Below are 72,089 nucleotides of genomic sequence, written 5' to 3'. Positions count from 1 at the left end.
ACAGGCCAGCTTAGGAGGTGTGATCAATGTTTAGGCTAGCTAACTCAATGTGCCCAATGGTATACCCCTTTAAACAATGCCAAACTTAGGCAAGCAGGGTTGCCCATACCTTAGCCTTCTCAAAACCGGCCAATCACAGCAAAGTGCGGGAATTCGGCCATACTTAAACCCAACAGGCGGGAATACATCTCATAATTGGTTGTTGCTTCCCCTTGCTGGCACCATAGCAGAAAGGGGAGAGGGAGTGCACTTCCATGTGCAGCGCTGGGGCATCCAGGAGTCCAGAGTCATGGCAGGAATCCTTGTCAAAGACGATGAGCAGAGACTGCTGCAGGGCCAGTACCAGGGTTCCCAATATAAGGTGGAAGCCTGGGACCATCTTGCCCGTAACCTCACCAGTATCACTGGCATACCCAGAACTGGTGAGCAGGTCAGGCATCAGTATGCCGACCTGAAGTGGCATAAGGGGGAACCTTTGGAGCAGTGGATCAAAGAAGCTAGGACAGCAGGGGGTGTCCCAGGTGTGTGTAAATATCACTCCACTATATGCGTAATAATTGCCAGCTCATGTATATTATGGATAGGTATGGCTAAATATTCCTCTTATGTACTTCACAGCGGCAAATGAGCAGGCTGCAAACCAGGAAGCCTATGGCTGTCGCCTGGAGAGGTTGCGATGTGAGGCATGTCAGTAATACTCTTGCATGTACTGTCATAGGAAATAAATCTAAAAGCATTAGTAAGGTAATTGCCAGTATAAAACCTGTATTGTTTAAGGCAAGTACAGCATACACCAGAGAATATGGCAGGAGGAGTCACATATAGCTTGTATGTAAATAAAAGCATAATAGCCTGACAGTAAAGGTCTAACTGCTGGACTGCATGTGTATACTCTGGTATCATATGGTAATGTAGATTTGCAATCACTAAATCATACTTTTGTATTAAGCACTGTTAGGCACACTGTGCAACATAACTAAAATGTGTAGGAATGTCTGTATATGACTGGTGTAATCCACAGAGGTCATTTAGTACAACTGAGAGACACATAGGCAGAAAACAGGGAAAAGGCAGACAACAAAATCCAAATAGCACACGCAACTGAGACATGAACTGTTGCATTTTTAGCACACACAGCCATGGTTCGAATCCTGGCAGTGGTAGTAGTTTGCATACAGAATCATACCCCACAACTGTACAGATATCTCCAGAATGTCCATTAAAGTGACCCATATCTGCTGCCAGTCACCATTTTTCCCTTAGAAATCAGTAGGATGATCCCAGACGTATAGGCAGCAAACAGGAAATACAACTGATTGACACACATCTATGAGAACAAACCTGGCACACTAGCAACTCCCCAAAATCTTATGAGAGTAATAAGCCATGTACGTCCCATTTACACCCCCATGTGGTCAAGCCGTGACCAGAGTGTGTACAGTAACAGAGTGAGATTTATGTGCATAATAGTAATGTGGAATCTGGTACTGTGTGTGGCAATATTCAGGTAGTGCTAACAAACATTGCTCCCACAGGTCTGTCAGATATGAACACTGTGCCAGAAATACAAGAATGATATCCTGTACTGGTATTGTATGGCATTGTGAATGATGCAGTTGCTCTGAATAATAAGGTATTACTTATCACTGTTGCCCACACTGTCCTACAAAACATAACTGTCTGGGAAATCCTGTATAAGAGTGCTGTAATACAAGGTCAGAATGTAAAACCACAGGAGAATTATAAGACAGAAAGCAGATAGGTGATATACAGCAATATCTATATAGCACACACAACTTTGATGGACAGTGTTTTAGTTTTAGCAGACACAGCCATGGTCTGAATCCTGTGAGTGAAAGTAGGCTGCATACAGAATCATACCCCACAACTGTACAGATAAGACCAGAATGTGCAGTATATGGGCCTATATCTGCTGCCTGTAACCCTGTCCCCCTGGGAAGTCAGTGGGATGATTCCAGATATTTAGCCAGAAAACAGGGAATACAACTGATTGTCACACATCTATAAGAACAAACATGTCACTCTAACAACTCTCAAAACTGTTATGAGAGTAATAAGCCAGGTATGTCCTATCTACACCACATGTTGTCAAGTTGTGACCAGAGTGTGTACAGTAACAGAGTGAGATGTATATGCATAATACTAATGTGTAATCTGGTACTTTGTGTGGCAACATTCAGGCAGCGATAACAAACATTGCTCCCACAGGTGCATCGGATACGAACACTGTGCCAAGAAATAAAAACCTTGATACCCTGTACTGGTACTGTTTACTCTGGTATTGTATGGAATTGTGAGTGTTGCAGTTGCTCTGAATAATACGGTATCACTAATCACTGTCACCCATACTGTGCTACATAATATAACTGTGTAGGAAAGCCTATATAAGAGTGTTGTAAGTCACTAAAGGTTGAAGAGGGCAATAGTCTAGATATGTCCCGGTTCACCTGCATGTGGTCAAGACATGGCCAGAGTCTGTGCAGAAAGAGATGGACAGGTATGTGCACATCATCAACCTGGAATCTGGGAGTATGTGCAGAAACAGTTAGTGTTAACAAACATTTCTTCCACAGGTATACCAGATGAGAGGTGTATACTGCAGGTAAAAACAGTTCATGTATAAAGATTCCAACAGTCATATCACTGTTCAAACTAAGGCAATAGGGTAGTGTAGTAATACTTGTAAGGTACAGATAACAGCACTGACTAGGAAAGTAATGTGAACTACAGGAATATACTAGTTGTTAATTGACATCTTTCTCCCCCCACCACCATATTTCCAACAATAAACTAAATACCCACCTCAACTGGTATGTGATGACTTCACTGTTCTGTTGGGACATATGTCCTATTGGTTGATAATTATTTAAATCTGTTTCCATGCATGTGCTATATTGAAATACTCCAACATTGGTGGCATGGTGCCAACAATGTACATGCATGCTGTTGTTATTACCACTGTGGTCCCATATATGCATGTGTTCCATTTGCTATGCATCTGTTCCATATCTGCTGCCTGGGTTAATGGGAATATCTATGCATGCTGTTATCCAAAACCCTGCAATGTGTTGATTATTACTAACTCACATATGTTGACACACCATAAACACCATAGCACGTATGGGATTACGGGTCCCAGCAGACCCACCTGTCCCACCTCAGCTGGCCGTGACACTGGGCACCAGCACGTCTGGGGCCCAACCCAGGAACTCCTCGTCCGTTGATCCTGCACCACCTTCGGGTGGAAATGCTTCAGGGGATGGGACTCACCCCCCTGGGAATGGGAGCAGACAGGAAGCTGTCACCCATTGCCAGGTCATGGTGTGTAGACAGCTCGATCAGCAGTTTGGAGATCTTCTATGCCAGCTCGAAGAGTTGCGTGTCATGACTAGAGGGTTGTCCTGGATTTCTGACTCAGCCCCCAGCACAGCCACCTTTGGGGCTGTGAAGATGCAATGGTGACTGCCCATGGGTGGGGATCTAAGTCCCACTGTTTCAACTAGGGGTCTCATGGGCTTCCGATTTCCCAACACCCCTCCCCATTAAGGTGTTTACCTCCCACATGTATCATATACCACCCCTGTATGCGTACTGTTTGTCTTGTCTGTTAACCTACCCAACCTACCTCCCAAATATACCTACTATCCCTCCTCAACATCCCACTCTCACCTGAAAAAAAAGGCATTCTGTTCCCAAAAAAAATATCACCCCATACATATCTGTCCATTTCACACACATGTCCCCTGGACACATGCAATCTGGTCTAATTGGCATCACAACATATTACTGTTGTCCTCACCCCTCTCTCAGGGGTTTGAGTGTCAAAACCTACCTCCAAATTCAGTGTACATTCACAGCTGTTGCTGTACAAGAAATGGGCAGCTATGGACATTCCCTACACCCTCCTGCACATCCCTAGCTATTTTCCCCACTGTCTTTTCTTCTCTGTGCCCCTTTTTCACCCCTTTCCTATCAACCCTATTTCTATTCTTTTAAAGAAATTAGCATGGGGGTAAACGGGATTAAGCACTTTTAAGCAGCAGTAAGCAGGTTTAAGCCTGTTTGCATGGGGGTAAGCAATGCCTACACAGGTTAAGTAATTGAGAAGCTAAAATCATTAAAAGAAACTGTAACTGGAAGTCAGCATTGCTTACCTGCTCGCAAACCTGTGCAAACCTGCTTACTACTGCTTAAAAGTGCCTTAATCACCCTGTATCTAACAGCCCGTGTTCTGCCCAGCAACAAAATAAACAGCCTCTGCTCAAACCCAGGACCCTGCACACAATTGCCAAAGTGTTTTACCAATAAGCCATGTCAGATACACATAGCTCTGATGTTTTCACAACATATTATCCAACCCAGTTATTCAACAGTACAGGAAATATGTGTGTGTGTGTGTGTGTGTGTGTGTGTGTGTGTGTGTGTGTGTGTGTGTGTGTGTGTGTGTGTGTGTGTGTGTGTGTAAGCAGAAATATATATATCTATATAGGTATATACAGACAGAGAGCAGTCACCCTTTCCATCAGAAGAGGTCGATAGTAAAGGGACAGTTGGTGAGGGTGGTGAGGATGGTGTCTAAGTTCAGTGACTTCCTTGAAGAATGTGAGTTTATTCGTGGCCTTTTTTTGAACAGGGGATACCCGGACCTTCTCATATCAGAATTGGTCAAGGAAGTTTGCGGTAAGAGGAAGAATGGGTTCTACGTACCAATTTTGGGTAATAATGTAGCACCCCAGAACCCCGAGCTATCCCATATGCAAGCTCATGTGAATTACCTTTGCAGTTTTATTACAACTTTCATTGTTGATGCAGGGGACATTTCCTCCATCATAAAGAAAAATTGGAGTATATTTCGATTAGACATGCAAGGTAGCTCACAGTTTGAGATCACACCCAAGGTGGTGTTTAGGAGGGGGTTGAATCTGAAGAGTATTCTACAGAAATCAAACCATGTTAGGGGGATGTACAAATGTAATATGTGTAAATACTGTAGGTTTCTTAAAGCAGGGACCTTTTTTAGTATTGGGGAGACCAAATACCCCATCGGGGTAGATTCAACTGTGCCAATTTACACGTGGTACATTTGGCTAGGAGCTCTTCATGCCCAGTGTTTTATATAGGAAAAACTGACAGGAAACTTGAGGAATGCCTTTATGAACACCTTTATGCTATCAAAAAAGAGAAGATGGAGAATGCGCTTGCCAGGCATGTTAAGGAATACCCGGGTCATGAATTTACTTTTTCAGTCATTGCTCAGGTAGTTCCTTCCAATGGGGGGGGGTCCAGATACATTACTTTTAGAACAAAAGGAATTAATTTGGCAGCTAAAACTAGAAGCCTATCATTATCCAGGCTTAAATGGAATGTTATCCATTTCTTGTATTTTAAAATTAAGAAGTTTGGTTAGGTAATTTTATTGTATTTATTTTTGTAGATTGCATTCATTTTAATTTCTTCATCTATTTTTTATCTATTTCAGCATGGCTTACAAAAATATGGATATTCCTTTTACTGCTTGTCCAGTAACGTTGAGTTCTCAGGGAAGGGTTTGAGCAGGTGTTGTGAATGTATTGGCTTAATTGCTAAGCAGTCATGTGATTTATGAGCCTTTTATTAAGGTGTAAGTTGGAATATGTTGTTTGTTTTTCTGCTGAAGTTGGTGTGGGACACTAACGAAAAGCCTATTATTGTTGAGCTTAAAATAAAATTTAAAATAATTTTAACTTGCAGTTTATCAGCATCACTGTGTCTGGCACTGGTGCATCTGCTGAGGTTTATCGTCTTGCCTGCTTCTTCTTTTTTTAAGTTTGTTTTGTTTTGCGGCATTCCAGTTTTTTTGTAGTTTTTGTGGTTTGGGAGCCATGGCTGATGTACAACCTGAGCCTTCCCCACAGGCGGAAGTGGGAGATTTAACTGTTTTGATCAATCTGCTCACCCAGAAGGTTGATTCTCTTTCACGACGTATGGAAGATTTGGTGGGGTCCTCGCAGCCTTTGTTTGGCAGTGACATTCTCCAGGAGAGGACTCCTTCTGCCAACCTTGCTGGGGCTCAACTTTTCCAGTCGTAAGTTACAGCAACGGATGTTTGTGGTGCAAATGCGATTGGTGAACCACTGCAAAATAGACTGACAGGGGCTGACTGTAGAGTTTCTGCTGCTTCACCGCATTTGGATACCTGCAGATCAGATGGAGTCGGTATAAAAGAAGCAACGGGGATGAGTGATTCGTTGCAAGGCCAGGTATGGTCTAATTTAAACATTTGGTTAAATCGGCCATTTTTGTTCAACAAAGTATCAGAAGGGAGCCGTAGTCATCCAGGCTCTTTAGGGTAAGTGGATTTGGCGCAGAAATTAAATATGTTTGACCACAAATTAATAGAGATGAGGAACTTACAGCTGGAAGTAGCTTACTTCGAGGAGTGCCAGCGGTCCAAAGTGGTTCCCAAGGGGCTCCGATCCTGGCAATATCCTACAGGATTAGAGGAAGGCTCTGCCTTCCACAAGGATTTACTTTTGCTGTTCGATAGACATGGTTTTGAATTACTTCATTTGATTTGTAAACATTATAAAGAGGCCATCAGTGTATTGTCTGGGGAGCTTACCATGTTGGATGAAGCTGTAAGACATGATTCTAACTTTACCGGATATAGATATGATTACGACCGTATTTTCACCAGCATCAATCAGCAATTGTATAACATCAATTCTAATAAAATTAGGAAACTTCAGAGGAACTTGAAGGCTTATAGGGATGGGGCGGCTTATTCTAAACCACCCAGATCCCAAGGCAATTTCTTATTTCCAGCTGCCTTTTCCTTCAGTCCTACACCAGCTATGGATACTTCTAGGACCAATAGGTCATCATTTGGGAATGAGGTGGATGCTCCTGGTGGTTCAGTCCAAGAGATCCAGACTCGGCACAGTGACCGGTTGTCTTCTCAGAACCAACCATCTGATTTAGTACCAGAGGCCGGGGATCAAAATGTTCAGGACAATGCCTCAACCCATCAACCCTCTCTGGAGAGGAGGCAGAGATACAGAACAAGAGGAGGAATTAGGTTCGCCTGTCTTTTCTACAGTATTCCCAGTAATTAGCCCATGTCAGATTGTTACCAACACTGGAAAAGACTTTAAGATTTACAACTATTCAGGGTTTGTTTTTACCCCATCATTGGTGGATCTCCTGGCTAAGGGTTTGACATTTGTACCCAGTAGGAGGGCAGATGTGGCCAATACCTTGACTGACCTCAAGCTTTTTATTAGAAACCTTAATTTCCAGCTTATTTTTGGTGATCAGGTCATGATGCCAAAGGATTTTCACGTTCCAAGTACATTTAATCCCCCTTTACACCATTCGCTTTGTCTTTTTGAACGACTGTGTGACTTAGACATTCGTCATTTATTGAAATGTAAACAAATTGGCCCTTATAATATCAACAAAGATGAGAAGTGTCTTTTGGAATTGTTAACTAACTCTTCTGTGAGGGTTATGCAGCCAGACAAGGGGGGAGGACTGGTAGTGATGGAAGAGGTAGATTACATTCAGAGAATGAAAAATATCCTGGCATCTGAAACCTATAGGGATGTTTCAAAAAATGATTTGAATCAGAGTGTGACTAGGGTCTATACTTATTTCAATGACATGTTCATTAATGGAGTCATTAATGTGGAAATTTTTAACTATATCTGTACCCCTAACCCCAGGATACCTGTCCTGTTTGGTAATCTGAAGATTCATAAGAATGTGCATGATCCCCCCATGTGCCAATTGGTGAGTGCAAGGGGCAGTGTGACTTATGCTGGGGCAAAGGTGGTGAACACGATTTTGAAAAAGTATGTGTCCAGTGAGTCCCACATTTCTAAAGACTCCTGGTCATTTCTTGAGAGGGTTAATTGTACTCCTTGTACAGGGGAGAGTAATTTCTTGACAATCGATGTTATTGATTTGTACTCTTCCATCCCTCATTCCATAGCATTAGAATGGATTGAAGCTATCATGACCATTAAACAGGCACCTGCTGGGGACATTCTGATCGTGAGGGGGTTATTGGACATCATTCTGACCTGTAATTTTTTTCTCCTTTAACAATCGCTGGTTCCACCAATTAATAGGGGTCCCTATGGGGTCTCCTTGTGGGGCCAGCGTTGCCAATTTGGTGATGACTTACTGGGAGAGAGAGTTTGTTTTCCCTAATCCTATTATTCAGGAGAAAACCCTGCTTTATACTAGATTCTTGGATGATATTTTTATCATCCTACAGGGAGAGAGGGAAGTGGCTGAGACACTGTTAGATAGTTTTAATACCTCCACCAGTTTTTTGAAATTTACATTCAATTTTTCTAAGGAGAGGATCTCTTACTTAGATGTGGAGTTATTTAAGGATATCCCTCTAGGCTGTTTTACTGCCAAAATTCATCATAAAGTAACTTTTTCTAACAGTTATTTACATTTTGAGAGCAGTCACCCCTTCCATCAGAAGCGGTTGATAGTAAAGGGGCAGTTGGTGAGGGTGGCAAGGATGGTGTCTTCAGCGACTTCCTTGAAGAATGTGAGTTTATTCATGGCCTTTTTTTGAACAAGGGTTACCCGGACCATCTCATATCAGAATTGGTCAAGGAAGTTTGCGGTAAGAGGAAGAATGGGTTCTACGTACCAATTTTGGGTAATAATGTAGCACCCCAGAACCCCGAGCTATCCCATATGCAAGCCCATGTGAATTACCTTTGCAGTTTTATTACAACTTTCAGTGTTGATGCAGGGGACATTTCCTCCATCATAAAGAAAAATTGGAGTATATTACGATTAGACATGCAAGGTAACTCACAGTTTGAGATCACACCCAACGTGGTGTTTAGGAGGGGGTTGAATCTGAAGAGTATTCTACAGATGAAATCGAACCATGCCTCGGTTAGAGGGATGTACAAATGTAATATGTGTAAATACTGTAGAGTTATTAAAGCAGGGACCTTTTTTAGTATTGGGGAGACCAAATACCCCATCAGGGGTAGATTCAACTGTGCCAGTTTACATGTGGTATATTTGGCTAGGTGCTCTTCATGCCCGGTGTTTTATATAGGAAAAACTGACAGGAAACTTCAGGAATGCCTTTATGAACACCTTTATGCTATCAAAAAAGAGAAGATGGAGAATGCGCTTGCCAGGCATGTTAAGGAATACCCGGGTCATGAATTTACTTTTTCAGTCATTGATCAGGTAGTTCCTTCCAATAGGGGGAGTCCAGATACGTTACTTTTAGAACAAAAGGAATTAATTTGGCAGCTAAAACTAGAAGCCTATCATTATCCAGGCTTAAATGGAATGTTATCCATTTCTTGTATTTTAAAATTAAGAAGTTTGGTTAGGTAATTTTATTCTATTTATTTTTGTAGATTGCATTCATTTTAATTTCATTTATTTTTTATCTATTTCCGCATGGCTTACAAAAGTATGGATATTCCTTTTACTGCTTGTTCAGTAAGGTTGAGTTCTCAGGGAAGGATTTGAGCAGGTGTTGTGAATGTATTGGCTTAATTGCTAAGTAGTCATGTGATTTATTAGCCTTTTATTAAGGTGTAAGTTGGAATGTGTTGCTTGTTTTTCTGATGAAGTTGGTGTGGGACACTGATGAAAAGCCTGTTATTGTTGAGCTTAAAATAAAATTTAAAATAATTTTAACTTGCAGTTTATCAGCATCACTGTGTCTGGCATTGGTGCATCTGCTGAGGTTTATCATCTTGCCGGCTTCTTCTTTTTTCAAGAATGCCGTAGGTGTGTAATAGGGTTACCTGCAATCTGGCCCTACATATACCTCCCTAATGTCAGGCTGTGTCCATATGTGGCACCTGTCTGTGTTGTAGCAAGGCAGAACAGTGCAGCTGTGCAGGAAGGTGTTATGAGATTGTGGACCTGATGTCTGTGTGTACATACATATATATACCACCAGGAATAAATGATGTGATAACACTGAAACCTGTTTTAAAGTTTTTACAACAAACAAAATTAAAGTGAAAGTACTATGTTTTAGTATATATATGTCATGTGACTGTTTGGCTGCAAGTCATGTGATATTGACCCACACTATTTAAATGTTCTTTTTAACTGTTGAAATGTATGCACTGAAGAAGGGTTTCTACCTGAAAGCTTTGCCGTGTTTTTTATATAAAGAGTTTATCTTCCAGCATTTGCGTTACATATATACAAACGGTTCTACCTGACATAGTCGAAACCACACAACACCGACAACGACATCACCGACACCACATCATCGACAGTCCATAAACACGAAACCACACATAACCGACAACGAAATAACCGACGGTACACAAACAGAAACCCCATACACTGCACACACCACAATAACAACAATTAAAACAAAACACATCCCCATTCCACAAACCACACACACAACACAAGCACACCAAAATCCTTACAAGCCCACACTAAACCTTACCTAACCCCTGCTCCTTTTACACACCACCACCACTACCCTAACCTAACCGCCTAACCCCTAACTCCCTCCCTAACCCCTAACCACGCCCCACACCCACCCTCCCTTAACTAACTCCCTTAACACTAACCCTATCCCCTCCCTAACCTAACTCCCTAAACCCCCCCTACTCTCTCCCTACCCCCTAACTCTCCTAACCCACCCCCCCTCCCCCTCCTACTCCACTCACTTAACCCACCCCCCCCCTATCCACACAGACAGTCTCTTACCACGCTGCCTGCCCCTATCGTCCACTACCGCATACTCACACAGCCTTTTCCCATGTCGGCATCCTCGGCGTTGGTGTTGTCATCCGTCGTGTCGGTCTTCTGCATTGTCGATGTTCTGGCACGGTCGGTCTTCTTCATTGTCGATCTTCTGGAGCTCCGGATTCCGTTGTCGGTCTTCTGCGCTGTCGACGAAGTCAGGTAGAACCATACAAACACACACACAAACATATATGTATTTAAATACATGTCCCCTATATTACTACCACAGTGCTGCATGCTATGTATGAGGAAACAGCACACATAGCAATACACATAGATATCTACAGCTGTCAGTGTGTGAAATATGGACGGGTATGTCACATGCGAACCCCTTGTTGGGATCACTTTGCCCTTGTCTATAAAGTATGGAATGGGAATATGGGGAAGTATGGCAGGTATACTTGTGGAGGTGGTCAGGGTTGGCAGATATAGAGGACAGCCTACAGGGGTGGTATGTGACACATGTGGTGGTAAATACCCTGGATGGTGTGTGTGGTCTGTGATGTGAACGTCCCATGGGCCCCAATATAGACACAATGGGAACAAGCCTCCCACCCACTGCTACTCAAACCAGCAGTCCATGTCCCAAAGGTGCCTGGCCTGGATGCTGAGCAGGAGGAGCATGTGGGCCCTGTGAATGTGTACTGGGTACCTCAAGGTGATGTAGCACACCCTACGTGTGTCTGTGGAGCCCGTTATGGAACAGACCCTGGACCTGACCTCAGGGGACAGGAACATGTTTGTGTGTGCCCCTGGGGGGGACAACATCCCCTGGGTTGGTTCCACCTGATGGTATTGCTGGACCAATACATGAGGAGGCCCCTGGGTGAGTTACACATGTGATGTGGCCTGGTAACATGGGCAGATGAGTTTGGAGATGTGGTTCTGCTGGCCAATAGTACATATACATGTTAATGTGTCACTGTTATAGAACATATGTCGGTGGTAATAGTCTACACAATCCCAGAACATGTCCAACAGCATGCGTAGATAACCGCAATAACAGAGAATGTCAGATGTGCAGCACACACATAGAAAGCATACCACAGGCATATATGCAACCATTGTGGCCCTGACAATGGCATGCAGGTGAATAGTCTGTAACAGGCCAGCAATTATAGTGTCCACATAGGGAACATGGCTACAAACACATTGCACAAAGCGTGGTACAGTACAATATCTGCCCCACTGGTAGGTATGCTGTAACCATACCTATTGAGTTGTGTGTACAGTTTGTTGTCACTGATATGGTGGGGGGGTGACAGTAATGTGTATTAAGAACTGTGGTAACCTTGCTGCATGACTTGCTCACACCTGCGTCCATCTTAATGTCTTTCAAGCACGATGTCTCATAAAAGGCTGCCAGCCTACACAGCAGCTGAAAATGAAATCTTGCTGACTAGACTCATACAGCACTATGCAACCTTGTTTGGCCAGGCTGTCCATGATCAGCAGGAGCAGACTGCCCTGTGGAATGACCTATTCCACAGGGTCGATGATGTCAGACTGCACAACCGCAGTTATGATCAGGTCCGGTATCATTGTTCTGACCTGCTTCGCAATGCCCATCTGTGTGCTGCTGCAGTCCGGGGGGATCACTTCACCATGGAGGGGGGGGGGCATGTCATCCATTGGGTCTACATCACATTATCGAAATTCCAAAATGTCGAACACCATAAGCCTGACCTTGGAATCTTGAAATGTGATATACTCGAACGCTCAGAACAGCAAATTTTTTCCAAGGGAAAAAATTTGCTGTTCCCTGAATACACACACACAGCAGAAGCACACCAAAATACATAATCCACATATACACACTTGACAGATCCCTATACTAAACCATACATACACTACTAGCTATCCACTTACCTTAACCCAACCCTAACCCTAAGGTCCCTAACTAATGCACACTCACCTTACTCGCTCCCTAACCCCAAGGTCCCTAACTAATGCACACTCACCTTACCCGGTCCCTAAATAACACATACTCACCTTACCCACTCCCTAACCATAAAGTCCCTAACTATCGCACACTCACCTTACCCGCTCCCTAACCCTAAGGTCCCTAACTATCGCACACTCACCTTACCTGCTCCCTAACCCTAAGGTCCCTAGCTATCGCACACTCACCTTACCCTCTCCCTATTCCTAAGGTCCCTAACTATCACACACTCAACTTACCTCAGTCCGTTCGCACACTTACCTTAACCCGGACCATCACCTTCTCACCACAGTTGAGGAAATAGCGAATCCGCAGAAACGGCCCACCAAATACTTTACCTATGAAATTATTTGGTGTTCTGTAGCTTTGCTTTTATAAGCTTTCGCTGAATTGGGGTCGATATTATAACATTCAAAGTTTAAGACTTCGATGTTATATTATAGACCCCCATCCATCCTCCCTGACATGTGTGGAGGAGCTCCTGGCCAGCCTTGTAGCACCTGCTCATCCGGCCAGCCACCAACCACAGGACACCTTTGTGGAGGTGGGTGCCACCCACATGCTGGCCGAGAAGCTTGCAGGTAAGGCCACAGGGCACATCCATAGACCACTGTTGCATATACATCTGCATCAGTGCAGGTAGATCATGCATATCTGACATGTCACAGATATATTTTGTTGCTGCATAGTAGTGATAAACAGATGTCCATATGTGGTAGTATTGTGGAAATTTACTGTTGATGTATTGTAATACTGCACCCACCCTGTAGCAAAGCCACAGGTGTGGCCACTGACTTTGCATCTCTCATCCTCTTATGTAGGTCCCTCCGGGATACCACTAAGGCAGCAGCCTGTAGCTGGTGAGTATGGTTTATGTGGATGCTTGCCAGTACATCAGGCATGTAATGGCGATTGTATATTCATGCACACATCTAACACACCTACCCAGAATGCATGCTGTACATGTGCATTTATTGTTGCAGTGAAATGCATGTCATGACAGGAGTGACCATGATGGGGTATTGGAAGGGTATGTCAGACACCTGCATGATAACTAACATCCTGTCATTTTGGAATGTGTCCACAGGGAGTAACAGAATGGCGGGAGACATGGCCTACAGTAGGGACATGTTTGGAACAACATCCATATACAGTGCAATACCAGTGTATATACCTGTAGGACAATGGCAACTGCTGCAGAGATACACTATGGCATAAGGCATTACAGTGTTCCACATTATCAGCTGGTACTAGGCTGTAACATGTGGTGTTCAGTGTATGGGACACTGCAAAGTGACTCACATGTGTAGGGCTTATTTGTCATGCATCTGCAGAAAGGCTGAAGGAGGGGGTGTCAGCTTGACAAACCAGTGCACAGAAGCAGGGATCCTAAGAATGCTAAGAATGGCTGTATCTGCACATAGTCAGGTTCAGGACCTGTGGCAGCCATAACCCTACCCCCACAGCAATAGTGATGTGATGGTAGTGTGTGAACACCAAGGGATGTGCATATGAGTAGACCTTGTAATCATGCAGATTAGGAGGACATGTGTAGGGCAGACTGAACATACACTGGCAAATGCAGATGGCCCACACTGGTATACCCCTGCCAGGAGTAGTGACTGCTGTAGTACACACAAGAAGAGGTGCGACAAACCATCATGATAAGGTTGTGCACACATATCTCCACAAGGTGTGTATGCATCGCGGTCAGCACCGCACACCTAACACATTCCATAGACACTGCATGTGAAAGTACTGAACATATGTCACATATCGGGCTCATGTACTGTTAAGATATGCTGTGATGTGGTCCCATGGCAGATCAAGGATGGGTGTGTCATATCAATAAGGGTGTGTGCAGCCCCATAGCCATGGTTTGCTCCAATGGTTGTCAGTGTAAAAGTATTGGATTGGTCATGCATGATCCACTGATTTTGAGAGCTGTGAATTAGACATCAGGCATTCACAAATGACATCTGTCCACATATCATCCCAGGTATGTGTTGCTGGAAAACATAGGGGCTTTGAGCATTAAAGCTGACATAACCGACACAGTAGTACACATTCAGCAATGGGCTGTACACCTGTGAGGTGTGGTGCACAGTACATGGCAGGGTGCAGAACAGGTGCACAGCAATACTGTGTACATGGGTGCAGTGGTATCCAGGGGAAGGGGCTTCACCTAGTGGCACAGCACATGCATCACCACATATATACTGTTGCTAGCATGGATTGACTATAGCTGCACTGCATGCTGTTGTGTACCATATGTTATGCATGTTGACAGATGGGTAATAGGAGGATTGTATGTACTATCATTGTACAACCTTATCTGCATGTGTGTGTGTGTGTACATCCTGGTGGGTAGTTAGTTTGTCTGTAGGGTCACTCTGGTGAAGTGGAGGGAGGTTAATGCATGTAGGATGCGTGTGTGCATGTGTGTGTGTTTGTGTGTCTGGCCATGTATGCACATGTGTGATTGTGGGATGTTCATACAGCAGTACCTCCCTCTGGGATCATGCAGTACATGGACATGGACTGCCACATTACATACCAGGAATACATGCCATGTGTGTAATCACAGGACAGCTGATAGTATAATATGGTCTGTAGCATGAAACAGGCATTGAGAGGGAAGGCAGACACCAGGTACACCCTTAATATCGCATTCAGCAGTGAGGTCACCTACAACCCACGCATGCAGCACTACAGATGCATTGGGGAAGTACTTGTTAACACCAGGGAGTGTATCCACATATTACAGTTGTCACATGATAGGCTGATTGAGCAGCATATCTGGCATGTACTGAGCATTACAAAAACATGACACACCAGTGCATGATATTATGGATAGAACATAGTAGCCCACACATATAAGGGCCATGCTCATGATGTCCGAATATACACAGGGTGAACACTGAATGACAGCAGTGAGGCCATCTAAAACCACTACACACAGGTCAGGCAGATAATGTAGTAACAGGTCTTGTGTTGTAATTGCTTGTATAGGCATTTAGCAGACTGATATGTTAATGAGTGGTAACAATGTGTGTATTTTACCAAGTGTGATGCAGGATGGGGTACTCATGGACATATACATGGGACTGTCTGTAAAGTCACGGACAGGTAATACAGTGGTGTGTGTGTGTGTGTGTGTGTGTGTGTGTGTGTGTGTGTGTGTGTGTGTGTGTGTGTGTGTGTGTGTGGGTGTGTGTGGGTGTGTGTGCATGTGTGTGCGTGTGTGTACTGTTAAGCAATGCTGTACAGGTTTTAACGTGCATTTATTGTTTTCCCCCACAGGTGGCGATGTGGGTCAGGGTCCCTTCTGCATCCAGTCTGATGTTGCTGTCCATAAAGACACTGAAGATGATGATAGTACTATTGAGGCACAGATGGGGTTGTCAGGGGCCAACACTGCACCATCATTTGACATCTCTCTTTTAGCCACCCCAACCCCACACACAGTTTCATTGCTTATACATACCCCATCACCAGTGGCCATAGCAGAAGGATGAGTGATATGTCCATGCTTGAATGTGTGGTGGGGGTGTGGTGATGGCCAGGTGGATGTAGGCTAGCAACACCAACAGCTGGCAGTCAACATGGATGTGCAAGGACACCAAGGGGCTCCCGTAGTGACAGTATCAGTAGCCCCAGCAGTGCGGGGGGGTGCTGTCCACACCACACCACAGTAGGCCACGTGCACGTGGTCCAGGCCAGTCCCAGGAGGGACCTGGTACCAGCAGACATTTGTCATTGACAGGTGAGAGTAGCACATTGAGGCCTGTACCTGGACATGCCCATGGAACCCCTAGCAGGCACAGTCCACGTGTCCATTGCTGGATGCAGTGAACTGCACACCCTGCCAGGAATGGTCTGCAGCTGTCCATAAACACCTGAGTAGGGCAGCCACATGGCAGAACTGTGTGCATGCATACCCACACACTATACAAACACACCTAGGGCAACCCATACCTACACACACCGCATCACCACACCCAGCTCACCTCAGTACACCCCTCACCCACACACATAGTGTCAAATGTATGGCCCACCCTCAGCCTCTGGCAAACCAACAACACACCCTGTGCATATGATGATACCTATGCCACATCTCTGTCATCTATACCATTGATGCAGGGGCAGGCTAATATGGTTCTGATGCACACGGTGACTGTACTACAGTGTACCACAGTACTGCAGTGTAACATGTTGTAAGGAGTGAAGTGTAATGTATATATCTCAGGTAGTGTAGCCATCCAGCAATGATGCATTATAGCTGTTAGTTACACTGGTTGATTGTGGTCACTATCACCATTTGTGTTGTAGGTGTACATGTGTCAGCACAAAGATGGTCCACAGTCATATTCCACAACAGGGTATGGCACTGTGATTACACCATGACTGTTACATTTCTGTGGTACAGTTGAACACATGTCACAGGTTAGTATAACGGTTATTGCCTATGCCACATGGACAAGTGATCCACTGGGGCATGTATACCCTGCAACCTGATGTAGATTCATCCACATACACACACACTGTTACTTGGCAACACTGGGACTGGACCCTTACCTAGGTATGTAGTGATACTGAAGTGTGTGGCTTACATTGCACACAAAGCATTCAGGATGAGGTGTGTCCCAGGTTACATGTTACATGCAGAACATTCCCAGACATGTACAGTATGCTAATGGGGGATGTATTGGGTGTATATGGACAATACATAGTGTGACATACCATCATATACACATTAACAGACACATAACAGGCAGACACACATCCAAGAGACCAGGGCCTAACGCTGCTAACTAAGCTGACCGTGTGTCCAATGTGTTACAGGTAGGCTACCACACAGCACATGCATAACTGGCCTGGATAGTGGTACCAGTTAACTGTATGGTTGATGGTGACAATGGTAATCATAATGAGGTACATGGGCCATACACCGGGTGTACCTTGGTGTAATGACAGTGTACACAGCACCTACATCCCCCCAGTGGATATTGTACACCCTGAAACCCATGATGACACTCTGCCATACCTACCATCACACATTGGCCATGACTGCGATACAACCCATAGTATACCCCAACAGTGGTACTACAGGGATATGCATCTAATGCACATGCCACATGCATAGTAGGGTGTTACAATGTCATGCCCCACCTATGTGTGGCAACAACACTATCTGTACTATTGTGTAGCAATGGGTATTGTAATATGGAGTATGTGGCCTCAGAATGCTGTACCCTACAGATATACGGATATGCACATATACACACACTTGCCTGAACAAAGTGGGTATCCCATGCCAATCAACCCATTTGTACAACACTGTTGTGCTGGTACTGCAAGGTTCTTGTAGCCAGTATGGGGAGGAGCTTAACAGGGTATATGTAATGTCCCAGACAGCAGCAGCCACAACTGACTATGGCAATGGATGTTGCACTGGTTGTGAAGGCTCTCTGGAATTCCCAAGTACAGGTGTGCTAACACACAGACACTGATATACTCAGTCATGCACATTTACACATGTCAGTACAGGGGTCCATCGCTGCAGGTGGTCATAGCTGTGTACCTAGCTATTATCCAAGGAGAGATGGGTTGTGTAGGGGTTGTTGTGTACAGTGGTATCCTGCCACCTGCCAAGCGGCAGCAGGCAATCTATCGACAGACACTACTGTGGTGACCCACAGGGTGAGAATGACATGCATCAGCCAATCCTACGGGTGCCTCCTGCACATGGCCACTGAGTTGATCAAGTTGACATGTATGCAACATGCATTACAACACATGGTTAATGTCTGTGATGGAGACTTGTACCCAAGCATGTTCTGTTGACTGTGGTAGTGTAGTGGAGGTACCCTTGGCATGTGATGCGTACAGGGTGACATCTCCTATATGTGCCAATTCTTACACAGCTAGGCAGCCATGTCAGTGTCAGTCAAGCTTAGGTTGCCTGTACATTTCCCAGCTGGATACCTGCCATCTGCACATCTGTACAGGGACTGAAAGTCATCAGCTTGGCAAGTAGCTATGCAGTAGGATTAGTTTTTTGACAGATAGACATTTGACAACAATATGTATGCCATAACTACATGTCAAAAGCCCTCACTAACATGTGCTGTACAGATGGGAGACTACAGTTACATTCCACATGTCAGATCATTACCCAGTAAGGGGTATATACTGTGACACAGCTCACACAGCAGGGATACAACAGGGAGGCCTCAGAGTCCAGCTATGCCTGCAGGTTTGTCTGTTGTCAGTACTACATTTAGCACTCTGCTCTTGCCTGGGCAAGCACTGTCAACAGTAGTACCACCATGATACACTACATGCCAGTGTGACAGCAAGTACCTTGGGCAACTACACCTGTATGTAACACATTCACATGGATAACAGTGCTGTACAGGCCTCATATACATCTGTGTCCCACACATGACACTCACACCACTTGCTACTGTAATGACAGCACATAGGCGCATGTATTGTACATGGCATTACATACACTTATTACAGATGTCATTACCCTGCTATGTTATCAGACTGGGTGGAGTGAACTGGTTATCAGGGCTAAGCCATGCTTAGCAAGTATTAACATTGCTGCAATATAAAAGTTGAGCTGATTTGCGCACTGGTAAGTGAAGCCTACACTGGGTAAGCGCTGGGATGTTTACCACTAGCTTAGCACAGTCCCACCCAAACACGCTTAAAGCTGCTCAAAACTGCCTTAACCACTCTGTATCTGACAGCCCTTGTTCTGCCTAGCAATAAAATGAACAGCCCTTGCAAGTGTTGAACCCAGGACCCTGTACACTATAGTCACAATATTCAACCACTATGCCATGACCACTGTGAAGACAGCACTTGTTTTACCAATATATATGTCAATACACATATTGAGTAGTATTGAACAATTGCCTTTACTTCCACAGTTGTGTAGTACTTGTTATTAATATGACTGTTGCATCACATATGATGATACATACGGTGAGATATATCTGGGTGGGTATACACAACCATGAGGTTTACACATGACAGGAATATGGCTCTATACATGTAGGTCAATATATGTCTACATGTACATACACATGTATACTCATACATATGTCTGTATACACATCTGTATAGTGCAGCATATATATATGGCCATGTGTACATCTCTTCATATGTATATATATATATATATATATATATATATATATATATATATATATATATATACACACACACACACATATATATATATATATATATATATATATATATATATATATATATATATATATATATATATATGTATATATAGCTACATATGTATGCACATCCTATGTGTACATATGTGGGTATATATGTGCATACATATCTATTCTGATATACCTATTACTGTCAATATGTATGTAGATATCCATACGTATATGTGCATATGTATCTCTATATGTATATGTGTAGAGATATATTACTCTGTATATGTATATATCTGAGTGTTTATTTTTATATATATATATATATATATATATATATATATATATATATATATGTGTGTGTGTGTGTGTACATATAAATATCCATCTATGGATGTCGATATGCATATGTGTATATATCTATATAGATATATGGATAATTATATATACATATATGTGCACCATATGTCCTGAACATGGAGTGGAGCCCTACCTCAGCCCCAGTAGTCCCAACCTCTTAGTTCAAGGGGATGCAGCTATATTTGTAGACTATTGCTACTGTAATTGGGATTGACTTCCCAGACATGGTGTGTGTGGGAGGTCACATCTGCTTTTAACATGTGCGCCATTGGTAACTGACAGACATCCTAAGGACATCATAGTACAGTACCACTGCTAGCACAGTAATGCTCCTGTGGACTACAGCGGAGATATGGCCAATATATGTGGACAGTCTGACACACTTATTGCAAGACATGTGGACCAAGCCTGACAATGTGAATGTTAACAGCCATGTAGATGGGTATATCACATAAATACTGGTATACATTTGCCCCTATAGGTTATGCATTCACACACCCCTGTCTGTCCTGACACATAATAACTACTGGTACAGAGGTGCCATGGCCACATACTACCCACTAGTTAGTGACATACATCTGTACAGCATCCCACTGCTTTGTCTGACATACATGACTGTTATGGTGGCCCAGCAGCAGTACATCTGGCAGGTATCTGGACATAACATCTCACTGGGTAAGTACACTAAGCTACTAGACATGTAACAAAGCACTGTGCAAGCTACAGGCAGACTGCCACAACACTGGCCTACATTTCCTATGTGGTAATACACATGTACCTGCATATATAGCAGGCTCTACAGGCATGTCACAGCACAGAGTAACAGACACCTGTGTGAACGTGCATAACCACAACCAGTGTGAACACAGCCACAGCCACATATGGTAAGTTAGTGTAATATTACAGTACATGGACTATCTAATCAACACCATCCTCATATGTGCTACTCACACACTAACCCTACATATACTGGGCCACTACACAGTGTGGTTCGATGCCTGTCTGTGGTAGGGGGCATGTGTGTGTTTGACCCTACAAACATGTAAGCCGATAGGGTAACATACAGTGGAGCAGCATGTAACATCAGATAGAACAAGACTAAGAACAATGACATCTACCACAGTGTGTACACAGTCCAAGGTACATATTCTCAATACACACACTGTCAACAATCTCCATAAGTACACAGACCTCAGTACTGTACACACAATCACAGAATGCCAAGGTTATGTCCTCAAATATAACCCCTACTATAGATAACATGTGTAGTAGTCTGATATATCACTGGCTTGTTATCAGATATGATGTCAATAAATATGGTGTACAGAACATATGCACCTCTTACTGCATGACATCTGAACAAAGGTTGACACAGTTGTGGCTGGAAACACAAACACAGGGCCAATATTGACATGTTGCTGTGATAACCTCATACAGTTACTGTTGTAACAGGGTTTGTTACAACATATGTCCTATGAAGGATATTTAAGTCAGTAACTCTCACAGCTGTCACCATCTACTGACTGCAATCCTCACACTACGCTTCTGCAGTTCACAAATAGGTGCTCTGAGGGTAACACAAGAAATAAAAGGCACCACACACTGCCCAGTCTGCAGATGACCCTACAGATGGGGGGTTCCTCATAAACATAGCACTGACATGACAGGTATTAAAACATGTAGGGCAGCCATATCCACACACACTCTGTTAAACCAACATTACTCCAAATGTAGTATAGCAGCACTTACAGTCTGTTATCAAGTCAGGCACATCCCCCTCCTGTGTGTTGGCCTGTTTCCACAGTGTATGTTGTTAGAGTTAAATCCCCAATCCATCTGTGATGTTGTTTGCAAAACAACAGATCTAAGTCCTGCTCACATTGAATGAAAAGGCCCAACACCAACATAATGTTCCTAGATATTGGAGTGTGTTTCCATGCAATTGGCTATGGGAATGTTACCACAGCTGTTCTACATGCAATCAGCTAGAGGAGAGCTGCAATTCATGCAGAGGCCATCAGCTGATCATGAGCATCACTTACAATACACATGTGGCTGCCTAAGCAAAGCAGGTGTAAGTCTCCACATCCACCAGAGAGGGAGTGAGAGAGGAAGACAGAGGGAAAGATAAGTCAGGGAGGGGTGGGAGAGTAAAACTTAAGCATATTTGTGTCACACACCTACCAGTACAGGATATCAACCCCCTGACTGACTATGTATTGCTATCACATGTCTGTGCAGTTATTGGATGTGCCACATAGGTTACATGTTGAGAAGCCCTCCAAAAGTATATGTGATGGTGAGTGATATCTGCAACAGTGATATGGTAGCTACAGTAGGTGTAGTACACGTGCCTATCCACATGAGCAGGTGTCAGCATCAACACAGCCACACTCTCACAGTGACCCACACACATTGACACACTTGGCAGGGTCAGGAATGCAATTCATCACTAGTCAGATTGCCACAATACAGTACTGTGCAGGTATCACATGCACCACAGGGGTTATCCGGAGGTTATATGGACAAAGGGTATGTGGAGGTGTCTTACATCAGACAGCATGCTTCAGTATGCCAATGGGAGTTGTAGTGAGTGTGAATGTGGTCATAGACATCATACACTACACACACACAGATATAGGATGCTAGTACTGATGTGCATGGGAGCATTGCTTCACGTGTGTGTAGTGGTCATCTGTGCCAAATGGTATACAAGGCTAGGTGATGGGTATGCCTTGGCACCAGGCCACATGACAATGATCTGCAGTGTGGCTCAGGGGTGTAGTGTCTGGATTTGCCCACACAGGTGGGTATTGTATTCACCATCCAGTCATCTGGGTAACTATTGTGTGTGGCCATTGCTGTGCATTGCTTGCCATGTATGTGTTCCTTAGTCCATGACATGGATGGTGTCTGGGATGTGCACATGTCCCATATGCATGTACAGTGACATGTGGAACTGTACCTGGGGTGCCTGGCCCATGTTGTGTACACAGATTGTTATCATCAGATGTGCCAGTCCTGGCCTCATGTGGTGGGAACTTTTAACAGACAGCAGGTTGACCCTGCACCTACATTGATAACATGATACAGGTATTCCCTCGTGTCATTGGCATCTTTCCATACACGGCATGTGTCTCAGGCATGGTATGTCCTTTGTGGGTCACATTTGATGGCACCACAGGTGTTGCAGGTGTCCAGTGGGAAACATACGGAAGGTGCACTGTCTGCATGTACGTGCCTATTGGACTGATGGACAGGGTGCCATACCCTCTGTAGCCCACTACAATCACACCATGGTTACTATCAGTGGGCAATATGCGGGGTACTACCAACATAGCGGTTGTTGCCTAGGCAAGTGTGTGTGTGTGTGTGTGTGTGTGTGTGTGTGTGTGGGTGTGGGTGTGGGTGTGTGTGTGTATGAGACATGAGTTGAGAGTGTTCTCTGGGTAATACAAGGGTTGCTAATCTTGTTCGCCTGGCCTTGATGTCACAAGTAGGGGTATGGATTTGGACCCCAGCCTCTTAGCTATTTCACATCTGTTAACCTTGTAAGGTGGACATTGTGACATATACTAGGGCCACCATATAAGAAAGTTGCAAAACCCACTCTACAATGAGTCCAGTTGTTACACACTCACAGCCACCTCCACACAGGATACAAATAACAAACACAGACACACACAGACACCTGATATGTCTGGGATAAGAACTCCTACCTAACTAGTTTATTACACTACAGCACTACGCAGTTATAAGATGCAGCACGGAGATTACTGGAGTACTCCTTCCCCAAAGTTGTATTTCACAGTGAATGACATCAACAAGATTGCAAAATTGGGGCATTTGAATTGTAGTGAGCGTGACTAGTCTAAAAAAGCATTGCTCCCTACATAGACATAGAAACACACACACACACACACACACACACACACACACACACACACACACACACACACACTCACACAGTTGCCATGTCTGGGATTAAAACTCCTACCTAACTAGTTTATCACACTACAGCAGTACACAGTTATAGGATGCGCCACAGTGATTACTTGGTTACATTTTTCCCAAAGGTGTATTTCAAAGTGGATGACCTCAGCAGGCTTGTCATAGTAGGGCTATTGGGAGGGCAGTGTGTGTGCATGGGCCATAACCCATTCATCTAGAGGATGACACACCACATGCGGGCACATGCAGGGTTATATTCCACAGGGTTATGCAGCTGCTAGATGACTACTTCCTTGTACAGTCGTGTTGCACAGCTAGCACTTGCACCACATAGTCTGTAATGCTGATGAATACCGGTGGCTAATGTCTACAGTGAGTGACATTTACACCTCATGTGGTTGTAGCCATTTGGCTGTGTGCTGGGTGAGACAAGCCTCATAATGGATGACTCCTTGTCACAGTCACTCTCTTCCACACATCTATGTACGTCTACTTTTGGCTTATTATAGTGTGTTGTCCTTGGATACATGTGTGTATTCCTATCCACTGTGTGTGCAAAGCATGACTGGTGCATACTGAGGAGTGTATGCACTAATATCTGCAACTGCCAGATATGTATGGTCCACTGTTGTTTACAGACATGGGCGTCATTTGTTTTGGTGTGTGAGCATGCCCAGTATGACCTTTCAGTATGTTGTTGTCTGACATTGCCTTCATTTCTCTAAGTGTGTGAGCATGCCAAGTATGCCCTTTTGTATTGAATGTGTGGATCGATTCCAGGTAGTTTGTCCTCCAGTGCAGACCTTTGTGTTGTACACCTACAGGCAGCAAATGTTTCTGCAGGGTATCCGAAGAGCATTTGGCAAAATGGGGACAAACTGTGCATGTGTGGTGTACTGTAGGTAGTTGTGTCTATGCTGCTTCAGCTACATGGTACTGCTGTTAGCAGAGATATTCAGACATGTATACTGTAATACACTGTGATGTTTTCTGTCCTCATGTACTGTCAGGTGGACATTCTTGTTTACAGTGATGTCTTGTGGTACAAGGGTTACTGCAGCTGTGTCCAGTATTGTGGGCAGATGCCTACATATTCATGGTATGTTATGCCATTCTGGAAGGGGAGCTGCAGACACTTGCTGTTGGGTCTGTGTATCCAGTTCAGCACCTTGGTACAGTGCTGGCAGAGGATCCCATACTTGTACATCCATTGGCATGACAGTATGGCATTATCTTGCTGTGGCAATACCTCACAGCTGTACAGATTTGCACAGGTTACCCAGAGGCAGGGGCCATGAGTCAGGACATTACCCCTATTGTGGTGTACAGGCAGGTATGTAGCCACCCATTTATATGTTTGCAGCCAGGGATAGTGTGTGCACACAGCTTTGTGTCGGACCTTGCACATTCCATGCTGCCCATGCTGCCCCCCCCCATTATTCTATCCTCTTCCATACATTATGCATACATTCTCTGATACTTTCGCTAAGGTTATCACCCCATCACAGCTGTGTTTTGGTGTTGGTCCACAGTTCATGCAGTGGGACATAGTGGACATATTACTGTGGTTTGCCCACATGGCCTTGCATATGGCTTATACAGAGTGTGTTATGTTGTTATTTGGATGTCCATGACATAACATGCATTGGCAGTACATGTGAGACACAGGCCTTTGTCAGAGGTCTGTGGGCCATTAGATGTTGATGCAGGCCAGATGCGGAGGCCATTGCATTCTGTCAGTCCTACAGTCTCAGACTGCCATACAGTATATTCCCCTGGGGTGACAGGGTAGGTGTGGTAGGTGTTCATGCCAGTACCTTCTATCAGTCTTGATCAGGTGGTGTGGATGCTGGCAGGGTGCTCCCTATGGCTAGAGACACACTTGCATGGGACACCTGCACTGCATGCTGCATTCTTTCACTATTGCCATATACAGCTGGGGTCATATTGTACCCATTCCCCACAGCAGGGATACAACCAGAGATGTACCTGTGGCTGGTGTTTGCGTGAGCTGGGTGCATGTGTGCTATGGACACTACTTGTATCTGACACACAGATATGCATGGGGCATTCCAGTTATGCTGGCATGTGCAGATACATCATCTGTTTCCCAATATATCAGTCCTACCTCCGTTGTGATCTGCAAGTGTTTGGGCAGACAACACCGGTATCCCCTACTACAGAACCAGATAATGTGATGCATATCTATATGTACAATTCCAAGGGTGTCTCCATTTCACAGTGACGCAATATATACTGTATGTCTGGGGTACTTTCCCCTGTGTACTGCTTGTATATCTAGCCCAACAGCCATGCCATGTCATTCTTTCAGATGGTGAGACATATTACCACCATACATTTACAATGGCTTACTGCTAGCATGTGCTATACTGGTGGGAATTGTCTTTGGCACTGCAGTTGTGAGGACTTGGCCCTGTCATCAGCAGTAGTGGGCAATGGCCACCAGGTCTTACTCCAACATGCATACATACTGACCACTCTCACACAATATGAAACACACACCAACCTAACACACACATACCTGCATATTGTGCAAATGCTACAACCTGTCCTGCTACCTTGCCCACCTCTCAGCATCTGTGCTCCCCTAGTATTATACCTACACATGCATGTTACTACATTTCTACATAGGGTTGTGGGGTGGCACACCTGACTGTTACTACATTTCTAAATAGGTTTGGGGGAACACACCGGGCTGTTACTACATTTCTAAGTAGGGTTGGGGGGAGCACACCTGACTGTTTCTACATTCCTACACAGGATTGGGGGAGGGGAGCACACCTGACTGTTACTACATTTCTATGATGGATTGGGGGAGGGGGCACACCTGTCTGTTTCTACATTTGTACACAGAGGTTGGGAGGGGGCACACCTGACTGTTACTACATTTCTGCACTGGATTGGGGGAAGGGGCACACCTGACTGTTTCTGTATGTCTACATAGGAGAGGGGGGGCACACCTGACTGTTACTACATGTCTACATAGGATTGTGTGGGGGGCACACCTGACTGTTTCTACATTTCTACACAGGACTAGGGGGGGCACACCTGACTGTTTCTACATTTCTGCACAGGATTGGGGGACACACCTGACTGTTACTACATTTCTACACAGGATTGGGGGGGGCACACCTGACTGTTTCTACATTTCTACATAGGATGGGGGGGCACACCTGACACCTGTACACATTTACTATGACTGTACTGGTATGTCACGTACTCCATTTCATTCTGTATTCTAACCTATCATGCTGACTAGAGGCATATCAGTGTACTACAGGTCTTGGCTTTGATTGACCTACATATTAGTTTCTGACTTCCTACCCTTCAGAACTAACATCCCACTGCCTGACCTGCTGTAGTCTGTCTGTGTAGGCCTAGGTGGGGGGGGGGGGTTACCCATAGGCATCATTCAGGGGCCATAGCACAGCCTTTGTTTGTGTTTGTCTATACTTGTCCTCCTGGCTGAGACTGTTGTTGGGTATGTGAACCTCCCTGACTGGCATGTGTGAGTCATATGGACATACATGTAGCCCAGCACATTTCCTGCAGCGGGTTTTGTCACCCTGTGTAGTATTGGCTACTATGGTGACACCAGTATTTGTTACAGATCTCATGGTGCCACTATAGGTTTCTACTATCTGCTGGCATACCATTCAGACACCCGATTCCCTTGTATGTTCACATTCATACCATAGATAAAGGTAGCAGCACATTCTACTCCATTCGGCTATTGGTAGGTTGAGTGACTTACCTTGTGGGTGTGCCAGTATTGAGGATGGTGCTGGAGGGCTGCCTATGCACATAGTACATTCCCTATACATGGTTGAGCACAGGTAGTGTCATGTTTGGCATCCCTTTTACTGTTTGTGTGAGTCAGAGAGAGGTGTCATTCCCTGGGTCCCTACTGTGTCAGTGTATGTGCTATGCATTGCTTCTTTGCCAAGGCCAAGGCATACTAGGCATGCCTCCATCTGCCTACTGGGGAAGGCTCAGGTTGTTTCTCCTCTGAGTCACTCTGTGCCTGTGCAGGCCTTGGCATTGGTGGGGGTATGTGTGGCCCTGCCCTGTGCTGTTCCTGCTGCAGCTGTTTCCGCAGGATCATATTGTGTAGCATGGCACATACGATAACAGTTTGAATACATGTAGCTGGTGAGTACTGCAAGGCTCCACCAGATTTGTCCAGGTAACAGAACCGTTACTTGAGCATCCCAAACACATGCTCTATTATAAGTCTGGTCTGTGCGTGTGTCTCATTATGGCGTTCTTGTTCGGGTGTGTGTGAATTTCTGACGGGTGTCATCAGCCACGGCTCCAGTGCATAACCAGCATCCCCCACTAGGTGACTATAAGGGATATCCCCATTAGCAAATCTCTGGTACAGCTGCGTCAGATGCCAGATGTGGAAATCGTGATAGCTTCCAGGGCAGCCAGCACACACATTCATTATAATGTCCTGGGTATCGCACATGACCTGGCAGTTGATGGAGGGGAAGCCCTTGTGGTTGATGTAGACCCTACCCCGATCACCGGGTGGTGCTTTGATGTGTATGTGCGTGCAGTCTATAACACCCACTACCTCAGGGTATTCTGCTATTTGGAAGAGACGCATATTGCTGGCCAACACCACATGGGTGTTGAAGAAATATACGTGCTCACCGGCACGTGCTGACATGGCATCCAGGAACTAGTGGAATACTCTGGATGCTGATGCTTGTGAGATCACCATGATATCCCCAGTTGGGCTTTGGGAGGTACCTGTGGCTAGTATTCCTAAGCCTACACATACCTTGGTATCCACTGGGATGGGTTCCCCCTCTGTTAGTTCGGTGTATCAGGCATGGCCGGCACAGCTCAACAATTTGTTGTAGGAGGTCCCTGTCCACCCTATAGCCCTCCACTATCTCCAGCTCATGTAGACATTGGTAGGTTACTCTGGGTCTGTACACTCTTCTCCATCTCCTCACTGTGGGTTGCTTGGCAACATTCTCATCCTCACCACCCTCCACCTCTTCCACATATTGCTGTATGATAGCTGCTGCAGCCCCTATCATTTTGTTGTTTTGTTTGTTAAAAGTTCCCCGCTTGTATACACCGGTGGTGTAGAGTATGGGAAAAATGAGAGGGACAGGTGTTTGCATAGTTTATAGTAGTGTTCTGGGCTGGGCTGGTCTGGTCTGCTGCCTGTGTAACTGGCTGATTTTGATACATTTCACCTGCCAGCCATGCAAGTTCTCCTACATTACCTTCCTACTGCTGTTTTCCCTTCCCATTGCCTTCCTGTTTAAGCCCGGGGGCATGCCGTGCAGTGCTCAAATATGCACAGAGCTGCTACTTCCTAGTTTACTTTTTTTTCCCTTTAAAACCTGGTGTGCAGCATGCACACCCGCTTAGGCAATGTAAAGAGTGCTAGGGAGCCTCAGACTCACCCCCTTACTTAGCTGTGCTAAGCTAGGAGCAAACCCAAGTCACAGGGCTCCAATCCACTTACAGTATGCCTGACACACCCCACTATGATGCCAGCTAACTCCTAGGCTTGCACCAAGCTATTCCTGCTCTTACACTGTTGGGTGCTGACTAGCATGCAGGGGAAATCTGGGATTCACTATCATTCCCCTCATTTGCATAGGACTGCCTGCTAATGCATAGTTACATGTCCCACACTGAACCTCCCCCTTAGCAACCATTATTCACTGGCCATGTTGTCTTCTGCCTGGCATTGAGTATAATGACAAAATAATGATTTTAGTTAGAATGCTTATTTTAGGGTTTTTTTTCTTATTTTTCCCCCGATCTCGTTTGAGCGCCGCTGCCCTACGCTTAAACAGCCGTGATCAGCTAAAAAACAATAAAAGTTGATTTTTTAAATTTTGCAAGTGTTTCCATGCTAATAACCCTATAGTTGGCTATTGGCATGTGTTCTACATGATATCCATCTTTATTTGGAGCTGTCATGGCTCTGTTTTGTAATTTGCAGAAATGTACTCCGTTACTGGCAGAGTACATTTCTGCAAATGTATAAAAATTAGAGAACTGATGAAGGATCAGCAATAAAACAAGAACAGATGTGAATAAAACTCCATAAGGAATACTTCTGAAGAATAAAACTACTATTGAAAACAACCTTGACATCTAGAAATAAAGTCCAAGCTATAAACCAATTTGCTTTTCCTTTTTTAACTTACAGGTTTTGTATAATTGATTGGCCCCTAAAGGTGTTGGATCAGGAAGATAAAAAAAAACAAGAAAAATGCTTCATTCTTATCAAGTGATAGATAAAAGTCAGTGTATACCAAGATTATACATTCTACACTCTGAAGGAGGTATGGGCCTCCTTGAAACTGATTATATGTATAGATCTACAGTAATGGAACTGCATTCATATCTGCTGGCTTCATAGCATCCAAACATAGTGAAAGTGTTTCAACATGAGGGAGGAAGTCAAATATGACCTCCCTGCTTAGTTTAGCAGAAGCATTCAGGTGACAACCGGAAATGGAAATCAAACAAGAAGACAAAAATTAGACTGCAATTGAATGCGCTGCAAAACAAAAGAAAGAATATACAAGAAGGATCAGATCAGAAGGAAAGAAATGTAGAAAGGCCAGAAATATAGTGTCATGTGCAGAGATCACCTAGAACAACCTCATGTTAATTAGAATTTGATGCATGAATGGTTAGGGAGAGGTGAGTTGAAACCAAAGGATGAAAAGGTTAATAATGACAGCACAAGACAATGGACACGTTGGTTTACAAAGTTTACTGAACATGTGGGAGAAACAGGCAAATATAGGTTCTGTAAAAGGAATCAGAAGCAGTTGCACACCTTGTTGCTGGGTGTGATACACTCATGGCCGAGGGCCTGTGCACTGAAAGGCAGAAAAATGCGACAAGATTGTTGAAATGTAGAGTGTGCAAACACTACAATATAAAAATAGCTCTGAAGCACTGGAAACATGAACCACAAAACATTATAAAGAATGATGAAGTATACATCACATAGAATCACCCATTACCAACAACTAAAAAATTGATGCAAGAAAAACAGATACAGTAGTCTATGAAAAAAAAAGTCAAAAGTCATACTGATCATTGAAATTGCTACAACTAGCAATTACAGTGACTCAAGTACAGGGACGCAAAGTCATAAAATATCAGGATTTGCAGGCAGAAATAAGAACAACATGGAAGAAAGATTCCCAGACATTTCTAATAGTAGTAGGAGCAATAGGTCTAATAAAAAAATAAATCTACAGTCATCTTTAAACATGCTACCAATATATGCAACTCCATATGAACTGCAGAAAATGTCAATTCTGGGCACACTGCAGGTGCTGATAGCACTTTTGACTAACATCAAAGATTGAAACAATGCTAATTTCATAAAATTTAATTATACCCTGACTTAGGAATGGGGGTCCATTCCTGTCATGATATTAGAAACCCAAAAGGATTTGGAGAAATTAAACACAGTTAAAAGTTTAGAAGGAATTCCCAATATGGAAAATATTGTCTTAAATCAAACTATAACTTCCCAACTGGATGTTGGGGGCATACTGACATTCTCACTGTCCTCTTTATAATAGTCTATAAGCATCAGATAATTTTCTCATTATTTTCAAATACTTCTGCTGCAATTCTTTGACATTGGCCTTTGGGCATTGGAGACACATTAAGAGAGTCTCTCTCTCTCTCTCTCTCTCTTGTGAATCCATTTGTGCTCACATTGTTTTTGTCTCTCTCTTTCTGCTTATGCTCTTGGTCACTTGTTGATGCCCTTTGTGGATTTGTTTCAGAAATTTGGCAGCTCAGACTGATCTTAGTCCAATAAGACATCATTGTACTCTGGCAAGTGAGGACTGACAATAAAATATTTGTTCAGTGAATATGTTGTAAATGCCAATTTATTTTGCCAAAAACTTTGAAAATAGCTAATTATAGTCTGCAAAACTGTATCTTTTATAAGTGGCTTCTCTGTGCAAATGTCTACCCTATGGCAAGTTACTAGCCTGCTAGACATTAAAGTTTGTACATATGCACTTGCATCATTTTTGTTGCCTGTCTGGACTATATTAATCACTTTTTTCTGGATAAAGTATCTGTGACTATCATTTATTTCCCTAGAACATGAGATACTTTTACAATAAATTATTTCAATGGTCCTTGATATCTTGAAAGAACTTTACTGAAACAAAACAAGTTTGTCAGTAGTACCAGTGATTTATGATCCTTTTATTGCCGAAAACAGGAGAGACTCAATAGGTAACATTTAAAGCACTCACATGCTAGGCATTCCTTTTCAGTTTGAAGATATCTCCTCTCAGTTTCTGGTAATATTCCAGAAGAGACTTCAGTTTGTCATTTATCTGTTGTAATAAAGACTCTGTAACACTATAACTGCTAGTATCAGCGCTAAACAAGTTTGCTTTACTAACATCATAATAGGCACATAATGGGTGGCTACTATAGAGGCTTAACTTATTTGAAAGCCTATTCTTAGGCATCACTCCATGTGAATGTTATATTTTTCTTTAGTAGTATAGTTAGAGGATAAAACATCAATGACAGCCCTGACAAGAATTTGTCCAGATAATTTATAATGTTAAGCATTTTTGAAGTTCAGCGACATCATTTGGTCTCATTGAAGAAGTCACTCAGTTTCATCTAATGCTCTTTACCAATGCAATATCCAAAACATTACATTTCAGTCTTGCTAAAACAACATTTTCTTTGCTTTAATTGAGACCCGACTCTAAAGATATCTGAACCACAGCTTTCAGCAAATACTAAAATATCATCCATCATGACCATTGTGTATTCATGGTCTTTGAGAAGTGTACTCATTTAGTGCTGAAATATTTCATTTGCTAAATTCTAAATCTGGAAAACATTGTTGTAAGTTAAAACAGAATGTTCCAGTAATGAACATTGCCAGCTTTCTGCTGTTTGAGCCAAGTGGCATAGGTCAAAACCCACTGGATTCACCTAGTATGGAGAACATCCTTGTGACAATTAACTTGGGTGCTGTAGCTTCCAAGGTAGGCATGCTAGACCTCTGCCTTCTGACTGCACCATTCAGGAATTTTAACTCAAGACGAATTCTCACTTTCTCACATTTCTTTATTAGTGTTACAAATGAAGCACATCAGTCTGTAGATTCAGTAATCTTTTTCAGTTACAATATGAGACTTCATTTTTTTGAACTCAGCCTCCATCTTAGGATAGGGAATGGTACCCTTCATGGCACAGAGAGCCCATAAGGTATTCCAATTGGCTAGGACCCTTTATTGGCTCTCATTTAAAGAGTCTACCAAACAAATAACTTATTTCTTCAGTTCTGGCAACTAAACACAATCTAAATGCAGTGGCTGTACTCAGCTGATTATTTAAATAAGGACCCAGCAACTCATAGATCCTTATGTGAATACCAGGCTAACTACCCTAAAGGGCTATTTTAAGCCTAGCCAATAACCCAAGGTCATAGACAGAGATCCAAAACTCCTACTTGTGCCCTAAACATGTCAGCTGCCCACCTGGGCTGCATACATCTGTTTCTGGTTTGACTAACTTTGATCATTTTGAGATACTTCTACATGTATCAAGTGGAATTACTGTTTTTTCTGCCCCAGTAGCTATCTTAAATCTCATTGCAGTGCTGTGAATTAGAAATCTGACATGCAATTATCCATCTGGGTTTGACTGTTTACTCATAAAAATAAAAAAAAATGCATTTCCATTTTCCTCAGTTTTACCCTTTTTTGCTAAACTGTTGACTACCTCAATGTTGAATATAACAGGAAAATGTATCGTTTTCTTGCATTTGTGGCACCATTGCTTCATACCAAACAGTTTTGACAAATTTTGCATACAGTTGTACCTAATGCAAACGTTCCTGATTGTATTCACTTTTTAATCGCTTGTATATTTGTACTGGCCTTACCATGCTTCATATCCCTGCTTATTCCATGGTACCTGCTTGATTTCACTCATGTCTCTAGCCAATCTTAAATATGTCCTTTACTTTTTATTTTTTTCAAACTGACTAGCAATCTGTATAGCTTCTATGCAGAGGTCTGGGAGCCTTGTTTACATCTTTTTAATCAACCTATAGAGTCACCTATTACTAGTGTGTTAGGTATGTTATTTCACCTTAAGCACTGTGGTTGTGCACCACACTGATTTTGTGTTTTATGTGTTGTCTGGCTTGTGATGGGAGGTGCAGTTTTTTTTGGGTGTCTGCTTTGGAGGTCTGTGATGCTTTTGCAGGTTTTTATTTAGAGCCTCTGAGTATGACTTTGTGTATGTATGTGTATTTTTTGCCAGTGCTGGTTTAGTATGTCTATGTGAGGCTGGAGGTGTGGTGCAAGTGTTGACCTTCTCCTCATGATTGCCTATCTTGGGTGGAGAGAGCTTAGCCTCCAATTTAGCTATATAATTGCATTTCTCGCATATGTTAATGTTTTGTGGTAGGAGGAGAGGGTTGTCTGTGTACATGAGGCAGTTGTAACATTGCCTCAGGATACCCAGGTTCACCAACTGGACTGGAGAGTATACCTGAAATTGCCCTTTGGTCATGCCTGAATAGTATGGTGAGCTACTTAGTTGCTTGGTTGGTGAGGGATGAATAATGAGCCTTGCCCTGTTGGGCAATCAAGTGTTGGGGTATATTTGTGCTTGCTATTAGGTCTGAGCAAGTGCTGGACTGTAAGATGCTTTTTAAGTGCTTAGGTTGAGAGTTAGACTACTTTCAAGGGAAAAACTGAAGAGGAGACTTGGTGGAGCCGGGATAAATTTAGCCCTAGCTAACCAGCACTGCCCGGATGTGCAAAACCGTGGAAATGCGTTTTTTACAGCAGGGAAATGAAAGACATAGAAATTAGCCCAAAATGGCCTATAAACTACTAACTACTGGGTGGGAACCAGTACTCCAGTGACAGATGGCTGCTTAAAGCTCCCTCTCTCACAGGTGAACAGAGAAACCTCCCTCTATCCAAGTAAGGTATGGGCAACTCAGAAAATTGTAAAACAGCCCTGAATACAGCAATAGCCTGAAAACTGGACTATACTAGCTTAGAAAGGTGGGAAACAAGGACATTGTTTTGAAAAGATAAGGCAAAAACAGTAAAAAAATACACTTAAAACAGTTTTAAATGACTACAAACAGTAAAAAATACACATAAAACAGCTTTAGATGACTACAAGCAATCGAAAAGGCTTTTAAACAAATTACCCAATTAACCAGTAAAAAATCTCAAAACTGAGCCCTGATCCTGTAGTCTTCAATCAGACAAGTTCTAACTGCACACTCCTGCCACTGGGGTGCAGGGGAACCTTTTCCAAAACAGAAGGCCTGGATTAGTGCTCAAGTTATACAAACAAAGCTAGATTCAGCAGGCCTGGATCTAGTCTATGCTACAGCAAACAAGGCACACCAATTTCAGTAAGAAACATTCAAATATGCAGGCACTATAAGCCTTTAACCAGAAATTCCCCAGCTCAGAAGGGCAGAGTCCAGCCTCTCCTCACACAAGAGTGCAGACCATGAACATTAATGTAAAATAAATGGCCTGAAGCCCAAGTGCTTAAACCAGAACTAATACACTTTTAGAATAACAGACACTGAGTCTTCAATCAGCAGTTCCCAACTTAGAAGGATGTAACCTACCTGTCCTGCCACAACAGTGCAGACCACAAAACTTCTTAATGTACAACAACTAGTCTGAAGCCCAAGTGCTTAAACCAAAAGGCTTAGAATGATAGCTACACTTTAATCAGTTTGCTACCAAGCAGTAATAAATACAATTGAATACTTTTAAGAAGGCCTGAATTAGTGCTCAAGTTATGCGAACAAAGCTAGATTCAGCAGGCCTGGATCTAGTCTATGCTACAGCAAACAAGGTGCACCAATTTCAGTAAGAAACAGTTCAAATATGCAGGCACTATAAGCCTTTAACCAGAAATTCCCAGGTCAGAAGGGCAGATTCCAGCCTCTCCTCCCTCAAGAGTGCAGATCACGAACCTTCTTAATGTAAAATAACTAGCCTGAAGCCCAAGTGCTTAAACCAGAACTAATACACTTTTAGAATAACAGACACTGAGCCTTCAGTCAGCAGTTCCCAACATAGAAGGATGTAAGCTACCTGTCCTGCCACAACAGTGCAGACCACAAACCTTCTTAATGTAAAACAACTGGTCTGAAGCCCAAGTGCTTAATAATCCTCAATGTTTAACAAGGATAACAAAATATGAAGGACATGCCTCTTAACTTCTTTGCACAAAAAATCTGGACAAATTTAAAAATAATGAGAGGGGGCAAAACCAGGGGCACATTTTCAATATATTGTTCTTATAAACTTATCAAAATGCTTTTGTAATGTTTTGCATTAGCTGGCATTTTTCTGAAGGATATGGAGTCTGAAACTGAAATATCTATCTTTATGGTATGTGATGAAACAGGCATATTCTACAATACCATGTGTGACACTGCCAGCCCAGCTATCTGGAATTTTATGGATAGTTGTGTGTTATTTGTAAATATTAATATGATTCATATGTCCTCCTAGGAGGATGCTCATTTGGTCTATGCCTAATGCCGGCCATGAAGAGAGGCAGAGAATAAGTAAGTGAAAGGCACTGCATCAGGTGACTTTTAGGTATGGGTGATTGAAATTTGTAAGTAGCTCTCCCTCTTCTGTTGACAACTAGTTGTTCTCTGAACATACTTCTCAAAGTTTTTTTTAATTGTTATATATATTTATTTATTTTATTAATGTTCTATTGTTTTAATGATTAGTGAATTAAACATAGGTTACTACAGTTATAAATGAACTTAAATATTTGAACTATGTATTGTGTGTATAATTTTTAAGTGATTGGTTAAGTACTGCCTAATTAATTATTCAATTGTGAATTGATTGATTGGTGTGACTATAAAGAGTGTTTTTTTAGTGGTTATGTATTACATTCTGAGGAAGTCCAATTGTTTGGACAAAAACACCTTAGTTTTTATTTGGCTGTTAAACATTTTTTGCTTGTCTTTGAGTAATTCACTAAAAGTTGAGAGTAATCTACAGAGCTTTGTCTCATTTGTGCACTTTGAACTTTGTTCGCTAAATTTGCTATATATGGCTGAATTGAGAAGGTAATTCGGAAGAGAATGCCAAAGCTGGAGCGAGAGGATGAAAAGACATTTTCTGTGGAAGAGTTTGAACTTTTTGGTCTGTCTAAGATTTTATATTGCTGTTTAGTTAGTGGATCTGGTATGGACTAACGTTGATGGTTATTCTGTTACTGAGAGTGAGGTAATGGGGTCAATAAACAGTGTTATATGAGAAACAAGTGTCTCACAAATATTTCTGCAGAATAGAATTATCTCCCCTTTTTGTACACATTTACAGAAGACTACTCTTTCATGTATTACATTTCGTTTAGACTCATCTAGCTTTGCTATCACTATATGAAACATTAAGGCTTGCCTTTCAGCAAATGTAAAAGCATGAAAAAATGACTAAACATCTCTGCCAATAGCAAAAAGAAAGGAGTTTATCTTAACTTCATAGCCCTTCTCCAACTTTGTTATAATTATGTAACACGTATAGGGGTGCTGGTAGCTGCTGAAGGCTGTGGAAGTGGAAGGCAAAAGGGTCAGTTAGTAATCTAAAAGGGCAGTTTTTTAACTTTCTACTACCATAAGAGAAGCATATCCATGATTACTGTAACAGAAGCATATCTATGATACGAAATGTATATAGTGTAAATGTGTGTTACATTTAAAATGACTGCACAGAAATTTCATAGAAAAATACAAATGAAGCTAAAGTTCCATCTGTATGGTATATGATCCAGGATCCATATAGTCAAAAGTTAGAGAGAAAATTGCAGTAGAGCTGTAACATGCTTACTGTTGTTACACTGAGAGTGACCACCATAGAAGAGTGTTGGGTAGCTGTTAAACATTTTATTCAGACTGTTAAACACTCGGTTGGACTTTAGAAAAAAAGTGCTTAACAGCTTCCCATTGCTCCTTTGTGGTGACCACAGATTTCTGTTAATGCTCTATCGTGTGACTACAGCTTACTGTTCAAGGCTCCTGAGAGCACCCCAGCGCTATCAGGTTTTACCTCATATCATGCGTTCCGGCCCCAAAATCTGGACAATACCAAGAAAGGAGGGGGGGTATCCATATTCATCAAGGACACCCACACCTCAAGATTGGTGGCAACGCACGATGCATCTGAGACCATCCAGGTGCAATTAACCATAGGCAAGACTGCTCTGCAAATTGTAGCATGTTACAGGTCACCCTCACAAACTCAGGAACCTCACATGGCCTTCCTGAAAACACTAGAGGGGATAAATGTATCACCAAACACCATCATACTAGGTGACTTCAATTACCCTAATATAGACTGGGAACACTACTCAAGCCCAAACACCCTAGCCCAAAAGTTCCTGGAATTCATAAACTCAAATGCCATGGAACAACTAGTCACCATCCCCACAAGAGGAGATAACATACTTGATCTCATCATCACGAACATGGGAGCACAATGTTCAACACCGGAGGTGTACCCCTCACTGGTGAGATCAGACCACAAACTAATCTCGCTGGAGGTCCTCATCCCACCCCCACCTGAAATAAAAAAAACCACAGTAAAGAACTTCTCAAAAGCCGACTTCACACTTCTAAAGACTAGTGTGGTCTCCTTTAAGGCCCCGAGCCGGCGGAAAACAGTACTCAAGCCGCTGAATCACTTACAAATGCCTTCTACCAGCACCTGCAGGACTGCATGGATAAAGCAATCCCAAGCAAAACAAAGACTCTTTGTACCAAAGGCAAGCGTCCAGTCTGGTGGACCCCAGCCATAAACAAACTCTACAACAAAAGGAGGAAGCTACTACAAGATAGAGCAAAATCCTTAAAAGGTAAGACACCCTTGATCACTATAAGTAAAAACTAAGAGCTCTCATAAAATCATCCAAAGCAAATTTCGAGAGAAAAATAGCTAAAGACTCAAAAGACAATCATAAGGCCTTCTTTAGCTATGTTAGAAACCTGGGAGGAAACTCCCAGATATGCTCAGAGCTAGTTCAAAATGATGTGAAGATTACTGATCCTACAGACATTGCCAACATACTGGCTGACAGGTTCAGTGCAAACTTCTCCCCTCCCCAAAAGGAGAGATATCTATACCAAACGATTGCAGCCCCCAAACATCTCCAGCGCCAAGTGAGAACTGCTCTCTCCAAAGCAAAAACACAGCATCCATGGGACCTGATGGTGTCCCCGGCTGTGTGCTCCATGAACTCAATGAGGAATTAAACCCACAGCTAGGACAGCTGTTTAATCAAAGTCTTACCTCTGGATACGAACCCAGGGAGTGGCGCACTGCAACTGTGGTACCACTTCACAAAGGCGGTGCCTCCACCGACCCTGGAAATTACCGGCCCATTAGCTTGACAAGCCTTATCTGCAAAGCCATGGAGAGGATCATAATGGACCTCATAAATAAAGACATTGGGAATTTGCAGACTTTGGATCCAACCCAGTTTGGCTTTGTCAAAGGCAGATCATGCCTTTTAAACTTGGTTGACTTTTTCGAAACAGTCACCAAAGCCATTGATGAGGGAAAGGCAGTCCATACAGCCTACCTCGATCTGGCTAAGGCCTTCAATACAATACCCCATTTGGGTATCATTGAAAAACTCATCAGCTTAAATGTCAACCCATACATCACAAGATGGGTTGCAAACTGGCTGAGTGACAGAACCCACAGGGTCAGAGCTGCTGGCGCCATGTCAGACTCAAAGCCTGTCACAAGTGGTGTCCCACAGGGCTCAGTCCTGGGCCCACTCTTGTTTGGCATCTACTTTTCCGAAGTACAAGCAAACACAGGAGGGTTATGGCTGACAAAGTTTGCAGATGACTGCAAACTGGGCGCCATAGTAGAAAACACATCTGACACAGATATCCTTCAGAAGGGTCTCACAGAAACGGATAACTGGTGCCAGAGCCACGCCCTAAAGTTAAATGCCAAAAAATGCATAGTCATACCCTTCGGGAAAAACAAGGTTACCCCTAGCTACCAAATAGGTGGCAATCCACTGAGCACAGAAGAAGTTATCAGGGACCTGGGGACCCAGGTTGATAGTAGTCTGTCATTCGACACCCATGTAGCTAAAGTAGTTAGGAAGACCTTCTACATTGCCCACCTTATCATGAAGGGATTCTCATCTAGATCAAGGGAGGTCATAGTCTCCCTTTACTCATCACTCATCAGACCAATGATTGAGTACAATGCCCCATTCGAATGTATCTGACCCGACACTTGCAGCAGCTGGAGAGGCCACAAAAGTTCCTCACCAAAAGGATAAAGGGTCTCAAAAATCTGTCCTATGCTGCCCGACTGAAAGAACTCCAGCTCTATTCAGTCGCACGCTTGCTCAGAGGTGACCTTTGCCTAACATACAAGGCCATGTCAAACCCAGATTTGATGAATATGCTTCACCTCAAAAATCTAGATCCATCAGAGCCACAAGGGCGGAGACTTAAACCTTGACACGGCTATTAATAGGACGTGCTGGAGGGATAGATTCATCACCCAAAGACTCCCTATGCTGTGGAACAAAATCCCGGTACATGTGAGGCAGAGCACCTCGCTGGCCTTGTTCAAGAGAAATCTTGACCAATGGATGGGAGATCGCAGATATACCCCAGGGATTACCTCAGTGTCACTGCTCGACAGAGGCACAGCAAAATAATGGGTATAGTTCCCCATACTAAAGGGGTGGCGTAAGCCACAAAACGATGGGCTAGGCTTGTAAATGCCCTCGGGCAGATAGCCTAGTATGAACCTATGAACCTATGAACCTATGAACAATTATAAGAGGCACTTAGTAAAAGCTTGTTAAAAACCTTTCCAATGTCAGAATGGTGCTTAACAAGCATTCTTTTTCCCCAAATTCAGAGCATAATCATAGTGATAAATACACTGCAAGTCATCATATTTAAAATATTAGACACAGAATGCATTGGAGAACATCTAGACCCTGGCAGCATCCACAACTCAGGTTGGAGAAGTGGAGTATGCCACATGTTTATTGTGGGTTCTGACCTGGCTCACCTGTTGTACTACTGGCACTGCTCAGAGGTGTGGAAATAAGGCTGTTATCCCTTGTGTTTGTGGGTAGTGGGGTTTGGGAATAGTGATATTATTATTTCTTAAATTCTCCTTACAGTCAAACCTCAGAGATGTGCATAGACGGTCACTATAAGTTGTTTGGAACTGGGTGTAGTGTGGTCGTTATTTCTTGAATTTTCCAAACAATGTAATCTCAGATGCATAGAAGGTCGCTCTGAATTTCATAGGGCCGTGACAGCGTGGTTATTGTTTCTTTAACTTTTCACACAATCATAAGGGTGTAAAGGGGTGTGTAGGGGCAGTTTACTGTCTAGGAGTAACTGACTGGCATACATGGCTGTGCTATTTAAATATATATTTAGGTGGTTAACTTTGTGAGATAGGGCTAAGGTGGCATATTGTGAACATGTTACTATATTCTGGTTGCCAGATGAATACACAGATGGTAGCTGTCTTTTAGGAATGGGGTGAAAAGGCATGCTGTGTGACAACAGCAACTTGAAATATATGACTGAGGCCATTTATTCATTCACTTTCATCCTGATCTAACATCAGAGGGATACACAAAAGGTGACTATATTTTCTTTTCTTTTGATGGGGATATAGACACTATTGTAAAATATTATTCCTGTATCTCTGCAAGCATTTATCTTTTCAGTTTACTGGAAACTACTCTTTTGTCAGCTTTGATCATTAAGCCATTGGCACAATTTATTTCTTCCATGAAAGAAAAAATAAGACTGAATTTCTTTAGTTAGTTATGATTTTCTTTCCTTGCCATAAATGAAACAAAAGGTTGGGGAAAAAACTATAAAATGTACCTCACAGCATGTAGAATGTCATGGTTTCTAAGGCCTAAGCAGCCTCCATACTAATAGCTTTATTCTGTTCAGAGGTTCATAGGTAGGTACTAGGCTATTAGCCCTAGGGCCTATATAAGCCTAGCCAAAAAGGTACCCTGGCTTTCGCCACCCAAGAAAATTATTTTCCTGTGCCCCTGTCGAGCAAAGCCACAGAAGTAATCCCTGAGGTGAATTTCCTATTTCCCATCCAATCATCAAGATTTTTCTTGAAGAGTGCTAATGAGGAGCTGTATGACATAGATATGTAGTCTGTTCCAGAGTATGGGAAGTCTCTGGGACAGGAATCTATCCCTTCAGCATGTTCTGTTTATTGTGGTGACAAGGTTTAGGTCCCTAGATCATGTAGCTTGGAGGGATTGGGATTTCTTTAAGTGGAGCATGTCCAACAGCTCTGGGTTTGACATAGCTTTGTACGTTAGGCAGAGATTGCCTCTGAGTAGGCGATATGCGACGGAGTAAAGCTGGAGTTTTTTGAGACGGTCTGCATAGGGCATCTGTTTGAGGCCAGTAATCCTCTTTGTGAGGCATTTCTGTGGCCTTCCCAGTTGTTGTAGATGTCTTGTGAGGTACATACCAAAAGGGGCTTTGTACTCTATAATGGTTCTAATGAGGGATGAGTAGAGGGGAACAATGACCTCTTTCTTTCTGGATGAGAAACCTTCTGGGATGAGGTGAGCCACGTAGAAGGATTTCCTGACCACTGTGGCGATGTGATTATCAAAGGAGAGACTACTGTCCACCTGTGTCCCAAGGTCTGTTATAACACTTTCAGCATTAAGTAGACTACCACTTATGTGGTAGTTCATGGGTACAGAGTTTTTACCAAAGGGGATGACAATACACATTTTGGCATTGAGCTTGAGGCCATGGCTTTGACACCAGGCATCTGTCTCAGTGAGGCCCTTTTGTAGTATGTCCACATTGTTAGGAGTTTCTATTATGGCTCCTAGTTTGAAGTCATCTACAAACTTTGTTAGCCAAAGACCTTCTGTGTTAGCCTGTACTTCAGAGAAGTAGATACCAAACAGGAGAGGGCACAAGACTTAAACCCTGTGTTACTCCACTTATCACTGGTCTGAAGTTGGATTTGGAGTCTGCTACTTTCACAGTGTGGGTTCTGTCCATGAGCCAGTTGGCAACCCATCTTGTGACATAGGGATTTATACCTAGTTTAGTGAGTTTATCTATAACTCCAGAGTGGGGGATGGTGTCGAAAGCCTTGGCGAGATCTAGATAAGCTGTGTGAACCACATTACCCTCATCTATGCCTTTGGTGACTGCTTCAAAGAAGTCAATCAGGTTTAGGAGGCATGATCAACCTTTAACAAACCTGAACTGGGTAGGGTCCAGAGTTTGGAGATTACCAATATCTTTGTTTATGAGTTCCATGATGATACGTTCCATGGCCTTGCAGACCAGGCTCGTCAGGCTAATGGGGCGGTAGCTCCCAGGGTCCGTCGTGGCTCCCCCTTTGTGGAGTGGGATAACCATCATGGTGCACCACTCAGTGGGCACAAAGCCTGAGGTGAGGCTATGACTGAACATGGTACTTAGGTAGGGTGCCAGTTCATTCTGTAGTTCTTGTAGAACACAGCCTTGGATATTGTCAGGTCGCATGGATGCTGTGTTCTTGGCTTTGGAGAGTGTGTTTTTTACCTGTGCAGCCATGATTACAGGAACTTTGCATTCTTCTAGTATAGAGATGGGCCCTCTAGGGGGTGAGAGGGGGGGTAAAGTTAGCACCGAACCTATCTGCCAGGATGTTGGCAATATCAGCCGGTTCTGCATATTTGGTGCCATTGTGCTGTAACTTAGAGCAGATCTGAGTGTTACCGCTGAGATTCTTGACATAGCTACAGAATGCTTTGTGGTTGTCTTTAGAGTCAGTGGCAATTTTGTTTTCGTAACAAGCTTTGGAGGATTTTATGAGGGATCTCAGCTTCTTACTGAGGTTGACCAGGGAGTTCCTCCAGTCATGGGACTTTACTCTTTTTTGCAACAGTTTCTTTCTTCTGTTGTAGAGCTTGTTTATGGCAGAGGACCAATAGATTGGCTTCCTTTTTTTGAAGGATAGCATCTTGGTTCTCTTAGGGATAGCATGGTCCATGTGCTTGTGTAAGTGCTTATAAAGTGCATTTGTGTAGGATTCAGCAGTCGTACCTCTATTGTCCGTCTGCATGGGTGTCATGAAGTTTGCCACTTCTGTCTTAAGAAGTGTGAAGTTGGCTTTGGAGAAGTTTTTTATGGTGGTTTCCCTAATCGGTGGTGGGGGCAGGATGTGGATGTCTAGGGTGATTAGCTTGTGGTCGGATCTGACCAACAAGGAATTGACCTCTGGTGTTGCCCATGTTGGTAATGACCAGGTCTAGGATATTGCTGCCCCTGGTGGGGGTGTGAATAAGTTGATCCAAGGCACTGGAATTTATGAATTCCAGAAAATGTTGAGCAAAAGAGTTGGTACATGAGTAGTTTTCCCAGTTAATGGTGGGGTAGTTAAAATCGCCCATTATTAGGGCATTCTAGCATTGAGTAGCATTGCCTCAGATTTTGCTTGCTTGTACCTGTTACGGTGGTGAATTTGTTATTTGAACCTTGCCTAAAAAAGGCACTATGGGGTGGCAAGAGCTTTAGCCAGTATCTGTAATCCCAAGGGCAACAGGTGCAGGCCATCTCTGGCAAAGCATCGTGGTCTGTCGATCATGTCATCCCAAGCAGACAAATACTGGATCCCCTTAGAATGACACCAGAAGCTTAGCCAATTGTTGAAGTCAATCATTTTGTCCATGTACTGTGGTATCATTCTGGGTGATGGCAGGATGCTACTCAGGGCTAGGGTCATACCTGCCTGCACTACAAGATCGGAGAGCTCCTCCATGTCTCTTTTCATGTAGTTCAGGGAGGTACGTCTCAGGTCATTCACACTAACATGGACAATGACAGAGTCATATTTGTACTTGTTGTGGAGTGACCTGAGTGTGTGCATTATGTGGTGGATCCTGGCACCTGACAGGCAGCTGACAGTAACCTTCTCCTTGTTTAGCCTGGTGAGTGGAACATCAGTGTGCCTGACTATAGAGTCACATATGACTAGAGTGTTGGGTATGTTGTTATGACTTATGGGCTGTGGTTGAGTGGCACACTGAGTTTGTGGGCTGTGTGTCATTTGGGTTGTGTTATTTTCTCTACAGTTATTACACTGCAGTCATGGCCATTTAGCGAGTGGTGAGAGGACGCAGGAATAAAATGAAGACTAAAACTGAATTTCTTTCTTTAGCTACAATTTTTTGTTTAGGCCATATTTGTCTCAAAAGGTTTGAAAAAAATTTCAGATTAGAGCATCTATAACCCAATGGCTTCTGAAGGTGGATGGGGTGTTAAGTCCTCTGGCCTAATTTGATTATTTCACCCTCATTTATTATGGTCTAGTCATGGGCAGTTAGGATATATTGAAACCATCCAGGAAAAATCTAAAGAGTACTATAAAGTATGAGGAAACAAGGAAAAAAAGTGATCTAAATGGTGTGGCAAGTCCAGGATGAAGGGAAGGTAGGAGGGCACACTGGGTGGACAGTGGACAGAATGGGGCCCATGGAGTCCTTTTCCAAGGGTTTCATTTCATAAAAAAAGAATCAAAATACACAGCTTATCAAAATGTTTGTTACTCTCCATAAAGCTTTTCATAACACTGTAACACCTGGATAGGAAAAAAAGTATGCAAGATGCTTGGTTTTGTCGGATTTCTAGTATACAGCAATCCTTTTGATTGTGTCTTTCTTTATTACATATATTATATACCTAGTTGCATAATAATGCTAAATATGCCCTTGCAGACACTACTCAACCTGTTTAACTTAACTTCAGCTATTGGGTTTGTCTCTGATGAGTAGTACACTGCAGTGGTGATGCCCCTTGATAAGGTTGCCTTACAACTGATCTGGGTAGTTAAAGTCCTATCAGTCTTAGAAAGACTCATCTACAAAACCATGGGGTGTATCATAACTAACTTCATAAATTGTGATATTAAGACACTTGTTTGACTTGATCCCCAACAGTTTTACCTTGTGAAGGGTAGATCCTGTCTAGTTAACCTGGTAAACTTCTTCAGAAGAGTTACGGAGGCTGTAGGTGGTGGCCATGATGAGGTATCTTAACCTGGTAAGCATCTTTAGCACCATTCCCCATACTGGCATCATACAAATGCTAATTGCTTTAAAAATCAATCCGTATACAGTAAGATGGATAACAACTGGCTGAAAGACAGAGCCCATGCAGTGCGAGTTGCAGATGCCTCATCAGTAAGTATGAAAGTGGCAAACAGTGTCTCTCAGGGCTGGGATCTTTTGTTTTTGGTATTTACTTCTCAGATCTCCAAGTGGAGATACAAGATCTCTGGTACATAAAGTTTGTAGATGACTTTTTAATTGGAGGTTGTTATTAAGTCACCCTACAATACCCAAACTCCCATGAATGAACCCTTGGTGTACTAAACATGAACTCAAACTAAATGCTAAAAAGTGTAGTGTCACTTTTGGTATGCAACCCCTCCCCTCATCATACTGTATAGCCCACACACCACTACAAAATGAAAATGTTGTCAGGTACCTAGAAACTTGGACTTATAGCTCCCCTGATTCTTGACCATTATATGACAACTGCTGTCAGGAAATCCTTTTATTTAGCCTACCAATTTGCCAAGGGGATACCATCACAATCTTAAGAGGCAATCACTCCCTTATATTCAACAGTGATCAGGCCTGTTATCAAGTACAATACCTCACTTTGGGATGTATCTCACTAAACATATCAAACAATTAAAAAGACCCCAGAGGCTTCTAATCAATAAAATCACAGGCCTAAAATCCATGAGCCACCAAGACAGACTTGAAACTCTCTTTCCCTTTATTCAGTGTCTTACAGACTTTTGAGGGGAGATCACTCTTGCTTACTGCACCATTAGAGACCTAGTTGTCCTGGACCTCCTGTTTTTCCACAAGTCCAATATCTTCATGAATATTTGAATCAGGGACCTAAATCTTCAACAGATAAATACAGCACAGTGGAGAAGCATGCTTTAAGTCTGCACCTCCCAGTCCCTATATGTTAAGCAGTACAATTCTCTATTTTACTTTAATCATAAACTAGTGACAGGATGGGTACCTATAAATTTCTTGAGGGTTGTACTGGTATGGCTTCCTGGTTTACTGCGGGTTGCACTAGTATGGCCCTCCTGGAAAAAGGAAGTCCTGCCTGAGGGAGGATACTACAAGACCTGAATGGCCATAAGATTAGTTGGCTTTGGATTATCTATAAATCAAAGCTGTTTTTATGGTTACTCTCATAGTTTGTCAGGACATCTCTGCCTACACTCATAAAGATCCTGAACAGCATAATGTAGGTGTAAGAGAATAAATAAATACATAATTCAATACAGCAAAATGATTACTACATTATAAGTCAGTCTAGCTCCAGTGAAATGTAGCTCTGGAAAAGTCTGCCTAAAACAAGCTATTAGGAGAGTGAAAGCCTATCTTGGTACTCAGTTTGTGAAGGGCAAAACCATGCAGGTTTGCACCAACTTATGGAAAGTAAACTTTACTTGTAGAACATATATTTCAACTGTACGAGGTATGTACATGACATTCAGTGTCTTATTTTACTTTTGTAAAGTGTTGTCTTTACTGCTATTGATCCTGAGTTGTATCTGAAAAGGGTCTACAGAACAGCTCACTGGTAAACTAATAGCAATCAGTCAATAAACAAATAAACTGTCTATAAATTCGTAGAACATTCCTTATTTTGCCTCCTATTTTTGCCCTGTCCCTTATTTTCTGGTAAATCACTCAGGATCATACCTATAAACTCTACAAAATTTCGCAGAATGTCCAGACTATGAAAAACACACCAAAAATGTGAGGCAATGAAATCTGACAAACCATTAAGGATTGTGTTCACTAAATAATAAAACATTTGAGTGTGAGGCTTCATATCCTTCAGAAAATGAATGGTAGTGTAAAACCTGTTTTACTAGCTGCTTTCTAAATTTATAAGACCAATATTAAAAACCTGTTGGGAGAATGACCTAATGGTTAAGGTGTTTGCCTTATAAACACAAGGTGTAGGGTTTGAGTCTCACAAGGGATAATTAGCTAAACTTGAAATGGCTCGCAAGGGCAGTTAGCTTAGTGCTAATCTATAAGTATTTAATCTGCCAATGTTCCTGATTTTGGCCCTTTATCCCCCATCATTTTTGGCTTTGTCCAGATTTCTTAAGCAAAAGTTCATAGGTTCATAGGTTCATACTAGGCTATCTGCTCTAGGGCATTTGTAAGCCTGGCCAGAGTGTGTTTGGCTTTCGCCACCCATTTTAAATGAGTTTTGCTATGCCCTTTTTCAAGGTTAGTTTACTGTGCCTCTATCTAACAGTGACACAGAAGTGATCCTCGGGGTAAACCTATGATCTCCCATCCACTCGTCAAGATTCCTCTTGAAGAGAGTCAGTGAGGGACTCTGCCTAACTTGGACTGGGATTCTATTCCAGAGTAAAGGGAGCCTCTGGGTTATGAATCTGTCCCTCCAGCATGTCCTATTTATTTCTGTGCTGAGGTTCAAGTCCCTCGAGCGTGTAGCTTGAAGGGATTGGATTTTCTGAGGTGAAGCATGTCCATCAATTCCGGGTTGGACATGGCCTTATACGTCAGGCACAGATTGTCTCTAAGTAGGCGGTATGCAACTGAGTAGAGCTGGAGTTTCTTTAACCGAGCAGCATATGGCATCTGTTTGAACCCTTTGATCCTTTTGGTGAGGTACTTTTGGGGTCGTTCTAGTTGCTGCAGGTGTCGGGTAAGGTACATCCTGAATGGGGCACTGTATTCAATTATGGGCCTGATGAGGGATGAGTAAAGAGGCACGATGACCTCCCTTGATCTAGATGTGAATCCCTTCATGATAAGGTGGGCTATATAGAAGGTTTTTCTAACCACTTTGGCTACATGATTGTCAAATGAGAGATTGCTATCAACGTGGGTCCCCAGGTCCCTAATTACTTCTTCCATACTTAATGGGTTACCACCTATGTGGTAATTTGTGGGCACTTTGTTTTTGCCAAAGGGGATGACTATACACTTTTTGGAATTGAGCTTGAGGCCATGGCTCTGGCACCAGTTGTCTGTCTCTATGAGACCTTTTTGGAGGATGCTTGTGTCAGCTGGAGGGTCGATTATGGCACCCAGTTTGCAGTCATCTGTGAACTTGGTCAGCCATAGTCCACCCGTGTTGGCCTGTACCTCCGAGAAATATATGTCGAACAAGAGAGGTCCCAGGACTGAGCCTTGTGGGACGCCACTTCTGACTGTTTGGAGTCTGACATGACTCCAGCAATTCTGACCATGTGTGTTCTGTCCTTGAGCCAGTTTGCAACCCATCTAATGACATGGGGGTTTATATTTAAGCTGGAGAGCTTATCTATGATGCCCTAGTGGGGTATTGTATCGAAGGCTTTTGCAAGGTCCAGGTAGGCTGTGTGGACCACCTTCCCCTCGTCAATGGTCTTGGTGACTGATTCAAAGAAATCGACCAGGTTTAAGAGGCAGGATCTACCCTTAACAAAGCTGAATTGGGTAGGATCCAGTGTCTGTAGGTCCCCAATATCTTTATTTATGAGTGCCATGATGATCCTCTCCATAGCCTTGCAGACCAAGCTAGTCAGGCTTATGGGGCGATAGTTACCAGGGTCCGTTGAGGCACCACCTTTGTGGAGAGGGACCACTGTTGCTGTACGCCATTCTTTGGGTACATATCCTGTAGTAAGGCTTAGGTTGAACATTAGCTTTATGTTGGGGTTCAGCTCTTCTTGGAGTTCATGTAGGATGCAGCCCGGGACACCGTCTGGTCCCATTGATGCTGTGTTTTTTGCTTTGGAGAGGGTGGCTCTTACCTGAGCATCTGAGATGTCAGGGGGACAGCACTCTGCTGGGATCGATATTTTCTCTTTTGGGGGGTGGAGAAGTTTGCACTGAACCTGTCAGCCAGGATGTTGGTAATGTCTGTGGGTTCAATGTATTTTTTGTCATTTTGGACTAACTCTGAGCTTATCTGGGAGTTACCACCCAGGTTCCTAACATAACTAAAGAAAGCCTTGTGATTATCTTTACTGTCCTGTGCAATATTTCTCTCGAAGCTGGCCTTAGATGATTTTATGAGGGACCATAGTTTTTTGCTAAAACTGATCAGAGATGCCTTCCCTTTTAGGGATTTTGCTCTATCATGTAGTAGCTTCCTTCTTCTTTTGTATAGTTTATTTATGGCTGGGGTACACCAGACAGGACGCCTGCCTTTGGGGGATTGGGTCTTGGTTTTATTTGGTATTGCATGATCCATGCATTCCTGAAGGTGTCCATAGAATGCGTTTATAAAGGATTCTGCTGTTTGTGCTGTATTTTCCACTGGCCCGGGGGCTTTGAAGGATTCCACCTCAGTTTTGAGGAGTGTGAAGTTTGCTTTAGAGAAGTTTTTCACTGTGGTTTTCTGGGCAGGGGGTGGGGTTGGGATGTGGATATCCAGTGAGATTAATTTATGGTCTGATCTTACCAGTGAGGGATATACCTCAGGTCTGGAGCATAGAGTCTCCATGTTGGTGATGATCAGGTCTAGTATGTTTTCCCCTCTTGTGGGAGTGGTGACAATTTGTTCCATAGCATTTGTGTTTATAAATTCTAAGAACCTTTCAGCTAAGGTGTTAGGGCCTGAGTAGTGCTCCCAGTCTATGTTTGGGTAGTTGAAATCACAAAATATAATGGTGTTTGGAGAGACCTTCATATTTTCCAGTGTTTTCAGGAAAGCCGAGTGGGGTTCCTGAGTTTGAGAGGGTGGTCTGTAGCAGGCTATAAACTGAAAGGCAGTTTTACCCACTGTTAGTTGCACATGGATAGTCTCTGATGCTTCGTGCTGTGCCACCAACCTGGAGGTGTGGGTATCTTTGAAGAATATTGATACTCCCCCTCCTTGTGTGGTTCGGTCTGAATTTTGGGGCTGAAAAGTATGGTATGAGGTATAACCTGGTAGTGCTGGGGTGCTCTCGGGAGCCTTGAACCAGGTTTCTGTTACTGCACAGATATCGATGTTCTCCATGCTGAGGAGAGTTTTGAGTGCGTGCATTTTGAGGTTTAGACTTCTGGCATTGAGTGGCATTACCCTTAGTTTCTTTTTCTTTGTGATATCTATGGAGGTGGGTTTGTCTTTTGAGCCTTGCCTAAAAAAGGCACTATGGGGGTGGCAAGAGCCTTTGCCAATATCTGAAAGCCCAGGGGTGACAGGTACAAGCCGTCCCTAGCGAAGTAACGTGGCTTGTCGAGCACATCATCCCAGGCTGACAGGCACTGGATCCCCTTAGAATGACACCAATAATTCAGCCAATTTTTGAAACTGATCATCTTGTCTTTATACTGTGGCATCATTCTTGGTGAGGGTAAGATGCTACTCAAGGTCAGGGTCATACCAGCCTGGGCTACATGCTCAGAGAGCTCCTCTATGTCTCTTTTCATGTAGTCCAGGGAGGTACATCTCAGGTCATTCACACCAGCATGGACAATGACTGAGTCATATTTGTGCTTGCCTTGGAATGACCTGAGTGCTTGTGTTATGTGGCGGATCCTAGTGAACGACAGGTAGCTCACCGTGACCTTCTCCTTGTTCAGCCTGGTGAGCAGGACATCAGTGTGTCTGACAATAGAGTTACCTATTACAAGTGTATCAGGTGTGTTGTTTAGCCTTAAGCGCTGTGACTGTTCGGCACACTGGCTTTGTGAACTATGTGTTGCACGTGTTTTGTTTTGGGGTAACGGTTGCTTGGGTGTCTGCTTTGGAGGTCTCTTTTGCTTAGGCAGATTTTTATTTAGAGCGTCCGAGTATGTTTTTGTGTGTTTATGTGTTTGGTTTGCTGATGTAGTAGGTCTATGTGAGACTGGAATTGTATTGTGTGTGGTTACCTTCTCCTCCTAACTGGTTATGCCAGTACTGAGTTGAGAGAGCTCAGCCTCCAGTTTGGCTATATGGTTGCATCTCTCACATATGTTTGAACTTGTTGGGAGGAGGAGAGGGTAGTCTATGTACATGAGGCAGTTGTAACATTGCCTCAAGATTCCCAGATTCACCAGCTGGACTGGAGAGGAAATTGACAGCTGACCTTTGGACATGCTAGAATAGTATAAGGAACTCCTTTATAATTGAGAAAAAGGACCAATGGGGAACAGAGTACTCAAAGGGAGTATGTGAGGCTGTAGTGCTATTTAATTTTTAGTGCTAACTTATAGAAATGTTTTTGTGAGCAAGTGCCGGGCTATAGATTAAGAATAAGGTGTTTATTTTGTGAGCTAGAGCAGTTCTAAGGGAAAAAGTGAAGAGCAGACTTTGTTGAGCCGAGAATGGTTTAAACCCGATTAAGCAGTGCTGCCCGAAGCTGCGCTATGCGCAAGAATCGCGCAAAGCTGCGCAAAAGCGGGTTTTATACGGGGGACTTTAAAGAGCTAGAAATTGGCCCAAAACGGCCAATAGACTACCAGATTCTTGTGCTGGGAACACTCCTCCAGGGATAGATAGGCTGCTCTAAGCTCCCCACTCCCACTGGTGAACAAAGAAGCCTCCTTTTATCCAAGAAAGGAAATGGGCAACACAGGAACTTTCCAAAAGTCCAGAATACAGCAAAGCCTGTATTTGGACTACTCTAGGTCAGGAAAGGTGGGAAACAAAGATAATTTTTTTTGATTTTTTTCTTTTTTAGTACACAAACAGCAGAAAATTCAGTAAATATATAACACAGGCTAGCGCACTTGAGTGTGTAGCCTCAACAGGTAACTTTCAACAAACAGGACAAACTTTTCAAAGTGCAAGTAAAAAATTGCAGTAAAACAGCTTAAAACAGCTTAAAACAGGTAAAGGAGCAGATATACTCGCTTTTCAGCGGGAGCGGACAGTCGCACAGGTAATAGCAGAAGAAAATATACTTAATCAGGTAAGCAGTCACTCTTTTTGTCTCTCTGCTGCTAGCACCACTCTGCAGGACCACGAGGAGCCTAGCTGAGTAGAAACAAGCGCAAAAACCTTGCCAAAGTGGGTTTTATACAGGAGGACTTGAAAGAGCTAGAAATTGGCCCAAAACGGCCAATAGACTACCAGATTCTTGTGCTGGGAACACTCCTCCAGGGATAGATAGGCTGCTCTAAGCTCCCCACTCCCACTGGTGAACAAAGAAGCCTTCCTTTATCCAAGAAAGGAAATGGGCAATACAGGAACTTTCCAAAAGTCCAGAATACAGCAAAGCCTGTATTTGGTCTACTCTAGGTCAGGAAAGGCGGGAAACAAGGATAATTTTTTTGATTTTTTTCTTTTTTAGTACACAGACAGCAGAAAATGCAGTAAATATATAACACAGGCTAGCGAACTTGAGTGTGTAGCCTCAACAGGTAAATTTCAACAAACAGGACAAACGTTTCAAAGTGCAAGTAAAAAAATGCAGTAAACAGCTTAAAACAGCTTAAAACAGGTAAAGGAGCAGATATACTCACTTTTCAGTGAGAGCGGACAGTCGCACAGGTAATAGCAGAAGAAAATATACAGCAGAAAATGCAGTAAATATATAACACAGGCTAGCGCATTGAGAGGTATGCAGAGGGTTGCAGTCAGTCAATAATGCCAGACATTAATGTTTCATACTTTTATTGTTCAGAAAATACATGCTGCTGCAAAACTTGTTCTGTTAACATTTTAACTAATAGTTTAAAATTGTCCCTAGTTTTGAGCCTTCATTCCACTGTTATTTTTGGCTTTATCCAAAACTCTTGATGAAAGACGTTGATTGGTATGCCTTTGAAACACTTGCATAGGCATTTTCATGGTAATTGCGAGCTCTGGCAGCCAGAAAAAAATAATGTATTACTCAAATTGTCATTTTTTCAGCTGTCTGAGCATACAGTTTCCATGGAAATGCCAATGCAAATGATTCCATGAAATCAATACTCCAGCAGCCCTTTCAGGGCACATTGGGCAACTGTTGAAGGGGGGCTTCTGCCATCCCTCACCCTATGGTTCCAATAGCCATAAGCATGTAAACCTTTACTTCCATGTTCAAGTGTAACATTGAAACACGTGTATCTTGCAAGGATTATAGTCAGTTTAACACTGTCCCAATGCACTATGAGAAACACCATTAGGCTTACACAGAGAGTATCAGTCTACCACAGATTGCACAAATCATTTTAGTAATCAGGCATCACGACAAAGGTTATCTGGTCCAGTTTACTTTGTTACTAAAATAGTAAATAAGTTAACAAAAGGGTCTTTGTTGTAGTTTAATAGCTTACCAAGACATTACACTAATATGCAGATAAAAATCCAGATTTGTATGCACTTTCAAATATCTTTGAATAGCTTAGGTCACCTTTGTGTATGCACATTTTCTCAGATAGATATTTTTCCGTTAATGATGTAGCATATTCTCTATGCATTCTAAATGTGACCTTAAATACCAGAATGTTGGCCTCCTCATGGAATGCAAAAGGGCAACATCTTGGTACTTATTCTATATTAGAACACAATAATGTCCATCTACATTCTCACAAAGAGATCTATCTGCTTTACAGCAGGAGATTCAGTGATTTGACTGCCTCTGTGCAAAGGACAGATCTACTAATTGCCAAGGAAAATATTAATGAGGATTTATAACTGCTAATTAAGAAACAGTTCAATGCAAATATGTAATGAAAATGTTTCTGCTTTGTTAGTGCCAACAGAGAAAAGGCAAAAAAAATTTAACTTGGGTTATATTTCCTTTGTAATGATTAGAGCGATTCTTATGATGGAGGCTATTATTAGGCTAGCTATTATTTTCTGAGTAACATAACTGGCACAGAGATAACAGCTGTAACAAAGTGAGCTTTGCTTAAAGTTATATCTTACTGATCACCTGCAGCAGATTATATCACTTTCACTTATGGAGTTTTCATCAGTTAGACCCCAATAAAAAAAAAAAAAAAATATATATATATATATATATATATATATATATATATATATTTTTTTTTTTTTTTTCAAATTATGTGTGACTTCCTTCTTAATGAATATAGCATATGGAAGCAAAAGTAATGAGTTTAAGAGGTGGTTTGCCGTTTGAATAACAGCCTGTTGTTTACTGCTACACCCATCTCTGACCACAGAACTAAAGGCAATTTCTTTATAAATTTTATGTATCAGATGTTCCTCTAAAGTCTTAAAAACACTTTCCTACTTCTGGCAAGTTATTGTCCACATTCGTAATGTTTATAAGCTAGTCATTCATAAACACTGAGTGCACCCTCTCAAGTTTGCTCCCAAAAAGACTCCTTACTTCTGAACCTGTTCCTCATACTCACCACATGCTTCACTGTTTTTGTAACAAATACTAGATGGAAAACAAGGCATCTTTGTTTTGTCCCATACCTTATTTAAACTGCATTAAGAGGGGAGAATTCACTCAGATGCTTGCTAATTGCCTGATATATTATTTATACAATACCTATACACCAAACCTTTCCTTGGATGTGGAAATGCACCCACTGTAGGGGGACAAAAGTGTTCATAATGAAGACTGACTTGCCAGTATTCTTATGCACTCCTTGATGGAATCGCATCATTCTCTATACTGAACCATCTATGGTGCATAGATTCTTTTCCATTCATGCATCTGGCTTACACTTCAGAAATTATCAAAAAAGATGCAAACTTTATCAACTTGATATATATATATATATATATATATATATATATATATATATATATATATGGGTCTACTTCTATTCGCTGACAGCCCATTTCACTGAAACCCATTTCGTTGACAGCTCATTTCATTGACAAAAGTATTCAAGGCAAAAACCTGGGTTTTGCCCCCCTCCCCACTGTTGTGCAACTGTGTAGTTGTTATATATAGTTGGGGGGTGTGGGGGGCACAGCCCCCCACATTGGGGGTGTGTGGGGGGGCGCAGCCCCCCACCTACAATGTTTGTCAATGAAATGAGCTGTCAACGAAATGGGTTTCAGTGAAATGGGCTGTCAGCGAATAGAAGTAGACCCATATATATATATATATAGAGAGAGAGAGAGAGAGAGAGAGAGAATGTTTACTACTTTGTAGACTGAAAGAAGCAGAAATATTAGTCAGTACTTCTCTGATTCAAAGATGCCCTTATCCTCCTTAGATAAAATTATTTGCAGTGCCATATTAAGGATTAGGGCAGATCTCAATTTCTTGATACAGCCATAATTTTATATAATAAAGTGACAGTTCTTTCAGAAGGAAAGTGAACACTTCTACCAAGAACCCCTTGTCCCAGTACAACTCTCTGATAGGAAGCAATTTTATGACCTCATCCAGTTTTTCAAACCTAAATGACTTCTTCATCTTCACTCTTACAATGATCTGGCTACAGAAGGCCATTCTTAGCTTCCTCATGTCTTCAGCTCAACCACTGGTTTCTTAGAAAACATTCCTAATACTCTAAGAAAATATACAGATTTGGTTAAGTCACCTCTGTACTTTCTGTTTTTTCCTACTTAACTGATTGTGTCAACTTTTGTTTAGCATTCTATTACAGTTTCCTTAATAATATGCTTCCCTCATTGTCTGCATTTGCCTACCACACAACAAATATTTTTTTTAGATCCACTCTAACTACAGTTGAAATAATTTATTAGTTACCTCAACATGGGTAAGGGGAGAGCTAGCACGGTCTGTGAGTTGGGATATAAATATTACAAAATGAATGTTAACGTAAGTCCCTAGAAAGTATTCTAAGGCTAGGGAAAGAAAACTTAATTTGCAAACTATCATGGTGTGGCTGTAATCTATGCATTGCTGAAAGATCAGCCTATCAGAAGGGGACTAAAGGAGGAGATATAGCAAAAGTACTATGAGATACCTCAATAGTCAAAGGTTGGGAGTCACAAGAAAGCAACTGCAACACTTACAATAAGTCAGGGCCTGTTGAAATAGAGGTGGCAAAACACTCTTGTACAGAAAGCAGAATGTTGAGGTATGCATTATTATGAGCACCGTGCCGAGATCTGGTCCATAACAAACAACACGGAAGATTTCCGGAGCCAACAGCAATAGTTCAGTTTGTGCCTGACAGAGCTAAAAAGGAAATAAAGAAAGTTGCAAATCTTGTTTCCTTTCTCCATATCCACCCTTCCAATGCCATGTGGCTAAAACTTAACACCCTTTTTAGACCAAAGGAGTTCAACTTACCCTTTTGACTTGCAAGACTAGCTGACGTGGAACCAGATCAAATAGTTTTTAAAGTTATTGGATTACAGAGACAAAGTGACTATTGTAAAAGCTGTCAAGCAAGTGCAACCACGTAAGCAGGAAAAATAATTTATGGCTACTTTTCAGGACTTTCCACTTCCTACACTGAATCAAAGATATACAAGGAGTATGGAGGCTTGCGCAAAAGTTAAGGCACAACCAGCTGAGTATGCTACTGGACAAAGCAGTGATCCTTCTTTCTTCACCCTTCCCATCCAGCAACACCAATTCAAGATGAGATGGAGCCTTCACTCCTCCCCATTGGCTAAAGAGAGAAACTATGTTCTTATCAGTTGTGACCTCCTGAAGACAAATAGGATTCAAGTTCTTCCCCAAAATGATAGTGGCGTCATAAAGGTACAGCAAACTGGCAACACAGTCCATCACTACCTCTAGTCCCACCCAAGCAACTGTCCAATTCAGGGATTTAGACATTTTTGTAGGTAAAAATAAAAGCAGCTACCAAGGGATCAGAAGGAAACATATCACATCCCTTGGGGATATATATATATATATATATATTTACATACTTATACATAGGTATAGTTTGTTTGTTTGTGTCTTTCGGCTTTTCCCGGTTAGGGGGTCGTCACAGCGGAACTCCGGTCCGCTAATGATTGACAGTTGATTTTTACGTACCAGCTTGCCAGGCCTGACTCACAACCTTCAACAAAGGTACTCCCATTCATGCATGTCTCCACTTAGAAGACGATCTAGCTGAGAATCGAACCGGACAGCGTCTTACTGTGAGGCGACAACGCTACCACAGCGGATACACTTATAGATAGGTATATGCCATGGAGAAATGTGGGATTGTTCATAGCCTAGCATTAGGTTCATAGATTAGTTTCAAGTGCAAGTTTTTTTATACAGTTCATAGATTAGGTTCATAGATTAGTACTAGGCTAACTGCCCCTGCGAGCCATTTTAATGCCTAGTCAATTATCCCCTGTGAGATTCAAACCTTGTACCTTGTGTTTGTAAGGCAAACACCTTAACCATTAGGCCACCCCCCCCAACCCCAGTTGTAGTTTGTTCCTGTTTATAGTACTTATAATTTAGTATCAAATTGTACTACATTAAATTATTTAACTTTAAGTGGAAGAAGGCTAAATCCTTCTCTTAATAAACATATTAATGCTTATCTGAAGCCTAAGAAAAGTAACATATCAATGCTGCAAGATATAAAGGTTTCACATAGGCACACATACTATAAGGAATGTAAAGGAACATGTCTTTAAGCACTTCTGAGAGGGTGGTGTTTTTTGTTTTTGTGTTTTGTTTTTTTGTTTTGGAAAACAAGCAATTAAGCTGGAGACTGCAGGATACACATTGATAAAAATGCAGGTATAGATATATTTGCTTCATTCCGTGGTGGTACAGCGGTAGCATTGTTACCTCACAGCAAGAGGTTCTCCTGTTCAATTTTCGGCTTGGCTTGGGAGTGCCTTCTGTGTGGAGTCTGCATGTCCTCCCCATGGTTGGGTAGCATTCGAAAGACATGTGTGCGTAAATGGGCGTGCCTTTGTTGAAGGTTGGGCATTGAGCTGGCACATTGGCGTTTCATAAAAAATCTGCTGCCAATCATTACCGGACCAGAGTTCTGCTGTGGCGACCCCTTACCGGAAAAAAGACAAACAACAACATAGATATCTTTGCTTTGTATAAAGGATAATGGGCATGCCATAGTCACAATGTTGACAGTCTTGGTTTTTCTCTTACTATCTTTTAGCTATTTCCTTGGATCATTAGATCAACAGCTTACACTGGGAAGGTGAGGTAGATTTAATATTGTCCCAAATATCTGTCTGGTTACTCCCAACTGTAACTCAAAATTACAAGTTAAATTGAAACAGAAGTTGCTGCAATTGAATGGTATTCAGGGACTGTTACATATTTGTAAGGAGCTGTACCTCACAGAATAATAGACATTTCAATATATTTTGGGGATCCACGGGAATAGTCTCAAACAATAGTTATATAGTTATTGCATTGTATAGAGGTGCCAACAATGAACTGATAAAAATTATTTGATCCCTTCTGATGGCAAGTTCCTGTAAGGAAGATTGTTGGTTTGCTGCTCCAATATTCTTGGATGAACTCTCTAGCTGTATGCTACTTCAGATATGGTGTGAAATTTCAAAGAAATGCCATTAGTCCATATAAAGGTGCAGCAGAGATACCTAAGGATAAAAAGGAGCAGGCAGTGAAGGAGCTGTAGGGCAAGCTCACTAAAAAGTGAGAGTATTGTAAAATATAAAAAACATCCTGCTAACTAATCTGATACACTTTTCAAAAAGATGTGCTTACTAAAGAATTTTCACTGATATGCCATATATTATAGCTAGTGATATAATTAGAGCTAGTAGACATATATAATTTCATGTTATCTAATGCACAGAGAATTTCTCTAGTCTGTATATATAAATGTATAGAATGGTTTGATAAAGGTGTAAATTATGATGGTATAACAAATAAAATAAGTGCATGGCAAACACAGGTAATAGGTACACAGAGCACTATCTGGGATCTACTACAAGTGCTCAAGTCCCAAGTATGAGAAAACCACTGTCTCAAATCCACAGACCTAAGCATCTTGTAGCTCATATTGGTCGCTGCTCATGTTCAACATTGATTATGAGTTTGCGCAAGCAGCTGCCACACCTTACGCAAACACATTACTCAGGTTTGAGTGATGCAAGTGTGACAGCTGTGGGAAAGCAGTCAGAGGGTCTGGAGTGTAGATTAGGGAAGTGATCAGTAAGGAGATTTAGGTTTAGGGAATGGGAGGAGGGATAGGGAGCTGGAAGGGAGCTTTAGGGTTATACAGTGAGAATGGAGTTTATGGAATATGCAGCAGAAAGGGAGTTTTAGGGTTAGGAAGCAGTTTGGGAATTTAGGTTTAGGAAAGACAACTAAAATTTTAGTGTAAGGGTGCAAAGACTCTGGTTTGGAACTGTGTGAAAGCTTAAGGTTAAACTTAGGGCTGTGGTAGGGCTATACAGATTTATAGGGTTAAGTGTTTGGAGATCTAAGTAGTTATGATTGATTGGGCTAGTGGCTATAAACTAGTATGCCACAAGCTTCTAGTATGTGAGCACGTGTAGTAGTAGACCCTCTTTTCTGCACTTTTAATGACTTCTGAGGTACAAGGCCTGTGGGATGGAGAAATAACTGAATTGCTGCACTGCTACTTTGTCTTTCTTGGGTGGGGGGTGCTGTTTATGTGGGAGACATTCTTAGTGATAGCTCGAGGCATATCTTTCTGAGGGGACAGCAGCAGTTCTTCAAGCCTGGTCAAAGATCATCAGGGATTTGGTACACAGTATAGTACATTAGTGCCATTGAACATTTACACTCATTTATTTATGGCTGATTGCCAGGCTTATATATATATATATATATATATATATATATATATATATATATATCTGTACAGTGAAACTTGTAGAAATGCTTTAGTGGAAGGGGGTAACAGGGTAAATGCACATCATGATTTACTAATATATGTTTTTTTGTTAAAATATCCATTTAATGCAGAGGGGAAAATGCACCACACAAATCAAAATGTGATTGGAATTCTCTAACTGAAAAGCTGTAAGACTGTATATAAGCTGATATTTATAAATGTCAGGCTATAAAGGAGTCCATCCTGCTAGTGTGTGTGTGTGTGTGTGTGTGTGTGTGTGTGTGTGTGTGTGTGTGTGTGTGTGTGTGTGTGTGTGTGTGTGTGTGTGTGCATGAATGTGTGAGTGAAACACTGTAGACACTGTCTGTGTATGTGTTGGGAGGGGCTCTAATTTACGCTTGTAATTTGCCACACTCTATGCTTATAAGAATATTACTTCTTACCTTTTGGAAATAGTTTTGTCATCTGACAGACTACAACAGCAACTATTAGACATTGTAATTTTCCTGGTGTTGATATTATCAGGATTATGTTTTCCAGAAACCATTAGAACTTCTGTCAGTATTTGAGCTCCATAAAAAAAGTTTGGCTACATCTGTCTGTAGCTGTATAGCCTGCCAAAAACAAACACTGAATTTGTTTTTGGGATCTAGGAGACACTGATCTTTTTAACTAAAGTCATGTTAATATCGCTCTAGTGGTGAATCCTAAGCATTAAATAATACTGTCTTGTAGTGTGTTTCAGAACCTGATGAACATAAATATTTACTATTAGATTATCACTAGTCCTTGATCTTCTATATGCAATACACTGTATAATAATAATTTCTTTGTTTTATATGATATTGTGCAGTTAATAGGCAATGAAAAAGCTGTTTTTAACAACAAACGTGATTTACATATATGGTTGGTGAAATGAAGCTAGATGATGTTTAGTTCAAGTAATGATCTGTTATAGCAACTCAAAACATAAGAAGAAAGTGTGACCCTTTATTTATTAATTTTATTTCATAGGTTAGTACTAAGCTAACTGCCCTTGGGAGGCATTTTAAGCTAAGTCAATTATCTGTTATGAGACTCAAATCCTGCATCTTGTCCTTGTAAGGCAAACACCTTACCCATTAGGTCACCCTCCTAACCCTAAAAGTATAGTAGTTTCTGTTCTTCTTAATTAGTGAAAGAGCAAGACTGCAATTAGACTGATAAAATTAACTCCTGCATTTAGTTATTTATTGATTTATAAGATGATTGACTGATTGAGAGATGGATTATTGTATTGCATTTATCTCATTTTATATGTTGGGATTTGATGCATACTGCAGAAACGTAATTACCCAGTACAGTTTGTCCCCACAATTGCAGCATCAGAAGCTGGGAGGGGGGTCAGATGGCACAGAAACATAAAGTCATTGGTCAGCTGCTCAACATATGGTAATGCAAAGAGAAGTACATTAAACTTAATAAATATAGATCTACTGAACTTAGCAAAGTAACATGTACACATATTAGAAAGCTCGCTTTACATGACAAGAGCATAGTTGCAAATAATGGTAAAAAAGCCTTGACACAGGATCTTTAACCATATTGGATGTTTGTATTTTTTCTAAATACTGTTAGAGGCTGAAGTGAAATTAGAGAATGTTGCCTTAAGTCTCATTACCAGCAAAGTAGGCTGCTAAAGATGAATGTGGGGTAAGGCATATTTACTTATTGTAAAGTAAATGCTTGATCAGTTTAGCTCTAACATTTGGTGATGTATCGGTGGAATTACATAGTTACTGAGGGTGACAGAGAAAATGAAATCCATAATTGTTATTTGGAGATTATATTCCATAACTTTTTCCCCAAAAAAAGTTTATTGAGTTCAGTTTTGTTGGGTGGGGTAGTTATTTAAGTAGCTCTCTCTGTCACTTTGCCAGACAATTTTGCATTGTATTGGGGGAGCAAGACAGATGCTGGCATGCCATTGTACAGTCCATTATTCATTATGTAACCGTGTACTACATTTTGCCTCAGCTTGCAAGGCTGTTGAGATGAAGTAAACTGTTATTTAAACTGCTGTCTCTTTAAAAAGGTCAGGAACAGCATGAAGGACTGTCAAAAATCTCTTCTTTGCATGAAGTTAAGAAAATTGGGTTGTAGGAAATAAATAATGATTCTTATGCAAATTAAATATTGATTATAACTTAGAAGTCTGTTGACAGAAAGGCATTGCATTCTTTCATTATGAGTGAACATCATAATACAAAATATCCAAAAACAAAAAGTAGGCACAGGCTAGGCTTCAGGTTAAAAGACTTTAATGTAGAACAAGCGGTTTCACAGTTGCTTCTTCAGGTGCATTAATCAACAAAATGCAAATCAATCATTTAAATGCAGCTAACATCATCACATGACCATTAAAAATCACATGATCTAATATAAAACCATTATATGCATATCTTAAAAAATCTAATCAAAACAAATAATAACAGCAAACAATAATAATATGCCATCAATGTGCAGCAATAAATAAATATTTAGAAATCTTAAAAACATTAAATTTTGTACTAGTGCATAAGATTTCACCTGCGCAGGGATCTGGACTCTAACTTAGGTCTCAACAGTATCTGTTCATTGTGACCACGACCAGTATCCGCTCTAAAAGTAACTATCCATCTGGCTTCCAATTCCTCTATTTTATTATGTATATCCCCTCCCCTCTGGCTTTCAAAGCTTCTAGCTATGACTAGGAACTTATGCTGGAGACCTGTATTCCTAACATGCTTAGCCAACACATTACATCTACTTTGTTTACCAATATGGTAAACATGTTCTCTAATCCTCTCTTTAAGGGTTCAGTCAGTTTTTCCAATATAAAATTTCTGGCATACTAAACAATGTGCCAGGTACACTAAATGTTGGTGTCACACATGGCTTGTATTTTAAATATACACTCCCGATTCTGATCTGGATGAAAAAACTGGTTACTTGTGTCTTTATAACCACAGTATGAACATTTTCCACAAGGCTTCATACCCATTTCACCCATGAATATACTCCTTTCCCTTGGTGCAGACAGGCATATTTTCAGGGATTTCTGATTTCTGAACAGAAACTTAGGTTCACTGTCTATCCACGGGGAGACTTCCTTATCCATAGTAAGTATCCCCCAATGTCTACGTATAATGTTCGTGTATGCTTTAACATTGCTAGACTAGCACAGGGGCACTTTTAACTTGGGCTTGATATCCCGTACCCTATTATTCCTATTGGGCCATTTCTTCTGAGTAATAAGGTTTAGCCTTAGTATGTCTCAGGGTAACTACCTCGTGAACCTGTTTCTGTATATCAGCTTCACTATATTATATATAGACCAAAACTTATTACTCAGAGAAACGGGGGGGGGGTACTTATTATGGATAAGCAAGTCTCCAGGTGGATAGACAGTGGAAAATGTTCATACTGTGGTTATATAGACACAAGTTAGAGAACATGTTTACCATATTGGTAAACAAAGTAGATGTAATGCCTTGGCTAATCATGTTATGAATATGGGTCCCCAGTATAGGTTTAAGTTCCTAAGTCATAGCTAGAAGCTTTGAAAGCCAGAGGGGAGGGGATACATGTAAAAAAACAGAGGAATTGGAAGCCAGATGGATAGTTAGTTTTAGAGCAGATACTGGTCATGGTCTCAATGAACAGATACCATTGAGACCTAAGTTAAGGTCCAGACCCATGTGCAGGTGAAATCTTATGCACTAGTACAAAATGTAATGTTTTTAAGATTTCTGAATATTTATTTATTGTTGCACATTGATGGTATATTATTATTGTTTGCTGTTATTATTTGTTTTGATTAGATTTTTTAAGACATGCATATAATGGTTTTATATAAGATCATGTGATTTTTAATGGTCATGTGATGATGTTAGCTGCATTTAAATGATTGATTTGCATTTTGTTGATTAATGCACCTGAAGAAGCAACTGTGAAAGCTCTTGTGTTACATTAAAGTCTTTTAACCTGGAGCCTAGCCTGTGCCCACTTTTTATTTTTGGATATTTTGTTATAGTATTTTTGTGGACACAGAGACCTGTGAATGAGTGGTTTATTTATTTTTTGTTTTTTATTATCATACAAAAGGCTTGTAATGATTTAAGGAGTGATTCTGAATTTGATTTACAATCTAAGAGGAAATTCATTGAAATTATGCCACAATAGCCTGATATTTATAAAGGATGTCATGGAAAAAGATTAAGCAATATTTTTCTTAACAGTGCTAAAGTTAAGGGATTTTGGAATTTAATTGGAAGGAGCCTGCAGTATCCTGAATTATATACATTGAGTATGTCTATGACCTCTTATGCAACAAACATATTTTCCATAACACAGATTACAGTCTAGATATGATATTATTACAATGTTAATAGCAAGCTGGATACATGTATTGATATGTTATGAAAAATGCAATATGATGTTCTTTCATTCACGTGCATTTTCTTGGCATGCATTTTTTAATTTCTAGATCTTTTATGCCCCAAGCAATTCTCTTACCAGAAGGACTTTTTCAATATAAGTGCACCAAAAGTATACTACAAACATATACAAGACATCTAGAAAGAGCCAATCAAGCTAGAGTCTTCACTGTGTTATACTTTAAACCTCCTGTATTAGAAGCCCATTGGATATATGCATATGGCCCTTGAATGACATAACAGTGTTTCAGCTACATGGATTCTGAATATCTATGACTTTTTACTTTTTATTAAGACTTTATAAGTACATTCAAACCAGTAAACCCTACTAAATGATTTGTGCAAGTGACATGTTTACTCTTCGGTTTGCATACAAAACTTCTAAGGATCATAACTGATGAAAATATGAGCACTGACTTCCATCTAAAACAAGGAGTAAAAAAAAAAAAACACAACAAAGGCTTAATGCCTTCTACAGGATAATGCCCTACTTTGCAGATGACACTAGGAAAACAATTGCTGCGACGTACCTGCTTCATATCATTCTCTACAGTGCTCTCTCTTTTATAAAAATAAAACACCCAATCCCAACTACTAAAACAATGATTCAATCAAGAAGCAACATTTGCAGCTAACACTCCACAGAGAACACAAAACTTGAAAGGACTGAACTGCAACTTACCTTAACCTTCTCTCACTTAGCCTCTACACATAACCTAATCTGCAAGTCAGATAATTGCCACAGCAGCAGAAAATAATTCATCACTACTCTACCAAGAGAAACCTAGAAGCCAGTGTTAATAACTTACATTGTACTGTAGTTGCTCTAATTATTTACTTTTGACTGCTCACACGTATCTTACTCTCCTCTCTGTCTGTATCATGTACAGTGCACATAATGTATTTTTGCACTGTAATGGCTTTACTTAGTTGCTGTTAATGTTCAAGATATTGTATTTTGTTTAATATTTAAGACTATCTATACATTTCTATGACATGCCCATTTTGGCTTCTAATCCTTAACTGAATTGTTCGTATTTTTATGTGACTTGTACTACTATCTTTAACTGTAACCTTTTGTAAATTTAACATATTAATTTTGTGTAGAGCTTTTCTCCCAGACCTTTGATAAAAAAGGGGCCTGTTTCCAAGATGGACTATCTTGGTAAACAAATGATAATAAATAAATAAAAGAATAATTTTTAAATTACATTTTCTAAGAAATATTCCTAGTTTTGGTAATTCACATCAAATTAATTACAGAATGCATGTTTAGTTCATCCATAATACAGTCCCTTTGCTAATGAAAACTTGAAGTTTAAGCTCAATAATTATTATTAAATCATCTTATCAAATATTTCCAAAAGTAGACAGTTTAATCAGCTTATAAGTCCCAATCCAAATATTTTAACAGGGGCTGAAATGATTGCTGTGATTTTCTGTATCATAGCATCCTTACCATTGCCAACTTTTTTTCTTCAAATCTTTCAATCAGCTTTGAAAAATGTTCTCTATTATAGGTTTCCATTAGGAAAGTGGCTAACATAAAAATATGGCCACATACCATATGATTGCTGAGAGAAAGAATTTCAGTAAAACAAAAAATATAAATTTCATGAGCCTTAAACAAGAACTTTTTCTTCTAAGCCAGTAGCTATGTTATGCAAATTTGTACTAAATTTAATTTATAAAGGCACTCTCTCTAAACTTTCATCAGTAGGAACTTGATCCTGTTCTCTCAGTTGACAGTAAATACAAACTCACTCTTCAGGCTATTCCTTTTCGATAGGCAACCTGGTTGCATGCAAGTATATAGCCCTTACTTTGACCCAGGTGACTTGACTTTGGTTAATGGTCTCTGTATATGATTGAACGAGACAGGATGATGGCAGTGCTGACACTAGAGGGAAAGGTTCATACCAATATGAGAGCATCATTCATCAAACCCTGTTAAAAGACAGAGCCTGGAGTGATCACCAGGCTCAGCATGGAGGATAGTCAAGGTAGTAGTCACACCATATTCATGTATTTATTTATTTATTTATTTATTTATTTATTTATTTATTGTCATTTATTAACTGGGTTGGTCCAACTGAGCCAAAAGCCCATTTTCAGTGGAGACATGAGGAGAAAAGTTCCAGTAACAATTACAATCATTTAAGACAGAAATTTACATCACAAATGGCATATTAGAAGAATTTATACAACACAGTGAAATTAACTAAATTAACAGTTTTGTACAAGTTTCTGAGTATATCTAAACAGTAACAACAAGAATAATCTGGGTGCAGGAAAATTATTTACATGAACTGGGTGTAGATATTTAGTAGTATTGGCACTATGGAGAGGAGAAAGGATAGAGGAAAAAGAACAATAACAAGAGAAGAAAGTAGAATTAGGAAGAGGGTAGCTAGAATCAGGCTGGAGCTTGACAAGGACAGGACCAGGTGCTTTATAAAAACATAGTGCAATCAGTTATGTGATGCTGCAGACAAATTTTCAGCAAGCTGCAACTGATACTTGCACTTCCCTTTCCTTTCCTGCTTTTTTGTCCCAGTCAGGAAACAGTACCAGAATAATGCAGCCTTCCTGACTCCCTTTCCTTTCCTCCTTATCAAAAAACCCATCTAATGGGCAGTACAGGGATATGATGTCTACAGCAATTGGAAGGGTTCCTGGCACATGACAGGTAAACTGCAGCAGCAGGGCACAAAAAGCTGTAATAAACTCAGTTTATGATATAACATACTCTCCTCTAGAATTTACTGTTGTAACAAAACAGAGCATATACCATTACTGGCAGATGATCACTTCATGTATATTATTGCTTCTTAAACATGGGATTAATTGTTCTGCTATTACATGCATTTTTTATTCTTCTATTTATGTAGTGGAGTATTTCTATTTCTCTTCCATGGGATGAGTCTGAAAATCTTCCATTGAGATTAATATTCAAACCTGATTTTTATTTATCTGGGATAGAAAACTAATACACATGAACCACGTTCAGACTCAGCCCAGGAAATACATAATTCATTTGGTCAACAGGCAGATTTGCCCCCCACCCCAATGTTGTGCGACCCTGGAGTTGATATATATAGTTAGGGAGGGTGTGGGGGGCACAGCCCCCCACATTGGGGGGTGTGGGGGGCTTTGCCCCCCCACATAAAACTGCTTGTCGACCAAATGAACTGTCGACCAAATGATTGTCGATCATGTGGCCTGTCGACCATGTGATAGGGATCCATATACATATATATATATATATATATATATATATATATATATATATATATAGAAATGGGTCCCCTTCACACTGTCGACACTTCAAAATGCCGAATTTCATATGGCTGAGATCATATGCTGACAATGCAGAACCGGCATCTCCGTACAGTGCGGAATGGAAAGATTTCCATTCCTTCACTGTAATGCGATCTCGGAGTTGGTATATTTAAGTTACAGGGGTGTGTGGAGGGCAGAGCCCCCCATGGGGAGGGGTGCAGGGGGGCTTGCAGTGTTTAGGTAAATGTTTGTTGCTTTTTACTTTTGTTTTTCATATGTTCGACATTACAAATGTCGATCATATGGTCTTGGCCATATGAAATTTGGCATCTTGAAGTGTCATACATATGAAGTAGATCCATATATATATATATATATATATATATATATATATATATATATATATATATATATATCATAAAAAAATATAAGCTGCTTATTTGTCAGGCATTCTTACAACCTGGAATTATACATTTTTAATACTGTTCACTTGTTTACAACATACAATTTTTAAATAATAAAAGAGCTAGTAATGCCCATATTATACAAAATAAAATGGTTTGGCAATAAACTATATTAAATCTTTATCTAAATACATCCAATAAATATCACCGTTTTTGTCAATATAGGCAGAACCACTTTTGTGAAATTTGCCTTCCTTCAGGATATAGGTTTTACAATAGTTTCTTCCCATGTGCAAAGTACTTTAATGCAGACACATTTACTAATTTACTAATCTATTTAAGAACAAGTTTGCTGGTTCAAAAATATCATAGAAGATCATATCAAATTATCCATGCTATTTAAATTTGACTTTTGATATATGTATATGTATATGTATATATAGGGTCTATATCAGTCCGTCGAAATGGCTGACGATCGAACACCAGATGTTCGAACTGTGTAGTTCGAACACTGATTATCGTGAAGTCGCGGAACACCAAATTCTTTCCCAGGGAAAGAATTTGATGGGCCATTTCTGTGGCTTCACGATTATCAGGACTGTGGTGGGAAGTTACAGGTCGGGTTCAGGTAAGTGTGCGATTGTGTGGACGTTAGGGTTAGGGCACGGGTTAGGTGAGTTAGAGTTAGGGCACGGGTGAGGTGGGTGTGCGATAGTGACAGACTTTAGGGTTAGAGTGGGATAGCTGAGTTAGGGTTAGGGCGCGGGTTAGGTGAGTTAGAGTTAGGGCACGGGTGAGGTGAGTGTGCGATAGTGACGGACCTTCGGGTTAGAGTTTGGGTTAAGGTAAGTGGATAGATAGTAGTGTATGTACAGTTTAGTGTAGGGTTAGATGTAGGATTTTAAGTGTTTGTGTGTAAATTGCTGTTTATTTTGGTGTGCTTGTGTTGTGTGTGTGTGTTTCTTGGAAAAATCACTGTACAAAGACTTTGATGTTTTCATACTTGATGGTTAGAAGTTTGAACATATGGTGTTCAAACATCAGCCGTTTCGGTGAACTGATATAGACCCGTATATATATATATATATATATATATATATATATATATATATATATATATATATGTGTGTATATATATAAAATTTGTTTATTCATTTCTTTTGTCTGCCTGAATTTCTTTACCTGCTATTACACAGGATAACATTTATAGCCAAGTTTACTAAAATATAGTTATAAATCTTTGTATCCTTTTCTGGCCATCTACGACAAGTTTTATTTGTTCTTAAACACCATTTTAATTTATTCATTTTCTGATCATTATTTGAAGTTTTATTGCTTGTTTTTATATTGTTATTTTTTTAGCCTTCTTTTGGATAAGTACCTCATATGTCTATAAAGATGTATTCAATAAAAACGATTTTTGCCAAAAATAATGTGTAATAGTTTAAGGGTTGGACAGTGGATGGCCGCAGTGTTACAGTGGTTAGCACTGTCACCTCACAGCAAGAGGCTCTCCGGTTCAATCTTCGGCTGGGGTGTCTTCTGTATGGAGTTTACATGTCCTCCCTGTGGTAGTGTGGGTTTCCTCTGGGAGCTCTGGTTTCCTCCCACATCCCCAAAGACATGCTGAAAGTGGACTGGACATGCTAAAATTTGCCCTAGGCATGTGTGTGCGTGCCTTTTGTGGAAGGTTGGGTGCCGGGCTGGCAACTCGACACCGTAAAAGCTCCACTGCCAATCATGAGCGGACAAGATGATCTGCTGTGGCGACCCCTAACTGGGAAAAGCCGAGAAAGAGAGTTTAAGTACTGGACAGAGTCCTTGGACTGTACCTTTACTGCTGAGTTGTTATGAAATATTAGCAGGAATGTTGCTTTCAGTCTGTCTGTCTGTCATGATGTTCTGGGTTTAGCTGAACACTTCTTGGATCAGCTACAGCTGCAGTTGGAAATGCCCCTGTTGATACATCACTGAATTTGTATAAAACCTTCTTGACCAACCTCTTACTTTGAATTATCTTAAGCATAATTCTTGTATTCCTTACAATCCCTTTCAGGCATATTCATTTTGAACACATCACTGATTTCTTTTCAGCAGCTTTCATCTTCAGTACAAACCATAAAACTTCTCTTCACAATTTCTCTTCTGTTCATTTTGCTATGAAGCTTAGCTACCCTTTTGTTTTATGTCACACATTTAAATAAGCAAGTTGTCATTCTTCTTTTGCCATTCTCAAACTTTGATTTTACTTTTAGTCTGTCTTAGAATGAAATTTTATTTTAGGGTTTACTAAGCAGGTACAGGTAAGTAATCTACTTCAGCCTAAAATACATTAACAGCTGAGATTTATATATTTATTACTTATTTATTTAGTTAGTTAGTTAGCTATTGCCTTTTATTTACTGAGAAAGTCTGATTGGGCCCATAGGATACTCATTTACAGTGGAGTCCAGGAAAGAAAAGCTCCAGGTTACCTCACTAAAAACATTCTACATATATTATACATCACAAAATTATTTATTTGTATTTTAGGAGAGGCAACTGATCTGCATGGACCTTTTTCACACTCAGACTAACAGCAGTGTCTGGTTAAGTGACGTGCTCAAAGTCACACAGTTAAGCAACGGAGGCTGATGGAATCAAACCTTGCACCTCTAGACCACAACAAAATCTCAATAACAGCTCTTAATTCTCTAAGCTAACTGACACACTGGAACTACAAGACTTATTGCAAGAAACATACTACATTACAAACTCATATTGACGATGCATTCAACATTATACAGTAATAAAATATTTTGTTTACAAACATACAGCAGCAAAAAATATTTTCTGTGTGAATCTTGAGTTGAGAGATCTAAATGCTTCAAAAGGTAGATACCTTTAATTTATTACCCTACAGTGTTCAATACTCCCTTTAGAAAAATAAATATCTTGACATAAATACGTAAATTCCAGC

This window comes from Protopterus annectens, chromosome 2.part1, assembly GCF_019279795.1.
Source record: "Protopterus annectens isolate FY-2018-M chromosome 2.part1, PAN1.0, whole genome shotgun sequence".
Lineage (NCBI taxonomy): Eukaryota > Metazoa > Chordata > Ceratodontiformes > Protopteridae > Protopterus > Protopterus annectens.
This window is presented reverse-complemented; position numbering follows the sequence as displayed.